This window comes from Zingiber officinale, chromosome 2B (assembly GCF_018446385.1).
Source record: "Zingiber officinale cultivar Zhangliang chromosome 2B, Zo_v1.1, whole genome shotgun sequence".
NCBI classification, from domain to species: Eukaryota; Viridiplantae; Streptophyta; class Magnoliopsida; order Zingiberales; family Zingiberaceae; genus Zingiber; species Zingiber officinale.
In genome coordinates this window covers 10,573,999-10,646,087 of record NC_055989.1, presented here as the reverse complement: position 1 = coordinate 10,646,087, position 72,089 = coordinate 10,573,999, and the positions used below count along the sequence as shown (strand labels likewise).

Genomic DNA, 72,089 nt, shown 5'->3' with positions numbered 1-72,089 from the left:
CCACGGCCTATCTAGCTGCTGACCTTCCTCATCCTCCAAATAATACACTCCCGAGCGGAGCTTCTCGATGATTTTGAAGGGACCTGCCCACGGAGCTTCAAGCTTGCCGACTTCGCCGACCGGCTTGACTTTCTTCCAGACAAGATCGCCAACCTGGAATGACCTGGGAATGACGCGCCGGTTGTAGTTTTGCTTCATCCGTTGACGGTATGCCATCAGCCGAACGGACGCCTTTGCCCTCTCCACATCTACCAAATCCAGCTCCATGTTTCTCCGTTCGGCGTTGTCATCATCGTAGCTCTGGACCCGGGCGGACTCAACGCCGACTTCAACCGGAATGACGGCCTCGCCGCCGTACACCAAATGGAAAGGCGTAACGCACGTTCCTTCCTTTGGAGCCGTTCGGATGGCCCACAAGACGCCCGATACCTCTTCTGGCCAGCTTCCTCGGAGATGGTCGAGCTGAGTGCGTAGAATGCGAAGGATTTCCCGATTGGTCACTTCGGCTTGACCGTTGCTCTGAGGATAAGCCACGGACGTGAAGTGTTGCTCAATCCCATAGCTCTTGCACCAATCTTCTAACATCTTCCCTGTGAACTGCCGCCCGTTGTCGGACACTAGTCGGCGAGGGATGCCGAACCGACAAATGATGTGTTGCCAGATGAATTTTTTAACCATTTGTTCAGTGATCTTTGCTAGCGGTTCGGCCTCCACCCACTTGGAGAAATAGTCTACCGCCACTAGTAAGAATTTCCTCTGCCCGGCCGCCATCGGAAATGGACCGACAATATCCATTCCCCATTGGTCGAACGGGCATGAAACGCCTGACGCCTTCATTTCTTCGGCCGGTCGACGGGAGAAGTTATGATACTTCTGGCATGAAAGGCAGGTAGATACTGTCCGAGCGGCATCTATTTGTAAGGTTGGCCAAAAGTATCCGGCCAAGAGGATCTTCTTGGCCAACGAGCGCCCGCCCGGATGACCACCGCATGATCCTTGATGTACTTCCTGGAGGATGTAAGCTGAGTCCTCCGAGCTTACACATTTCAGCAACGGGCGCGAGAAAGCTGATCTCCGATGAGTGTAAACCGACCGGCTCTTCTTCTGAGGAGCCGGGCTGCATATTCATCGGAGGGTGCGGCGCCCGAACGGAGAAATTCTATAATAGGTGTCCTCCAGTCACTTGGAAACGTGAGGCCTTGCATCCGATCGACTTGCGCCACCAGCAGTACTTTTTCAATTGGTTGCTGAATGGCAACTGGTGTTATTGAACTCGCGAGTTTGGCTAACTCGTCTGCTGCCTAGTTCTCCGTTCGAGGGATCTTCTGTATAAGAACCTCTCGGAAAGTAGCTTTGAGTTTTTTAAAGGCCTCAACGTAGAGTTTAAGCCGAACACTGTTGATTTCAAAGGTGCCAGAAAGTTGTTGAGCGGCCAACTGTGAATCCGAATAGAGAGTCACCCAACCGGCACCCACATGCCGGGCTGCCTGCAATCCGGCTATGAGGGCCTCATACTCTGCTTCGTTGTTGGTAGCTTTGTAATCCAACCGGACGGATAGGTGCATCTTCTCTTCTTGAGGTGAGAGCAGCAATATTCCAATCCCACTTCCGAGCCGAGTGGAGGATCCATCCACATATATTCTCCACATAGCTTCCGGCTCTGGCCTTTGCACTTCGGTCACAAAATCAGCCAAGGATTGGGCTTTGATCGCCGAGCGGGGCTGATATTGGATGTCAAATTCACTTAATTCTGTCATCCACTTGATAAGCCGTCCGGACGCTTCTGGATTCAACAGTACTCTTCCGAGTGGACTGTTCGTCCGGACAATGATGGTGTGAGCCAAGAAATACGGTCGAAGGCGCCGAGAGGCTAGAACCAAAGCAAAGGCCAACTTCTCGAGCCCGGTGTAACGAGATTCAGCATCTTTTAAAATGTGGCTTAGAAAATACACCGGCTGCTCTTCACCGCTTGCCCTCACAAGTGCTGAGCCTACAGCATGCTCAGTTGACGACAAATAAATATAAAGTGACTCACCCCCGATCGGCTTGGCTAGCATTGGCAGAGAATTAAGATATGTCTTCAATTCTCCGAACGCTCGGTCACATTCTTCGTCCCACTGGAACTTAGTAGCCTTGCGCAGGATCTTGAAGAATGGAAGGCTCCGGTCGGCGGTTTTGGAGATGAATCTGGACAAAGCAGTTATCCGACCGGTCAACCTCTGCACTTCTCTTGTATTTCTTGGGGGCGGCATGTCTTGCAGAGCTTTCACCTTGCTGGGATTTGCTTCGATTCCCCGCTCGATCACTATGTACCCCAAGAAACGCCCTCCTTTTGCTCCGAACAGGCACTTCTGGGGATTTAGCTTGACTCCATATTTGCGCAGCGTTCGGAAGGTTTCTTCCATGTCCTTGAAAAGATCGGCCGCTCGGACGGATTTGATAAGAATGTCGTCCACATAGACTTCCAGATTACGCCCAATCTGCTCCTTGAACACTTTGTTCATCAAGCGTTGATAGGTGGCCCCGGCATTCTTCAATCCGAACGGCATCACATTATAGCAATATGTGCCGTCGGCCGTTACGAAGCTTACTTTTTCTTGATCTTCCCGGGCGAGCGGCACTTGATGATATCCTTGATAGGCGTCAAGCATGCAAATTAATTCGCAGCCGGCCGTAGAGTCCACCAGCTGATCTATCCGGGGCAGAGGATAGAAGTCCTTGGGGCATGCTTTGTTTAAGTCCCGAAAGTCGATGCAGACTCTCCACTTGCCGCCCGGCTTGGAGACCAATACTACATTGGCCAGCCAGCTAGGGAACTGCACCTCGCGTATGTGGCCGGCCTCCAGAAGTTTTTCTACTTCCGCCCGGATGATGACATTCTGCTCGGCACTGAAATCCCTTTTTCTCTGCTTCACTGGCCGAGCGTCCGGTCGGACATGCAATTCATGCTGCGCTAGGCTCGACGAAATTTCGGGTAACTCATGTGTCGACCAGACGAAGACATCATGATTTCGTTGGAGGCATTGGATCAGTTCCTCCTTCTGCTCCTCCTCCAGATCAGAGGCGATAAAAGTTGTGGCCTCCGATCGGGTCGGGTGAATTTGTACTTCCTCTTTTTCTTCATAAATTAAAGAGGGCGGCTTTTCAGTGATGACATTTACCTCGATTCGAGGTGCCTTCCGAGCAGAGTTGGATTCGGCTCGGACCATCTCGAGATAGCATCGCCGAGCTGCTAACTGATCTCCCCGTACTTCTCCTACTTTGTCTTCGACGGGGAACTTCATCTTCTGGTGGAAGGTTGAGACGACTGCTCGGAATTCGCCGAGCGCCGGTCGTCCCAAAATGACGTTGTAGGATGAGGTAGAGTCAACCACCACGAAATTTATTGTCCTGGTCCTCCTGAGCGGCTCATCTCCCAGCGAGGTAGCCAGTCGGATCTGTCCGACCGGCTGAACTTCGTTGCCCGTAAACCCGTAGAGCGGGGTCGTCATGGGCTGCAGCTCGGCTCGATCAATTTGCAGCTGATCGAACGCCTTCTTGAATATGATGTTGACCGAGCTCCCTGTGTCAACAAATACGCGGTGAATAGTGTAATTTGCTATTACCGCTTTAATGAGCAGAGCATCGTCGTGGGGCACTTCGACTCCTTCTAAGTCTCCGGGCCCGAAAGTGATTTCCGGTCCACTTGCCCGCTCTTGGCTACAGCCGACTGCATGGATCTGCAGCTGCCGGACGCCCGCCTTTCTGGCTCGATTGGAGTCTCCTCCGGTCGGCCCGCCAGCAATAACGTTGATCTCGCCCCGGGAAGTATTGCTCCTGTTTTCCTCTTCTCGAGTGGACGGTCGGGACCGTTCTCTGGACGCCCGGCGATTCTCCTGTCTCGGAGATCGGTGCCGATCGGGTGTCTGTTGATGTCGCCTCTCGGTGCGGGTCCGGTCAGCTTCATGAGTCCTTTGTCTCCTGTCGATGGGAGGTGACCGTCGTTCGGCATTCCTGGGAACGGGATTGGCCACGAAGGGAAGACTTCGACAATCCTTCGTGTTGTGCGTATCCGTCTGGTGGAAGGAGCAGAACATAGGGGTCCACCTCTTCTTTGGCTTGGGCCGAGCGGCAGCTGGCGTGGGGGGATCGGATTGCTTCGGCTCTCGGTCCTCTAGGTGGCTGCTGAGCGGCGTGCTGTTTCCGCTCGGCATGAATAAGTGCCCGCTCGGTAGGAGTTTCCTTTTTCCGGGCGGCTTGCGCTTCTTCCACGTTTATGTATTCGTTGGCCCGATGTAACATATGATCATAATCTCGGGGCGGCTTTCGGATGAGCGACCGGAAGAAGTCCCCATCCACAAGGCCCTGCGTGAAGGCATTCATCATCGTCTCCGATGTGGCCGTTGGGATATCCATCGCCACTTGGTTGAATCGCTGGATGTAAGCTCGAAGCGATTCTCTCGACTCTTGCTTGATGGCAAATAAGCTGACACTTGTCTTCTGATAACGCCGACTGCTAGCGAAGTGGTGGAGGAAGGCCGTTCGGAAGTCCTTAAAGCTAGCGATGGATCCGTCCGGCAGCCTCCGAAACCACCGTTGAGCCGATCCCGAGAGAGTGGTAAGGAAGACTCGGCACTTTACTCCATCTGTGTACTGATGGAGTGTAGCTGTGTTATCAAACTTACCTAGATGATCATCCGGGTCTGTTGTTCCATTATACTCGCCGATCGTCGGAGGCACGTAGTGTTTGGGCAGAGGGTCTCGTAGAATAGCCTCCGAGAATTGGCGATTGATCCGCTCGGGGGGTTTTCCCCTTTCTGTCATCTCGCCTAGGCATCTCGTCTAAAGAAGATCCCCTATCTCTTCGAGCTGGTACGGCTTCAGGGGTGCGAAACAAGGCTCGATGGAATGCGACGGTGGCTGGAGGTGCTTCCGCTCGGCCACCTGACGCAGATGTTGCTTGTTGCTCAGGCCGCTCGGCTGCTGCTTTCTGTTTTTGCTCCACAAGTTTTGCGACCCTCATCTCGACCAGGGCGTCGAGTTCTTCTGTTGAAAGCGCCACCGTGTGTTGTCGTCCAGCCTCATCCATCGTTCTTGTTCGGATGCAGGTGCGTTCCCACAAACGGCGCCAATTTGATCCTGTCCGAACCAGGACTGGGCACGCGGCGCTCCCTGCTGGATCCTCGAGTGCTCCGGCGAACCTGCAGCAAAAACCGAGCCAGGAGGGGTGTCCCGGCGACGGCCCTCCGACGCTCAAGTCAGGCGAGGAATAACAAAAAGGTGGCCTCAAGATGAAGACTTGCGTACCTCCGGTGAAGAAATGGAGACCTTATATAGACCTTTCGAAGGAGCCTGGGCGCGCCAATCAAAGCAATCACCTGCTTTCGACCATGCCCAGGTAAGGGTCTGTCAGAAGGATCATGTCCAGGTATGGGTCTGTCAGAAAGACGCCCATAAGGCCATACCGCCACTGTATCAACCTCTCCATGATGTGACGGCGAGATCCTCCATCGTACACTCTCGTGTATGGCGTAATCATCAAACATACCCTTGCTGACACCCCATATCCTGAGCCGAACGAATAGGCCGCTCGGCTAACCTTCATACCCTCGCCCTTAGCCTGGCCGAACGGACCACCCACTCGGACCTTCGGTCCCAGCCGGGCAGACGCCCCGATCGGCCATTCGGTTCTCCTGCCTTGGCGTCGGAAACCCCGGTCCATGACTGGGTTATCTTTGGTTCCGCTCGGACCCACTCAGTTGCTCGGCGCGGCCATTAACCGCTTAGTCAGCCCGCCATCTGTCCTCAAGCTGAGACCCTTCAGGAAGTGGATCCCCCATTCTTACCGCCGGATCAGCATATTCTTATCATATCATGAAGCATTGCATGTGAGACACATAGAATTTCATAATTGGGTCTCTAACCCAAATATCATGAAGTGGCCGAAACATGTAGTTGTTGACTAGGTTAACAAGCACCATAAAAGCATATGAACCCTAAATCATTATCATATCATATATCATGAGGAACATCATGAGCATGTTTAACATGGGTTCTAAGTTAAGCCTTTATTCTTGTCATGGCCGAAACCTAGAAAGCATGTTTCTAGGTTACAAGTAGCATGAAAGCATGGGGACCCTAAATAAATATCATAACATATATTATAAGGAACATCTTGAGCATGTTTAATTTGGGTTCCAAGCTTCCTAAGTCTTTAAACATGTCATGGCCGAAATTTATCAAGCATCACATTTGGTTACAATCAACATACAAGCATGTGAACCCTAAACTAATATCATATCATATACCATAAGGAACATCATGAGCATGGTTAGTTTATGTTCTAGGTTTCCTAAGCTTATAAACTTGTCATGGCCAAAACCCTAGTAAGCACAATTCTAGGTTACAAGTAGCATGAAAGCATGTGAACCCTAAACCAATATCATAACATTTATCACAAGGAACATCTTGAGCAAGTTTAGTTTGGGTTCCAAGCTTCCTAAGTCTTTAAACATGTCATGGCCGAAACTTATCAAGCATCACTTTTGGTTACAATCAACATACAAGCATGTGAACCCTAAACTAATATCATATCATATACCATAAGGAACATCATGAGCATGGTTAGTTTAGGTTCTAGGTTTCCTAAGCTTGTAAACTTGTCATGGCCGAAACCCTAGTAAGCACAATTCTAGGTTACAAGTAGCATGAAAGCATGTGAACCCTAAACCAATATCATAACATTTATCACAAGGAACATCTTGAGCAAGTTTAGTTTGGGTTCTAAGCTTCCTAAGTCTTTAAACCTAATGTGGTCGAAACTTGTTAAGTATGCAACTAGGTTTTCAAGTGACATAAAATCATGGGAACCCTAAACCAATTTCATAGCAATTATTACAAGGAACATCATGAGCATAATTAGGTTAGGTTCTAAGTTTCCTAGGCCCTTATACTTATTATGGCCAAGACTTGTAAAGCTTGGAACTAGGTTTCAAGTGTTATAAAAGCATGGGAACCCTAAATCAATTTCATAGCAATTATTACAAGGAATATCATGAGCATAATTAGGTTAGGTTCTAAGTTTCCTAGGCCCTTAAAATTGTTATGGCCGAAACCTCATGAGCATGAAATACAGTTTCAAATCAACATACAAGCATGTGAAATATCATGTTAACTTCATATCTTGTCATAAGGAAAATCATGGCACGCTTGGTTTAGGTTTTAAGTTCTCCTAGGTCCTTGATTTTGTCTTGGCCGAGAGTTTTAAGGAGAGAAATCTTAATTCTAAGCAACATACAAGTATGAAAATACTAAACAAATCTCTTTAAAAAAAGTACATATCATAAAAATCATGGTGAGCATATTTAGGACTTAATTTTTCCTAAGGGTCTTATTCTTGTTGGCCGAATCTACCATGGATCACACCTTAAGTTTTTAGAAATCTATTTTCATAAAGGAAAGCATCTATGAACTACTTGTACCACAGGTGAGGGGATACTTACCTCCTTTCGCTTGTGGTTTTTCTTAAGGAAAAAGGTACCCTAGGTGCAAAGGAAGGAGAGAGCTTCTTCTTCTTGCACCTCCTTTTGTGTATCTTGCTTGGAAGGGGTAGATCTTGAAGGCTTCTTCTTGTAAATTAGTTTTCTTGGAGAGGAAACTTAGCCTAGCTTTTGGAATAAGGAGAGGGAGGGGCTCTTGGTTTCGGTGGAGAATGAAGAGGGAGAAGGAAGGAGGAAGAAGAAGAATTAAATCTCTTGTTTTTCTTCTCCCAATCCTATTTATTCCTTTGTAAATGAAGCATGTCTTCATTCATTCCCTCAACTCCTCTTTTCCCTCATTCCTTTAATCCCACGAAAATAGAGAGAGGGAGGGAAGTAGGCAATTTATCTTTTGCTTGCTTCTTCTCTTAACCATGAGGAAGAGAAGGTAAGCAACTTGATTTTCTCTTGTTCTTTTACTTAACCATCTTCTCTCCTTTAACTACCATTTCCATTCTCTTTTATTCACTTATCATTCATTACTCTAGTGGCTCTATCCACTAATTTAACTTTATTACTTGTGGGAGGTTCAAGGTTCAATCCTTGACCTCACCTCTTCCTATTCTATTTTGGTTTCTATTTTTCCTTTTCTCTTATTCTTTTTATTTTTATGCTCTAAAGAAAATAACACCTGATCCTGTCCAAATCGCTGAATCAACGGACGCTGGACACGTGGCGCTCTCCTGGTTGCTGGCGTAGATTCCCGACCGGCCGTACGGCGCTCCGACGAACCTGCAAAGAAGTCGGGCCGGGAAGGGGTTCCCGACGATGACACTCCGACGCTCAAGTCAGGCAAGTGGATAGCAAAGAAGTGGCTCCGAATATCCCAGAATGCGTACCTCCGGTGAAGGGTGAGGCCCTTTATATAGGGCTGGCAAGGGACTCACGCACACATATCAAGGCGAATACGTGTCCTCAGCCCATACTTCAATATGGGCTTGTCAGAAAAGCTTACCTGACCCCTTACTGCTATAGTCCGAGCACGTCTTTGATGGGACAGCGGACCTCTGTCATAAGATCCTGCGTATGACCTGCTCCTCGAACATACCCACTGTCAGAGGATGTTTACTTGTCCTGTTGTCTCTTCTTACTACGTGCCGAGTGTCCGGCCGGTCGGCCGCCCCCTTGCGTCCGGCCGATCATACGTGCTGGTCCACTTAGGATATTCCCGGTAGTGTGCTCTGTGGAGACTGTTCACATCCTCTGACAACGGGTATGTTCGAGGAGCAGGTCATACGCAGGATCTTATGACAGAGGTCCGCTGTCCCATCAAAGACGTGCTCGGACTGTAGCAGTAAGGGGTCAGGTAAGCTTTTCTGACAAGCCCATATTGAGGTATGGGCTGAGGACACGTATTCGCTTCGATATATGTGCGTGAGTCCCTTGCTAGCCCTATATAAAGGGCCTCACCCTTCACCGAAGGTACGCGTTCTGGGATATTCGGAGCCACTTCTTTGCTGTCCACTTGCCTGACTTGAGCGTCGAAGGATCGTCGCCGGGAACCCCTTCCCGGCCCGACTTCTTTGCAGGTTCGCCGGAGCGTCGTACGGCCGGTCGGGAATCTACGCCAGCAACCAGGAGAGCGCCACGTGCCCAGCGTCCGTTGATTCAGCGATTCGGACAGGATCAACACCCATATACTTATCTTATAATTTCGTGGGTGTTACATACATTCCCTTAGGATTTTCACCACCTACCTTCACTCACTAGGGCCTAGCTTCACTCACCAGGACTTCCACCACCTAAGGTTACCTCCCCCTATGATTTCCACTGCATAGCTTCACTCACTAGGACTTACCCTTGCCTAAGTTAGAACTTTTGCTAGTTATCTAGTCATGACTAGACTTCTCTCTTCCAAACATTAAGTTCTATTTGGATAAACCCTTAGTCAAACTGACCAGACTTAGGTATATTATCAAACATCAAAACCCTGGAAGCTGATTGCACCAACAGTTGAGGCAGCCAAATCTTTAGCGGAAACTCGCCACTGTGACCTAGAGGCTGCTCTTTGTAGGATCGATGCGTGCTAGAGGGGGGGTGAATAACATTCGTGGTTTTTTCACACTTTTCGTAAAAACTATCGGAGAAAAAAGCAATGAAAAAAAGTTGAAGAAGAAAAAGTAATGCTGACACTTTTGATTTTACTTGGTTCGGAGCCTTTGACGACTCCTACTCCAAGGCCCACACTCGTTGAGTGTTTACTTTGGACAATTCACTATCAATTTGGAATATTATAAAACTGAGTACAACAGATTAAAGTAGTACAACTGAAAGTTACACCGACAACAATGGTGTTGAAATTGAGAGCTTCTAGTTGTCAGAGTAGCGTTACGGCTTCATTGGATGGTCTTTAGAGTAGCGCAAAGGAGAAAGATCACGAAGATGAGTTCTATCTCATGCTCTGCTCGTGAAATCCTTTTATGTGCTGTTGAAGACGCCTTCAATCCCATAGAAGGCTCCTTTAGCTCAGATTATTATCCCCGAATCCGCGGAGTCGATAAAGTCTCGCATTTTGTGAACTTTATTCCTTCGAAGGCGCCTTCAAGCTCCTGGAAGGCGCTTTCCATCCCTGATCCAAGGCGCCTTCAGACACCTAGAAGGCGCCTCCAGCTCCCTCCTGTGCAAAACTTTAGCTAAGGCACCTAAGGCAACTCCAACAACCCCAGAGGCACCTCAGACACTGTTCATCCAAGCATTTCCTTATGCATCTCCCTTCTTACAAGATATATTAGTCAAAATACAAAGTATACCCTGCAAGACAAAGTTAGCACAATAAAATATGAATAATAAATTATTCGACAGTCTCCAAACTATCCAGTTTTAACTTTCAGATTTTTCAAAAATCCTAGTTCGAATCGACGCATACTGTTCCCTTAACGGGGAACACACCCTCACTTACTCCTCTCAGGAGAAGTTATCTTTTGCCATCGGTCCTCCAAACTGACTAGACTTTTGCTTAATGTCTGAGACTTTAGGACTTTATGCTGAACACCCGCTCCATGACTCATCTAGACTTTCACCTGATCCGCGACTGTTGGTGCGGTTAGCACTAACGATTTAACCCAGGTTTTGATGAATGACAAATCAGGTTAAGTTAGTCTGTTGTTGTCTGACACTTTGATAAAGTGTGCAGGAGAAGTCCAGACAGGTCGACGGGCCGACCGGATGTCTGGCACGAAGTCCAGCTGGGTAGCTGGCGAGAAGTCCAAGCGGGTCGACGGGCTGACCGGACGCTTGGCGAGAAGTCCAGCTAGGTCGACGGGCTGACCGGATAGCTGGCGAGAAGCCCAGGCGGGTCGACGGGCTGACCGGACGCTTGGCAAGAAGTCCAGACGGGTCGACGGGCTGACCGGACGTCTGGCAGGTAAGTGAGGTAAGTCACTGGAGGGGAGTGACTGCGAGGACGCGTTCCCGGGAAGGGAACATTAGGCGTCGATCCGGCTTAGATCCATTTCGGATATCTAAGTCGAGATCGTGACTAGATTCCGGTCTCGGAAAGACGGAATCTAAGTCATACTTTGCTTATCTATAAAACTGTGCTAACAATCTTTGCTGCAGGGTACATTTGCCTCGGACTAACCTTTTCTTGCAGGAGAAGGACTTTCTGGAGAAGAGGGGTCCGGGCGCCCGGAAGGGATCCGGGCGCCCGGGAGGCAAGTTTTATCCCCAGGACGACGTTGACACTTGGAGCATGCTGGTTGGGAGTGTTACGTCACATTCCAGGCGCCCAGAAGGGATCCAGGCGCCCGGAGCAGCATATAAAAGAAGCCCCAGGCAGGAGCTTCAATATATCTGTGTTCTGAGAACTCTGAGTTCAATCACTCTGCTACTCTGCGCTCCAACGACGTTCACAAAGCTCCGACGACTCACTCCGGTTCTCTTTTTAATTCATTGTTTGTCGGTTAGCTTTGTCTTCTTTCTTTTCATTAGCAATATTTGTACGTAAATTGTAATTATCCGAATTGCTAGTGAATTGCCCAACGAAAGTACTCAAGGAGTACGGGCCTTCGAGTAGGAGTCGTCACAGGCTCCGAACGAAGTAAAAAAACACCTGTGTCTATTTTAGTTTTCCGCTGCGTTTATACTCATCTTTATCGAATCGATATTCACCCCCCCCCTCTATCGAATCCAACGGTCTTACACGCGACCACCAGAATTTTCACCTAGAGTCTCTGACTCTAGGATTTCACTCAAAGTGCTTGACCCGCCAAGACTTCGTTGCCTAATCACAGCTAGGACTTTCCAGAACCTAGGGACATCCCCCTAGAGTTTTCCACCCGCTTAGAATTCACTAGAACTTTTTGCCTAAGAACACTTAGGACTTTTCTTGCAATCTCAATCACACTTGTTAGACAACAAGTAAACTTAACTTTGAACCCTTTGCCATAATCCAAACACAGGTTCGATCGTCTGGTACTTTCTACACCAACATTCTTATCGCGATTGAGGATGTCTATACTGAGGTGTGGAGCCAAGAGGTTTTCTTGAACGTGCTGCAAGCTTTTGTGGAGGAGTTAGAGGCTTAGAATTGTTGGTACAATTTTTCCTAGGTCAAGGTTGACTAAGATATGTAGGGAGAAAGTCCTGGTGAGTGAAGCCAAGTGAAAAGTCCTAGTGAGTGAAGTTAGGCAGAGGGAAATCCTAGTGAGTGAAGTTAGGTGGTGAAAATCTCTGGTGAGTGAAACTAGGCATTTGGAAATCCAAGTGGGTCAAGGTTGACCGAACACTTGATGTTTAGAAGTCTAAGTGGGTCATGAATGATCGGACACTTGGCATGAAACGGTAAGTCCAAGGGGTTAAGGTTGACCGGACACTTGACATAGGGAGAAAAGTCCAAGTGGATCAAGGTTGATTGGGCATTTGGTGTATGATAAGTCCAAGTAGGTCAAGGTTGACCGGACACTTGGCATGAAAATAAAAGTCTAAGTGGGCCAAAGGATTGATAAGACACTTGGTGGAGAAGTCCCAACAGGTCAAGGTTGGCCAGATACTAGGTAATGTGAAGTCCTAACAGGTCACGGTTGACCGAATGTTAGGTAGGGGAACCTTAGACTTTGGTTTAGAAGTCAAGGGTGGTAATCGATTAGGCTAATCGATTACACCATGTTTTAAGCGATTAAGCATTTGGCTTTATCGGAGGCTTTTTTACCAAGGATCTGAAGAAATCTCTATCAATCAGGCCTTAAGAGAAGATACTAACTTGTACTTCTAGGGTAACCGAGGGGGCTCCATGAATACTCGATTAAACTGTTGTAAGTATTCTTTCAAGGGTATTTTAAATTTCTACCTAAGAGTGAACAGATCATGCGGTGTTTTTGTTGGATCGAGACCGCGCTAGAGGGGGGGGGGGTGAATAGCGCTCGCAGCTTTCACTTTTTCGGAATCGTAAAACCGTTCGAGTAAATGCAGCGGAAATAAAAACAATCACACAAAGAGGCAAACTATTTACTTCGTTCGGAGCCTAGATCGACTCCTACTCGAAGGCCCGCGATCCTTGATCGCTTTCGGTGGGCAACAACTATAAGCATGATAATTTGTACAATTATAGGAATTTACAGCTCATAAACTTTATACCGACAACTAAAGATGGAGAAGCGTAGTTTCGGGTCGTTGGTGTCGCGTCGCAGCACTTCTGGGTCGTTAGGTTCGCAGCACGTAGCAAGAGATTATTCGGAGAGAGTTGTTCTGGAAGAGGTGCTCGAACACTGCTTATAAAGGGTGCTGGAGACGCCTCCAAGGCTGTCCGAGGCGCCTCCAAGCCCCGGGTCGCACGCGTCGATCAGCGCTGATCAAGTCGTGCATTATCCCTTTGAAGGCGCCTTCATGCACCTTCAAGACGCCTCCATGCTGCGGTCCAAGGCGCCTTCATTGCCCTTTAAGGCGCCTCCAACTCCAGCGCACAGCCAGCTCACCTTCGCACCCGAGGCGCCTCCAAGCTCCATGGAGGCGCCTCGGACACTGTTCATCCGAGTTCTTCTTTGTGTTTTTGGTACCTGCAAGTATGTTAATCCAAAAATACCTGCACCACAAAGTTAATACAAAATAATAGTATGAATATGAAGTAATGACAGTCTCCGGACTGTCCGAGTCTGACTTCGGGTTTCCGTCCGGAAACCCTAGGTCGACCCGACGCCTACTGTTCCCTCTACGGGGAACACGTCCTCACCTACTCCACTCAGGAGATTTACCTGATGCCAGTCCGGTCCTCCAGATCGACTGGACTTTCCGCCTAGGGTTACCACCCCCTAGGACCTAGGGTTACCACCCCTTAGGACCTAAGGTTGCCGCCCCTTAGGGTTTTCCTCCACCTAGGGTTACCGCCCCCTAGGACCTAAGGTTGCCGCCCCTTAGAGTTTTCCTCCACCTAGGGTTACCGCCCCCTAGGACCTAAGGTTACCCCCCCTTAGGATTTTCCTTCACCTAGGGTTACCACCCCCTAGGACCTAAGGTTACCCCCCCTTTAGGATTTTCCCCTGCCTAACCGCAGTTAGGACTTTCCTGAAACCTTATTTAACCACGTTAGATAACAAGGAATCTTAACTTTGAATCCCTTTGCCATTATCAAAACTGAGGTTCGATCGTCGGATGCTTACTGCACCAACAATCTCCCCCTTTTTGATTATGGCAACCGAAATTCAAAGTTAAGTAAAAATGCAATAAAGATACGCATAAATAAGCACAGGCATAAATAAAGCATAGGCACATTCACAACAAAATTTTAATTTTCTTTGAATTCACAATTTTCGTTTTAATTTTCTTTGAATTTTAATTTATAATTTTCTTTGAATTTCTTCCTACTCTCCCCCTTTGCCATATATCAAAATACCCAAGAGAGTGACGAAAATCTAGGCCTTAGCTTAACTTTCAAAGATAATTTTCAATCTTATCTTGCAAAGAGAATAAAAGAGGGTTAAGCATATTTTTTATAAACACTTAGTTTTTCTTGTAAGACTTTTAGCTAGGTGAAATCATAATTTTGAAAGCAAAATTCTTCCTTTAGTTTGAGAGATACTTTAAGCTTAATTTGAAAACACTTAGCTATGTTTTCAGCTTAAAAATGATTGCGTTGAGAAAATATCTTGCCAAGTAGCTATGTTTAGAAAATAATTTAACTAAGTTTAGTTAGAGAAAACTTAATTAAGTACTTAGCTTTGAAAACATTTAGCTTATAGAGGAGTTTAAAAGTCAGGTCTTAAATAATTTTAATTTTAAAGCTAAGTTAAAAGTCAAAATTTTTAAAGAAAAAATAATTTTAAAACCGACTCAAAATCACTCCCCCTTAATTAATGTCTTAATAAATTTTTGAGTTCAGGAGTTCAAGCATGAGAGGTTAAAAAATTATTTTCCTAATTTTCCATCTCATTCATTCTAGATTAACAAGCCTATTTAGCATATGAGTGAGTGTGAGATGGAGTTTACTTTAATTTACAACCTTGAAAATATCAGTTAGAATCCCAAATAAGGGACCAATATTTTGAATATTTAAAAATTAATTGAGTTTAGAATTTCAAAGAATTTAATAACTTCTGAAAAGAGTTTTGAAATTAATTTTTCAGAGGATATTTCAAATGATTTTAAAAGAATTTTGAAATTAAGTTTTAAAGATTTTGAAATGATTTTGAAAATATTTTTCAAATAATTTTAAAAGAATTTTAAAATTAAGTTTTAAAAGTAATTTTGAAAGATTTTGAAATTAAGTTTTTAAAATAATTTTAAAATTTAAGTTTGAAAAGTTTTTTAAATAATTTTGAAAAGATTTTTAGATATTTTGAAAGTAATTTTTGAAAAGATTTTTAAATAATTTTGAAATGAAATTAAGTTTGAAAAGATTTTTAAATAATTTTGAAAGTAATTTTGAACAGATTTTTAAATGATTTTGAAAAGATTTTTAAATAATTTTGAAATTAAGTTTGAAAAGATTTTTAAATAATTTTGAATTTTGAAAAGATTTTTAAATAATTTTGAATTTTGAAAAAGATTTTTAAATAATTTTGAAATTAAGTTTGAAAAGATTTTTAAATAATTTTGAATTTTGAAAAGATTTTTAAATAATTTTGAAATTAAGTTTGAAAAGATTTTTAAATAATTTTGAAAGTAATTTTGAAAAGATTTTTAAATGATTTTGAAAGTAATTTTTGAAAAGATTTTTAAATAATTTTGAAATTAAGTTTGAAAAGATTTTTAAATAATTTTGAATTTTGAAAAGATTTTTAAATAATTTTGAATTTTGAAAAAGATTTTTAAATAATTTTAAAATTAAGTTTGACTCTTTTATTCTCTTTGAAAGATAAGATTGAAAATTATCTTTGAAAGTTAAGCTAAGGCCTAGATTTTCGTCACTCTCTTGGGTATTTTGATATATGGCAAAGGGGGAGAGTAGGAAGAAATTCAAAGGAAATTATAAATTAAAATTCAAAGAAAATTAAAACGAAAATTTTGAATTCAAAGAAAATTAAAATTTTGTTGTGAATGTGCCTATGCTTTATTTATGCCTGTGCTTATTTATGTGTATCTTTATTGCATTTTTACTTAACTTTGAATTTCGGTTACCATAATCAAAAAGGGGGAGGTTGTTGGTGCAGTAAGCATCCGACGATCGAACCTCAGTTTTGATAATGGCAAAGGCATTCAAAGTTAAGATTCCTTGTTATCTAACGTGGTTAAATAAGGTTTCAGGAAAGTCCTAACTGCGGTTAGGCAGGGGAAAATCCTAAGGGGGGGTAACCTTAGGTCCTAGGGGGCAGTAACCCTAGGTGGAGGAAAACCCTAAGGGGCGGCAACCTTAGATCCTAGGGGGCGGTAACTCTAGGTGGAGGAAAACCCTAAGGGGCGGCAACCTTAGGTCCTAGGGGGCGGTAACCCTAGGTGGAGAAAAACCCTAGGGGGCGGTAACCCTAGGTCCTAGGGGGTGGTAACCCTAGGCGGAAAGTCCAGTCGGTCTGGAGGACCGGACTCACAGTAGACGTCAGGTCGACCTAGGGTTTCCGGACGGAAACCCGAAGTCAGACTCGGACAGTCCGGAGACTGTCATTACTTCATATTCATACTATTATTTTGTATTAACTTTGTGGTGCAGGTATTTTTGGATTAACATACTTGCAGGTACCAAAAACACAAAGAAGAACTCGGATGAACAGTGTCCGAGGCGCCTCCATGGAGCTTGGAGGCGCCTCGAGTGCGAAGGTGAGCTGGCTGTGCGCTGGAGTTGGAGGCGCCTTAAAGGGCAGTGAAGGCGCCTTGGACCGCAGCATGGAGGCGCCTTGAAGGCGCCTTCAAAGGGATAATCCGCGACTTGATCAGCTCTTATCGACGCGTGCGATCCAGGGCTTGGAGGCGCCTCGGACAGCCTTGGAGGCGCCTCCAGCACCCTTTATAAGCAGTGTTCGAGCACCTCTTCCAGAACAACTCTCTCCGAATAATCTCTTGCTACGTGCTGCGAACCTAACGACCCAGAAGTGCTGCGACGCGACACCAACGACCCGGAACTACGCTTCTCCATCTTTAGTTGTCGGTATAAAGTTTATGAGCTGTAAATTCCTATACAAAGCCACGAAAAATGCTTGAATGGTGGTTGCACCAGTTCAAAGCGACCCCACTCTGATACCAATTGTTGGATCGAGACCGCGCTAGAGGGGGGTGAATAGCGCTCGCGGCTTTCACTTTTTCGGAATCGTAAAACCGTTCGAGTAAATGCAGCGGAAATAAAAACAATCACACAAAGAGGCAAACTATTTACTTCGTTCGGAGCCTAGATCGACTCCTACTCGAAGACCCGCGATCCTTGATCGCTTTCGGTGGGCAACAACTATAAGTACGATAATTTGTACAATTATAGGAATTTACAGCTCATAAACTTTATACCGACAACTAAAGATGGAGAAGCGTAGTTCCGGGTCGTTGGTGTCGCGTCGCAGCACTTCTGAGTCGTTAGGTTCGCAGCCCGTAGCAAGAGATTATTCGGAGAGAGTTGTTCTGGAAGAGGTGCTCGAACACTGCTTATAAAGGGTGCTGGAGGCGCCTCCAAGGCTGTCCAAGGCGCCTCCAAGCCCCGGGTCGCACGCGTCGATAAGCGCTGATCAAGTCGCGCATTATCCCTTTGAAGGCGCCTTCATGCGCCTTCAAGGCGCCTCCATGCTGCGGTCCAAGGCGCCTTCACTGCCCTTTAAGGCGCCTCCAACTCCAGCGCATAGCCAGCTCACCTTCGCACCCGAGGCGCCTCCAAGCTCCATGGAGGCGCCTCGGACACTGTTCATCCGAGTTCTTCTTTGTGTTTTTGGTACCTGCAAGTATGTTAATCCAAAAATACCTGCACCATAAAGTTAATACAAAATAATAGTATGAATATGAAGTAATGACAGTCTCCGGACTATCCGAGTCTGACTTCGGGTTTCCGTCCGGAAACCCTAGGTCGACCCGACGCCTACTGTTCCCTCTACGAGGAACGCGTCCTCACCTACTCCACTCAGGAGATTTACCTGATGTCAGTCCGGTCCTCCAGACCGACTGGACTTTCCGCCTAGGGTTACCGCCCCCTAGGGTTTTTCTCACCACGTTAGATAACAAGGAATCTTAACTTTGAATCCCTTTGCCATTATCAAAACTGAGGTTCGATCGTCGGATGTTTACTGCACCAACAGTTTTCTGGTATCTCTGGCTTGTTACAAAGTTTGCATAAATATGACTTTAAATTCTTCAAATGTCCAAATTAAAGAAGGGGGAGTCTACAAAACCACCCCTGGGGTGAACCTGAGAGCGTAGTTAAGAAAACTTGACACTTAACACCATCTGTATATTGGTATAATAAGGAAGCGTTCTCAAACTTATATATGTGATCTTTAAGATCTGTAGTGCTGTTTATTCCTCAATTTGTAATACTCGAAAGTGTTTTGGTAATTCATCTTGAGGGATGTCTTTTGAGAATGGAGGACCTCAGGGAGCTTTTTAGCTACCAAATTTGAGATCAGTTCCCCTCAGAAAGCCTTGATGAGGAGTTTCGCTAGAAGATTCTATAGAGGTTTATCTATTACAAACTTACTTATCAGTAGAGGAGAAGCAGTTCGCAGTGTTCCCATTGGCCAGGACATCTTTTGATGCACTAATGTCACTACAACTAATTAGGGCGGTGGTTCGGTTGAAGGATTACTTGTGGGGAGGTGTGAGGGTTGCCCCTTTAACATCACTTGTACCATCGTGGACACCAACTTGTCAAAATCCTCTGTCGCCATGGATATGACATTAAGTTTTCTAGTATCACCCATCTTTATGCTTCAGTTCAGGTCTTAACTCAGAGTTCCTATAGACGACGCTAATTTAATCATATCCGCGAGCATCGATGGATGAATCACTGGTGAATTAGCTCTGTTTCTAATTTAATTTAATCAGCGATGACATGGTGGAGAGCCTAGACGGAGGCAAACAACGAGAGGAGTGTTAGAATGACAACCAGGGAGTTCTCTGGCAAAGTCACTCCGATGCTCAAATTAGAGATAAAGGAAGATGAATATTAGAGTTTCGATATACGTAGTGATGCGTATGAGTATGCACACTTTGGAGATTGAAAAAGACTATAAAATCTTTTATAGAGAGAAAGTAGACATTTCCCATCACTCCCGATTTTTATTAATTCCTTAAATAATATGAGATTTATTCATACTATTGCATTTTTTCTAAAATAACTGAGATTGACAGATTTTTTTCTTCTGTTCTAATTCTCACGTTGATATTATTTAATTCCTTAAATAGTGTGATATTTATTCATTTTGCTGGTTTTTTTCTAAAATAACTGAGATTGATAGATTTTTTTTTTCCTACTCCGATCTTCATATTAGGATCAGGAGGCCCGAGAAGCTAAGTAACCAAGAGGTCGAAGAGGATATGGAATCAAGAGGTTTGAGTAATCATGGAGTCAGAAGGTTCAAGCAGTTATATAGCCGGAAGATTCGAATAACTATATAGTCGGAAGACTCGAATAAGTATAAAATGAAAGATCCGAGAAGTAGTAGCTATGTAGTCAGGAAATCTGAGTATGCAGAAACTGATGTGGATTCATAATGTCATATGTAAATAACTTTTAGATATATTTTTTTAATTATTAATTATGTATAATAAAATTTTAAACATTTTGATAGGATATTTTACGAACCCATCCGATGTTATCCTAAATTAATACCGCTATGGTTGAGTCCATTGGACGGCAAGTCGTCTAAATAGTCTTTTCGAGTCCGTAGAGCGACGCCGTCACTCAGAAGCTTGCGAAAACTGTCGGCGAGGACTCCACCCGATTGCATTCCGAGCTGGGCTGTCTTCTACGCTTTCCTCGTCTTCTCGCGGTTACGGGCTTCTCGTGCGAAGCAAACCAGCCCTTTTCTTCTTTCTCATCAAAGTAAATAAAACGCAAGCCGCTCCTCTCGGCAACCGGATCGTAACCCTCGCTTGCTCGCCCCCTCCTCCGACTCTGCGGTTGCACCGCCCCACCGTCGCGGCCGGCCAAAATATGTCGCAAGAGGACACCATCCCCCTCCACCACTCCTCCCAGTCCGACATCGACGAGATCGAGAACCTCTTCAATGTTCCCGTCCACGCCGCCACCGTACTCCCCGCCCGTCCCCCCAGCCCCCCTCGCGTCTCCATCCCCGTTTCCCATTCCTCCACCCCCTTGCCGACCTACCAGAAGGTGCCGCCATCCTCCTCCTCACCCCCGGTCGTACCGGCTGTGCCAGCCGCTGCTGCTCCGACAGGAAGATCTAGTATTGGCGTCGCCGCAGATGCCTTCGGCTCGCCTGCCGACACGCTGACGGAGCCCGTTTGGGATACGGTGAAGCGGGATCTAGCGAGGATCGTGAGCAATCTGAAGCTGGTAGTGTTCCCGAATCCGTTTAGAGAGGATCCGGGAAGGGCACTCAGGGATTGGGATCTTTGGGGGCCCTTTTTCTTCATCGTGTTCCTCGGATTAACTCTTTCTTGGTCTGCGTCGGTGAAGAAGGTAAGAGCAGATCTCCAGCTCCAGCTTTGATTTGTTTCAAGTTTAAGATATTGTTCTTACTTTGGATATCATCACGGTATTTCAAATTCATTTATCATTGATTTTCTGTTTGTTCTTGGCAATTTTTTTTTTCCAATCATGTTTTCTAGTTTGAAAAAAAAAAAAAATCAAAATGCGCATATATTTTCTTACCTATCCAAATTCCCCAAACTTGCAAAATTAATTTTCTTTTCTTTCTTAATTTTTTGGAGGCTCTAAATTTGTGCCTAATTCACAATTTACACACCAGTTCATTGTTTGCCTATCCTTTTTATCTATCTAGGAATCTGTCGTGGTGGTGTGATCAGTTCTCTTTCAAACGTCTCTATGCACTTGCAAATTTTCTTGCCTTTGCCACTACTGTCTTAAGCAACTGTTCACCAAGCTCATGTCAATTTGGAGCATTACAGCCTGGTATGATATTGATCACTCATTTCTTCTGTGATCTGAAAAGATTTATGTGTGTAAATGAAATTGGATGCCTACTTCACCGAATCATCTAACTACATATTAATTGAGTCTCTCTTTTTTCCTTAGCAAAGCTATCTTTTATTTTGCTCTACCTTAGTCTTTCAATGCCACTATTTTTTGCTAGATCAGTAGTTGTGAATCAATTTATTTCTCTTTTAGTCCTTGAATATTTACTACCCACTTCTTGAATCTCTATATCTTTCTCTAAGTATTTACCTCCCTCCTTGCTTCACCCAACACCTCAAATATTCACCTCTACCCTTTCTTCATCAAGCAGTTTTGCTTGTAAGTTTTATAGTCAGCTCCTCTACTTATTCAAAGCAAGCTTTACCATCTTTAGAGGCAAATTTTTTGACATTGTGAATATTACCCTGAACATGAGCAAGGTGTTGCTCAAATCTGTGTATTTCTCACCTAGATATCTTCCCATAAAACTTGCGTGCAATGGTATTATCATCTTTCTTGTTAGTTAGATATATTCCATATTTCCATGCAGGATTGTCCCGGGTGGTCTACATCTGATGAAGGGTCTTGTTCCAATGGTAAACTCTAATTAACTAAACAATAAACACTGAACAAATAAGAAGAATCAAAGACTTTTGTGGGATCCTATTGAAAGTAAACATAGTCAAAGCAATAATAAGTTAAAGAAGATTAAAATATTATAATAAGCAATTCAAGGCATGCGAACAAGAATATCTGAAGCAAACTTGCAAGTGAAGAGTCAAGTTGAACAAAAGCTATTATAAGGAGGATTACTAACCTTCATTGGCTATTTCAGCTGTTCTTTTTAAGGAGAGCCACTGTAAATATTAGAGTGATGAAAAAAAAAAAGATGAGAGGATATTGAGAAGAAGACAGATATCTTACCTTGGAGAAGGAGAAAATTTGTCTAGCCTCCAACAACCATTTCAGCAACTATTTTGAAGGGAAACAACTGTAATTATGTTCACAGAACTAAGGTATATTATTGTAGCTTGTCAATAAGTTGGATCGAGACATTTATTCAAAAACATTTGTTAGCCTTGGAAAATGGGAACTAGTTTGGGCTGTGCATGCTAGCATTCTTTTAGTAACATGACATTTATCCATTTGGATGCATAGAAATTTACTGATTCAAGAAGGTTAAGGGTCGCCATCTAACACAACATAACCATTATATACTTCTTGCTAGTTTACTCTAGTTTCATAGAATTTCCCTTAACAAAATTAGTATTGAATCTGAGAGTGTTATTTTCCTACGATTTGTGGATTCAACTAAAATTGTAATTTGTTTTTTCTTTTTCAGTTCGGTAAAACATCTATTAATTTCAAACAAATGTAACAGCCCTAATTAAACTTTTTCTTCTTCTTCTTAGTCTATCCCTTCTAACAATTTCCTCTGGTTTAGCAAATCTTCAATGAAGAGATATGTGTGCGTACATGTATTTGCAATAGTTATGCAGTAATTTTTGGAGGCTTATCATATGCCATAGTTGGATATGCTAAAATATTGTTATGTTTAATCCCTTATGATTTATATGGTTGAAAAGATCCATTATGCCAACAAATTGATTTAAAATAAACAGTCCACTGTTGTTTCAGCAGAAGTCCATTATGATATGGGCTCGAGAGAGACTAGGGTAAAGTTGTACAGAGCTACAGAGATGAATATGTGAGCGAAAGGCTTATTCTATAAATCAGTTTCCTGAACTTGCTGAGAAAATGTCAGGAACAAATTAACTGGGTTGCTCAGATTTTTTTTTTTTTTTTTGTCTTCTTCTGATCCCTATTCGAAGCTGAGTGGTCCATTGCCCAAGTTGACCAGTTGAAATTCCCCAATTTTGTAGATAAATTCACTTTCACTTTCTACAATAATGTCTGAGTTCTGATATATCCTTTAAACACTGGAATGAGATGATACGAGCTTTTCTTTTTCATTTTGCTTCTCTTACTGTCCCTTACATGATCAATTCTTATGGTTCTCAACTATCTTTTTTTCTATTGTTAAACAATTTCTTCTTGGATAAGTCACGTATGTTTTTGTGCTCATATTGACAGTCTGAAGTCTTTGCTGTTGCATTTGCAATCCTTGCTGCTGGTGCCATTATTCTCACAATGAATGTTCTACTTCTGGTGAGCAGCCTGCCATGCTTACAGTACCTGTTTTTATTTATTTATTTTTTAGTTTGTCCTGTAATTTTCGTGTGGTAAATTGAACTGACAATATGTTTTTTGTTTATCAGGGTGGCCATATCATATTTTTTCAAAGCCTCAGTCTTCTTGGCTACTGTCTCTTCCCCCTGGATGTAGGAGCCCTAGTTGGCCTGTTGATTGGCAATGTTATGGTCAAGATAGTGGTCGTCGCCATTACATTCGCATGGAGCTGTTGGGCAGCATATCCTTTCATGAGCGCAGCAGTTAATCCCAGAAGGAAAGCCTTGGCCTTGTATCCTGTTTTCCTAATGTACGTATCTGTTGGCTTTTTTATCATTGCTATAGATTAAGACCTCGAACATCTAAGTGCTTGGTGGTTAGTAGTCAAACTGTCTTTCGTCGAACTACGTAAACATAATTCAGAGAGATTTCCCGGCATTGTTTACTTTTCATACTACAAGACCTTCCGTCCGTGTTGGTTGAGTGGAAAGTTGTGTTTAATCTATGGGATTCGGCGTAATGGCTCCCTGTTGCAGTATTATCATCACAAATTAGTTACGATAGAATATAAAGATATTACTTTTTTCAGTAAACCAAACAATTTATACTGTTAGCAGCTTGTGAGATAGCCTTCTTTCTTATATCTGTTTGCACTGGTTTGCTATTCTCAATTTATTGAATTGCTAGTGAGCCAATTGCTTTTAGTTGCATTGTTTTGACTTGGTTTGTCATTTCTTATTTGCATGACAAGAGATGGCTTGTTCGTGCAGTGGACTTGATCTTATTAAGAAACTCGTGATTCATATACGTTTCGTTCTCGACATGCTTTTTTATCAAATAGATGTCAATTATCTGGTGTCAATCAACTGTCACCTTAGTCTTATTTAGGTTATTTTGATCCAATACTATTGAAAATATTCATATTAATAATTAATTTTATTTTTTTTAATTAAAAAAAAAAGTTGGTGGGCCTACGGTAGAAAGTTGGAACGACTAAAGCAAGATCTCTCTTGGCGATCAGATCCTCTCATAAAAATAAAATAAAATTTAATAGATGGATTATTAATAATTATCATCGGATCGTGATTTGATCGTAATTAATTATGATTTCGTATTGGATTTATCGTCTCTTTAGATTATAGTTTAGGGTCGGATCAGGGCGGGTGGTCGGGATTGTTGGCGATGGACAAGTAATCAAGTTGTCGGGCGTCGAGTTGGGATGACCTAGCCATCCATCCTGATTTAAATTATAATTTAAGGGACGATGAACTTAAAGAGGATCACAACTAATGACAAGATTAGGATTATGATTCAACCATAATTATAAATTATATATGGTCCATCTTCTCATCTATTTTTTTTTATCAAGGATCCGACCTGATCGTCGTCACTCATTTTCCCAGGATAGAATAAATAATTGTAATACAAAATAATTCTATATCCATATTTTTAATATATAATTTAAAAGAAAATTTCTTTAATGCTTTAAAATTTTATATAAATTTTTACTTAAAAAAAAGTAGTCAGATAGCCTTGAATTATATTGAAGATTAAACAAAATCAATTGTATAAATATCTTTGCAGCATTCCATAGCCATCTGTAAAAAAGTAAATCGAATATTTTTACCATATATATATATATATATATATATATATATATATACGCGATGCATTGACATTAACTATGAAATCCTAATATCAATAAAAAAAAAAGAAATAGATTTATCATGTAAACATATACGTTAACAATGTATTTACATTATTTTTGCATCATATAGATGAACTTTGCTACATTATTTATACACTATTTTCTAAATACTTATCATTTTAATTTATTAATTTTTGATACCATTAAAAAAAATTATCCACACAAAAGCCCGAATATATAGATTATATATGATCAGAATGACAATGTGGAGCTTAGAAGCAATACAGCAACACCTGCCCAGATAAACTCGGAAAAAAGAGGGGGAAACGACACTCAAATTAACACAGCAGACGATCGAGCATCTCGCGTAAATGTTTGGAAGCAGACAAACAACATTCGAGTAAAACAAATTTGTACGACGATGACGAATGAATGCATATCAAGCTTCCCTGGCCTGCATCATGATTCATGAATCCACAGGTGCTGGGGCGACGGGAGCTGTCTGTGCAGGGCCATGTTTATTGGCAAGCAGAGGTGTGAGTGCTTTGACCACAATGCTCATGTTGGGCCTGAACTCTGCTTCGTATTGCACACACAGAGCTGCCACAGCAGCGAACTGCAAAGACAGTAGCAATTTCATCAGCATCGCCTCTTAGGACAAGCAAATACATTGAGCAAGAAACATAAAAACAAGTTGAAGGTGATTATTGGTAGCAGACCTTGGCTACTGCTTTTGGTGGATACTCTCCGTTCAGTCTTGGATCCACACATTGTTTGACCTTGTCCTCACTCAATCTAGGAGTGGCCTGCATTAAGTAGAGAAGAAACATGTTACTAGATTGGTTGCTCAAGAAAAAATTTCAAAAGTAAAGCTCAAGATACTAGATTGGCTACTGCTTAAATGGTTTTCTACTGTATAATCTAGCCAATGTAGATCAGCAGTTGGTTATATGATTATTAGTAATGCTCAAGAGCAGGTGAGATATATAAAGATTTACTTTGGTATTGCTTTCTTTTTTTTTCTCTACTATTTGCAGGGATTTTTTTTTTATGTACACCTAGATTTTACTTGTGAAATAAATGCATACCCAGGTGACAAGGCTTTGTTGTCCTCTAGGCATTGTGTGATCAACTGGTTTCCTGCCAGTAAGCAGCTCTAGAAGTACAACACCGTAGCTATATACATCGCTTTTTTGTGTCAATTGGCCTGTCATAGCATACCTGCCCAAGTTTTGGAAGATACAAAATATATACTCGTCAAAATTTTGAAGTACTTTTATTTACACAAGCAGAACAATTTAAGTAGTCAGCAGATGAAGCCAACAAAGATCTAGATGGAACATTCTGCATTGCATCATTCATAGATGGTATTGTGCTAATCGATGAGAGAGTAGATGCATTAAAGTAGAAGCTTGAATCATATGAGATTCAAAATGAAACTTAAAATCCAGAGGGAAAAAGCACTTTCAGAATTAGTTCAGGTACTTCTAGTTTGCTTCACATTCCACAATAACAGAGCTTCAGAACTTAAGAAATTCGGTTTTCTATAAATGATTGCAGAACGTTTACTAACTCGAGGCATATTGTTAAATCTGTGAGCATTTCTCTGGAATCAATTTACAGGTATAAGATCAAACTGAAGTTTCCATTCATAGATCCAGCATGAGCCAAATCCAAAGCCTACAATTCACAAAATGTGTCATCATACTAAAGGCTGGTTGATGCAAACCTATCTACAAGCACAACATATGTTAACCTTGTACTTAAGCAGCTTGCAGCATTTTCTCAACATCATAGATAATAGATACCATGAATGCGAAGGGGGTAGATGAAGAATTCAATAATCTGAGTATGGCATATCTCTCTCTCTCTCCATATCAACATTAATTGCAAGTCCCTAATCCACTTGACTCAATGCAATTTCGAACAGTTAAAATATATTGCTTTGTGATGTTACCGCTTCTGTTCTTCATGTTCATGACCCCAAATCTCTGTATGACCCTAACAAACCTCTGAATCTATATTTGCTAAAGGTATATAATCAAGAGTGGAGGAATTTCTAATACCATATGTAGTGACTGTTGTTAGTAATACCTAATGTATATACAAGAACAAGAACAGTTGTTACCTGTTACAGCAACTACCTGAACAAGAAGAAATTCAAGCAAACCTTATCACTGTGCTTAATGTTAATAGGAAAAAACCCTCAGCAATACTGTGGTTGTTAACATAATTGGTTGCCAATAATAAATGGGTAATGAAAATATGAAAAAAAAAAACACACACACACATTGAAACAATACAGAAGTTTTAAGATCAGAAATTACTCTGGTGCGTGGTAACCAAAAGTTCCAAGGACACGGGTTGAATGAAGACGAGCAGCCATATCTGGTGCCTGATTTAAGAGATTAAAATCTGCTACTTTTGCTTTGAAGTCCTCAAACAAAAAAACGTTGCTTGATCTGATGTCACGGTGCAGTATTGAAGGCTGAACTTTGTCATGAAGATACTCCAGGCCCTTTGCAGCATCAACAGCAATCCTCACTCGCTGCAGCCAATCAAGTGGGCGGCCTGGTTGTGCACCTTGAACTCCTTTTTTACCTATACTTCCAAGAAGAAAAAATATATGTTTATAAAAACATATATGCTATAAATAGGCACCAAAACTTATAGCATACATACCATGAAGAATGTCATGTAAAGAGCCCATTGTAGCAAACTCATAGGCCAACAGTCTAATATTTCCTTCAACACAATATCCTAACATCTGCAGAACATTTTCATGCTTCAACCTTGATACTGTGGACACCTGATGTTTATACAAGGTGCAGTTAGTTCTTCAAGGTTCATGTACTAGGATGACAATAAAATGATGAATTTTATTCTTTTTCCTGCAAATTCGAACACAAAAAAGAAGGAAATGAACTATTAAGAATAATACTGTATGAGAGGAAAACCTGAGTCAAAAATTCAGTATTTGCTTCAGGCTCTGATGTAGAATCAAATTTTTTCAAGGCCACTTGCTTTCCATCATCCAAAACTGCAAGGTAGACTCTTCCATATGATCCCTCACCTACCAAAGCTTTTGGTCCAAAATTATCAGTTTTCTCTTTTAGTTCGTCTAATAGTAATGCAGTCACTTCAATAGGAAGAGGTGATTTTGGGGGTTCATTTTTTGTAACAGCAGAGTACCTAGAACCCCTTGGCATTCCTGAGACATGGTAAGAAATATCATCTAATGCAAGAACAAGAGCAAAACACATAGACCAAGAACCACAGAGTTTAACAAAATCAGAGATCACACACCAATGAAGTGATTGCATCAAAATAATATTTTCATCAATTTTTAAGAAACTAAACTAAATCCAACGAACATGGAAACATAATAGACCAAAATTATATGTTTTGTTGATGGTTTGAACCAAATTTGCATTCAAATGTTCTGATATTTAAATTTGTTAATAAAATATAATATTTTATGAATTAATTTTTCCTTAATAATATAATTTGTTAAACTAAATAATCATATTGTAAAGTTTTATTTTATTATCGCAAATAGAGAGATTTAATAACTAATTGGTCCGAAAACCAAGCCAAACATAATTATTTTTTGAATGCAGTTCAGTTCAGGTTTTCGATTGAAATCACACTTGCGGGAGCCATAGGCAACCTGTATTAAAATATATTAAAAAAATTACATTGAACAATCACAGAATTATTAAGAAAAAGATATAAGTCAATCATACATTGTAAAACACATAAAATATATAAAAAAAAAAAGGCAGCCTAGTGCATGAAGCTCCCGCCATGCGGGGTCATGAGGAATGATTCATTGTACGCAGCCTTACCTTGCTTTTTGCAAAAGGCTATTTTTAGGATTCGAATTCATGACCTTTAGGTCACAAAGCAACAACTTTACTGTTGCACCAAGGCTCCCCTTCTAAAACACATAAAATATATCATTTAATATTAGTCAACAATACACACTTAGATGATCTATAAGTAATATACATTTATGATATTTAAGCATTTATCACTTGCAAAACGAGTGTTTAGGTCAACCTACAAGTTACAAGCTACCAGAAAGGGCGGGCAAGTAAAGTTTTTAGATTAATTTGTTCAGTCTAAACTAGTTCAAATGAACTAACTAGAACCTTTTCAATTGCATATTTTGTCGTGTATTATGCCATATGTAATCATATTGTCCTTGATATGATTCCTCCTAACTCTAACGACCGCCTTTTAAAACCATGCTTAGTCAATCTCATTTTTGAATATTTCTATATAAAATATTGTACATGAAATACAAAATTTTAACATTTTTGTTTGTTTTATACAATTTATCTATTTATTTTAAAATTATTTTGGACAATTATAGCTCCTCATGAAGATAGAATTGAGTCACACTTGCGGCGAGGCCACCTCGACATTGGCAAGTCGTAACGAAGCCGCTACGTCCTCAACGGTCTCGTTGTGACCTCAGCGGCCTCGTCGCAACCTCAACAGGTTGCATGCGGGGTGCAGGTAGAAACATAAAAAAAATTAATTCTAGATAATCTAAATAGGCTTAATCAAACCTTAATAAAATTATCCCATTAATTTAACACACACACACACATATATATATATATAATTTATTTTCAAAAATATATAATAATGCCACAATCTCATATATTTTTTAAATATTTAAATTAAATTTTTTATTTTTAATTAATATATTTTATATTTAAAAAACACCGAAACCATATTGACACAACACGATGAGCTACCGAAACCGTATCGTTTTGATCCAGGACCAAAATTTAAATATGGATTGAGATTTTAAACCATGGTGTTAGGGTTTCAGTCCCTTGTTAAAACAAGATATGCTAGTGATACAGACAACCTATAGAGTTTGTGTTCGTTGATGTCAATCAACAAGAGGGGGAAATTAGAGCTTGCAAGCCAAAGGAGTTGGAGACTGTGGACACAAGCCAACAAATTTGCTTGACATAACCCTAACCCATTGGGGGAACTCGTAACAAGCAAGCTCCATCATCGTAGAAGTTGTCCAAACGAAGCTAGCCATAAAACCCTTGAAGAAGCAATTATCCACGAGGAAAGACTATCACCTATCAGATGTCTCGATCTATTTTGCATTCTGACCGACATGGGAAAAACTTTAAACAGTGAATTAACCTAGTATTACTTTTTATTTATTTCTATATGATTTTAAATGATGTCATTAAATCTATATTTATCCATCCAATAAACTAAATCCAACCATGAACAAACTTGAGACTTAGATAAAGATCTAATTCAATAATGATATCTCTAGTTGCAAGAAAATGATTTTCTAGAGTGTCATATTCTTAACCTTAAATTTGAATTTTCGGCTTCACTAAAAAAAGAATCCAGTCATGAACATTTTTTGTCTTTTGAGACGCTAAGACATAACAAATTCCAAGATATTTTTAAGTGAATCATATCAAGTCTGCATGTATTCTAGTAAAGTCTTGCAGAAGCAAAAAAAAAAGTGAGGAACATAAAGTAAAATTATTTGAGATGTTGCTTTAGGAAATATTTCCAATATGGATATGCATTTTCATTGCATTGGAAATGCCATGATTCATTGTGATGCTATCAGAATATAGGTGTATATTTGTCTACATATCCTACTAAAAACTATCTTTGATATTCCTAAATACCTAGGTGTCTCACTATTAATATAGTCTTACTTTGGAAATTATGAAAGGTGTGCATCGCTAACTTTGCAACTGTGCAATTAAGAGTATTTTCATGCGATCACATATGGATAATCATTTCCATTGCATCAGAAATTTCATGTTTTATATCAATGCAATCAAGGTGTATATTTTGTGTATACATCCTACTAAAACTTATCATTGATCTTCCGAAGTGCCTAAGGCTCTTACTCCTAACATAGACATTAAATTAGAAATTCCAAGGGATCCCTATTAATTTCATAAAAAGTATAATTAAGTTGCTGATAGTACAGACATGGAATCAGCAGACAAGGACTCTAAAAACCACTTGCAGGACCAATCATTGACTACCACCCAAATTAGTTGTTTTAGACCACAATATTGAGAATGACATCATTGCAGAGCCTTCATATAGGCCTGGTATTATACTTGAGGGTTGAAAACCAAAAATTAACTAAACAAGAAAGTAGAAAATAAGATAAACCAAAAATTTTAAACATAAGAATGCATAAATTGAACTTGAAGCCAAATCTAATTAATTATATATTCAGATAATGACATTTGAATTAAAACCTTAAGCCTTAAAACCTACATGAAGTCTTGTAAGGGACACCTAAACATACATGTATCTGAATATGAATCCTAATGAAGCAGGTACCTACAAATTCCTCTTGCAGGAAAAAAAAACTCAAAAATAGGTTCACAAAGCTTAAATTTGAAATGTTCAATGAGACTACAAGAATGCAAATGATATATCCTACCAAGTTAATTATTGCACAAAAACCGAGCGCTTATATAAAGTACTGGATTGGAGGGAATTGTAAACCAAAGAAACACTAACGACAAAGAATGCCCTTCATTTTGTTGGGTACCAATTCAGACGGAATAGAAAATTTTCTCTTCTATTACTACAACAATTTAGTCTATATTTTGGGAAAGTTTTGCATTATTTCATTTCATCACATTCAATCCCCCTCATTCAATCACCACGACACATCACCAATTCCATTCTTTTATTTTTGTTACTTATCAACTATAATCCCTGGAATACTAGAATTCTGAAATTGTCTAGTAAACTTATTCTAAATAAGCAAACTATTCCTAAGGCACATGGAAGTGAATTAAAAGCTATTCAACAAGTTATTTGAAAATAACAAATATAGGACAAAAGCAATAATTGATTCTTGATAAAGGATCAAAATATAAATAAATACAATATGATTGATTGATATAAGCTAGCAAGTTAAAGCTCATTAGTTCAGTGATCCATTACATGATACACGAAATCAAAATGTGTGATAAGAGTAAAATTGATTTCATAGAGAAGAGGATTCTTAATGTGCTTAGTCTAAACATAACCACTGTAATTATTGAAATCAACATGGAATATGAAATTCATAGAAACTGATCTTATATCGGAATTGAATGAGTCAAACAACGTACCAAATTTGTCATTTGATGGGCTTGTGAGGCATTCATTTTCATGGGCATGGTAAGATCGATCGAAATTACTAGCACAGCAAAACCAGCGCCTCATCTTACCTTCTTCTTTATCTTTTTTTTCACCTTGTACTTATAAGCTGAGTAGCATAACAAGCTGTTAGAATTTGATAGCTCCAGTTTCTCATTTTGTAGGCATTTTACATATTTAAATGTGAGAATGCCATAGTGAAACATGCTTTGTGCTATCTAGAAAAAATGGATCCTAGGACACATCTGCATATGATTAGTATATCCGATATGGATTGGCTTCAAAGATTGAAGCAGAGCATTACTCATTCGAAGAAAACAAGAACAAACTCCAATGGCTAATGATTTCCAGAAATCATTTAACCGACAGAATATAAAATATTATACAAGAGAAGGATCCGATTGCGAGGGCGAGAAAAGCGACCATGTTTAGCGACAAGCTTATAAAATGATCGGAGGAAACAAATCTGATTCTCGATGAACGAAAGCTGTATTTTCACAGAAAATGTTGTAATCGGGAATGGAAGATAATGCGATCACCTGGTCGATGGAGAAGCAAAGGGACCTTTCTTCTCTCCGGCCACCGACCCCGCGAGGGTTGGCGTTGGAGTTCGGGGTCAGAGGAGGGAACGAAGGCGAAGAAAAGAGACGGCAAAGGAAGAGGAAGAGGAAGAGATAGGGAAGCACGACAATGTCGCCGCTCGCGACGCCAGCGGAGCTCAACCTCGGTGCGACCCTCCCTCCCTTCCTCTCTCTCTCCTATGCGGCCCCCCGCCTTGGCCCTTCGCGATGAATTTGCGGGCTCCTTTTACAGTTTCACGCTTATTCGGTGGACCCGTCACATTCTTATTCAAGAATTTCATGGGACCCGCAAGTTTATGGCCAATCACAAAGGCTGGTAGCTGGTGATTCACGTCCGTTCTGCTTCTGATGGTGACCCGCTCCGGTCAAAGAGCTCTTTATTTGGGAGGAAAAGAGTACGCATAGAAAAAAAAGGAAGCCAAAATAAATTGAGAATTAATAATTTCTTAGAGCTTAATTATTGTCAAAATTAAGAGAAATTTTATATAATTAATTTAATAAAAATAAATATAATAATTAGGTAATTAAGTTCAATTTAAAAATTTTAAATTAATTCAGAAAAAAATAATTAATTAAATCAAGTAATATCCAATCTGGAACAACTAACTCAAAAAAATTTCATCAATAACCATGATTAAATTAATTAAGAAGGAGCTTAGAGGAGGAATAATTTTGTAATTTATTTTACAAGACTTATAAAACTTCTACATCATTGTCAATTTAATCAATGTTTAAATTAAAAATTTGTTAAAATGAAATAAGAGTTTCGCTCTTGATAAAATAAACAGGACAATCAATAGTAGGATATAAAAGATTATAAAACACTTTAAAATTTGAGAAACAAAAATTGCTAAAACTAATATAAAGAAAAAACTAAGGTATTTTTGAATTATTGAGAGGAGATGATATAATAGGAGATAGAGCTCAATGGCGTAAAAGGATTCATACAGCCGATCTCACCTAGTGGGAAAATACTTGGTTGTTGTTGTTGTTGAGAGGAAAATGAAATGGTTAGAGTATGAATATTAGTGCTCTATTACTCTAATTAGAAAAAAAAATGATTAATCAGGCTGGATAACGTCGAGCCTAGGATGACCGGTCCAGCTCCACGAAAATTTCCCATCGACCGCCAGGGTAAATCGAGAAGCGCTCGCAGTAGGCAGTGCAGGAGCCCAGCATCCTTTAGTTGCATGCTCCATTTGGAGAAATTTTTTCGCAAATTCGCCATAGCTGAGGCTCGAACCGCGGGTGCTTGGGTGACAACCTGGATGCCCTGTCGCTGCACCCCAGCTATGGTGCAGCGGTAGGACATCCAGATTGTCACCTAGATATCCTGCGATTGAGCCCCAGCTATGACGAATTTGTGAAAAAAATTTCTCCAAATGGGGCACACAACTAAAGGATGCTAGGCTCCTATGCTGTCTGCTGTGAGCACTTCCCGATTTACCCTTTGCGGTCGGTGGGAAATTTTCGTGGAGTCGGACTGATCATCCAGACTCGACGTTATCCGACCTGATTAATATTTTTTTTTCTAATTAAGAGGTGGAGAAATGAAAGAATTTATTGCGGAAAAAAAATCCTTTCACACAAAGGAAGAGAAAAACGAAGAGAATTCTCATAGAAAAGGAAGAGAAAAAAGAAGTAAACAAAAATATAGAGAAACTCATGAAAGGAAAAAAGGAAAAACAATAGTGCCCGAGCAAGGTAGAGGTGGAGGCAAGTGAGCATGATATCGCCTCCATAATGAAGAGCCTTGCCCTCCCCTCTCCGCCACCCACTCATGCACTTGTGGACCTCCTCGATCTGGAGTTAGAGAGCGGATGTCCATTGACGGCACAGAGGCATTCCATCTCGTTCATTATTCCACAAAGTGAGCTTTTGGAGCATGAGATCGATGTTTTAGGTCTCTAGATCTCTCTCTCAGGTTCACAATGAACGACAAGCCGATGTTGTGGTTGCCTCCCTATGGCTGATGGCCACCGACAGGCAAGACAACAACGCCTACAACAAAGTGGTGTTAAGTGGCATCTCTCCGCATTCCATCCTTGGTTTTGCTAGATTCCCTTCTCCTTCTCCTTCGTTTCCCTTAATGTTCTCACGTTGCTTGGGTATTTGGTTTCCATGAACGCCATTAGCTTCATCTACGCAGCCACCTTTATTCTCAAGGCTTGCCTTGGACACTTCGATGCTCACTGGCTCTTCTTTGTGCTAGACGTCTTTGGAGGAGATGGTCGTAGGGGAGGTCGACGACATCGAATAATTAGAGGAACTTGACCTAGGACTTGGGAGGTTTGGGGGTTCAACGAAGATGACATTCTACATGTTGTAAAAGTTAGCAACTAGCTTTTGCACATTGTAGAAGCTAAATACTAGCTTCTATACGGTCAATCGTGATCAAATAATATTTATTCGAAATATAATAAGTGCCCAATCATTTATTTTGTTTATTGAAATATTATTTTAGTCAACTTATCACTCAAATAAAATTAAAATGATATAAAATCACTATTGTAGAAGCTAGCATCTAGCTTCTACAATTGTAAAAGCTAGTTGTTAGCTTTTACATGATCGAATAATTAGATAATGTATTGTAAAAGCTAGATGTTAGGTTATATATGTTGTAGAAGCTAGATGTTAGCTTCTACAATTATAGAAACTAGTTGCTAGCTTCTACATAGCCGAATTATTATTTTACTGTAAGAGTATTTTGAGTAGATCACTTTAAAAGGAGGCGTAGAGAGGTGCTCATTTGACTTTAATAAGAAATTAGGGTGTTCATCTAACGAAAACGTAAATGATGGGCACCCATTTGATTTTTGCCCAACTATCTTTCTTCCTCCATTTTAATTAGTTTGTTTTCTCTCCATTACATCAAAAGTCATCACCTTAACATACCCACACACTTTGGAAGGGGGTAAATCACGAGGCATTGTTACTCCCACGAGCTGCCGTAGTTAATACTTGCATGGATGTTTAATGTAATAAGTCTTAGAGTCAATTCTTAACGGATATAAAAATACATTGTTAGGTACCTGAATATATACTGAAAGGATAGGCATTTCAGAATATTAAAGATGAATGTAATAACTTAATCCTATACTAAAGATTAATTAATTCAAAATATATACATAAAAATATATATATCTTACTATTTTATTAAAAATCTCCCCTCTTTACTAACTAACTTTAGTGAAGCCTAAAATGCATTTACGTTAATGTTCTTTTTTCTATTCACACTAAAAATAATTTCAAAGTTTATTAGTAATTTTACAAGCGGAACAATAAGTGATCTAGAGTTCAAGACAGTTACAGCGTATTATTATGAATTTTTCTCATCATTAATTTTCTGTGGTTGTTTTATATAAAAAAATATAGTTCTCTTTAGTCTCATATCTTAGAATTGACAACACTATAATAAAAAAAACTTCTATAAATATTTTAGGCCGACGATGTTAAAAAATATACTTTTATCAGTTTTTTTTACTAAGACAAGTATAATATTAAATTAAAATAATTTTTTTCATAAGGAAGCCCGTGTTGCTGGGATTCTCTAGCGTCACTATTGCATGGGTCTACGAATCTTACCGAAATAATTAATTCTTGGTTCATAAGGGAAGACCCAAATAATTTATATATTATTATATTACACACGCAACGCGTGTGCACAATCACACTAGTATATAAAATACTCCTTTATCTATGTTATTAAAAGGGCTCCTCAGGATTAAGGTGCAATAGTTAGGTCTTTCAAGCGATTAACTAGAAGTTTGAATCTCAATTGCGCCTACGGTGTTGGAGACATTGACTTCTCCAACGGCGGGTTCTAGTGCCAACTGCGCAAGATCTACATAATGGAGCTTCTCGACGCGAAGCGAGTCCGGTCCTTCATGTCCTCGAGAAAATAGGATGTGGCTTGCTTCATAAGCAACGTTAATAGCGCCGCCGCCATCAGTAAGCCAGTGACCCTCGGGGAGAGGTTGAATGAGCTGACCAACTCCATCGTCATCCAAGCGGCATTCGGTTGACGATGCTTGCAGCAGAAGTAGTTCATGGAGATGATCAAAGAGGTCATCAAAATGGCCAGCAGATTCAACATTGGCGAGCTTTTTCCATCTCTCAAAATTACCAATGTTCTCATTAGATTCAGTTAGAAATAATTCTTTATTTCTTATTAATTCTCATATGTATGATTTATTTCTCTATTCAATTGCTCATATACCTTGAATTTATTATGATTAAATAACTTAATTAAATAGTCACAAGTGTTCAATGAAGAGAAAATTCTCTTCTTCATAGTCTTGCAAATTAATTTAAATAAAGATGAAAAGATCATTCTCATATTCATGAAATATGAGAATGAACATATTGCATTAAAAGATAATTGAATGTAGGAATTAAAGAGGCTAAACAAGAAGAGGTGTCAAGAGAGAGAAACACAATTGTTTAAGGGATTCTAGTTTCTTCATAATTGAAGGTCATCATGAGCCAAGGTATGTATACTTTTAAGAATCATATTGTAAAAATCATTTAGTTTAAAACCTTGGGCATTAAAGAACATGCATAATGAGAAACTTAATTTGCATATTCATGTTGATCAAGATATATGTTATTCTAACATATGATATCAGAGCTCTTGTTAATAACTTATGATTTTTCATTAAAAAATAATTTTCTCTCTTGATCAATTATGTGTTAAATTTTTTTTATGTTTTCTTCCACTATGATTTATATGTACAAATGTGAACATGTAACTATGTTCTTAACATGCATGTTAACTTAATTGAAAAAGTGTATCTGATTGCATATTTCGAGTAATTATGTAAAAAAAAAAAAAATTGAGACTAATGTTTTTATCGACATGTCAACTTTCTCATGGACATAATGTATTAAGTATGTTACACTTATTTGAGTTTAATTAAATCTTTGTTATCTTATTATTATTATTTTATTAAAAATCTCTCCTCTTTACTAACTAATTTTGGTGAAGCCTAAAATAAATTTACGTTAATATCCTTTTTTCTATTCACACTAAAAATAATTCTAAGGTTTATTAGTAATTCCACAAGAGAAACAATCAGTAATCTAGAGTTCGAGATTCGGCTGCGACATATTATTATAAATTTTTCTCATCATTAATTTTCTTTGGTTTTTTTATATAAAAAAAATATAGTTCTCTTTAGTCCCACATCTTAGAATTGACAACACTATGATCAAAGAAGCTTCTATAAATATTTTAGGCTAACAATGTTAAAAAATATACTTTTCTTAGTTTTTTTTACTAAGATAAGTATAATATTAAATTAAATTAATTTTTTTCATAGGGAAGCCGTAAGGGTGACACTCAAAAATCCAAACAATTCGGATTTTCAAAGACCCAAATAATTCAGATTTTCAAAAGTCAGGTACTTTACCCTAATGACTCTACTTTAGTATTTTAATGCTAAAATGTTTTAATTAATATAATTCCATTATAAAGGGTCAATGTGATTTCAATATATTATATTACACACACGACACGTGTGCACGATCACTAGTATTTATAATATATCCATTCATTAGAAATTTTTTAAAAAAATTATTATTATAGTCACATATTTTCTTAGTATATGAATTATGAATGTTTTCTTACTTTGAGTATGATGTTTATATCACTATGAACATGATTATTATGTTTATATGTTTATTTGTGTTTTATGCTTGATAGATCATAAAGTTAAAATTAAACACATATGAACCATTAAATGATTATTGCCATTATTATTTAATTTAATGTATATATTATGCATAATTTGTTAGTGTGGTCAAATTGAAAAGTTTAGACATTAATTCAATAATATTAAATTATTTATGAGTATGTAATGCAATGATATGATGAAAACACTTGACTTTTATCATGAATAATTTAAAGTTCATTGATTACAAAATAATTATGAATTATCCAAATGCTGATTACTTTATTTTATGATTATGAATATAATTATGGTTAATTTATATGATTATTAGATATGTTTAATATATCCAAAAATAACAAACATGTTTAATTAGAGCATATATATATATAATTACCTATTATATGAAATTTTATTTGAGTATTAATTATTATGCATTTAAAGTTCATATGAATATTATTTGAATTTTATATTATGATTTATAAATCAAAGCATTGACATATAAACATTCTATATATTTTGTAGCATCAAGAACTATTGCTCTTCATTCACAAGCTTCGTTTATTATAAAGTTCAATAGACTTAATTTTTATAAATGGAGTGAACAAATCTAGTTCCATTTAGGTATTTTGTGTTGGTCCCTTGCGACCGACAAGAGGAAGGTAAATTATCTGCAAAATAAAAATAATCTCTTTCTCAATCTTTTAACTTAGTTAAATAACACAATTAAAATAAAGTAGAAATAAACTAAACAACTAAAGAAAGTAAGACAGTTGTTTGATTGATTACAACTTAGGTGACTGTTAATCCAAGTCGTTGAAGAATGCTCCATTAGAAGTTACTCTTTTGCTGAAGGTGGAGAAACCTCTTACACACTTTCTAAGCTTAAAAACCATTAGGAAATTGAATACAATTATTTTAGTGTTGAAGGGGTTTTTTTAAAGCTCTTGAAAAATATTATCCGTATCTTGAAGGCACCATCAAGGTGGTCCATGACGCCTTCAACGAGATAAGTTTTATCACCGAAGATAAAACTTTATCTTCGGCTAATGGTCATTTGAAGGCGCCTTCAACATGGTTGAAGGTGCCATCCATGAGGGCTCGAAGGCGCCTTCCAAGCCATTGAAGGCGCCTTCCTCCAATAGCTATTGGCACACTCAAGCAGCTTCTTGTGGGTAATTTTAGCCATTCAGAATTGGGTTCACCCGAACCCATCTTCTGGTCTTCTCCTCGACCCAGACTTCCATTCTGACTTCTTGTCCCTCAGAAGCGTCGTGAGCGTCATTCTCATCCGCCGATATACTCTTCCGGAGCTTCTCGTCCCTCGGATGCACCAAGCTCGTTGGCTCCTTTCTCGTGACATCCTTCTTGTCTGCTGTGTCTTCCACTTGACTTCTTGTGCTCCTAAGTTCCTGCACACTTAGACACAAGGAATTAAAAACAAACATGACCTAACTTAACTCGGTTTACTATATCAAAACTGCCTCAGGGTACTTACAATCTCTCCCTTTTTGATGCGCATCAACCCGAGTTAAAGTTAGGGATAAAACAAAATGCAATAACATAATTAAGTAAAGTATATTGCAATTATAATAAAAAAATTACAATACAACGAATTAACTGAGTTAAGAATTTTATAAAATAAGTACAAGGATAAAAATTCTAAAAATATCCTATCTCCTCCCTTGATTACATCAAAAAATTTAAGAAGAATAAAATAAATAGTTAGAAAATTTTGAAATACTTTTCTAGGGGTACATAACGAGAATTACTAGTAGGCTAATATGTTTTAGAAATAATTTTTAAAGATATTCTATTTTAAAAAAAATAAATTAAAAATTACTTTTTGATTTCAAAAAATCTTAAATTTTTTTATCAAACTTAAACAGAATAATTTATAATAGTATAAAAATTTTCATAGTAAAACATTATTTAATCGAATAGAATTGATTTATTTAAGTAGAGCAATCTAATTTTAAAAATAAATCTTGAAAAATATATTTTTAACTCTAAAAATTATGTTAATTTTCATGAATATGTAAAACAGAGAGTTTAATGCTAGTAAAATAAAATTTTTCAAATTTCTATTTTCCTAAATTTTTAATTTAAAAAATTATATTTTTGAAAAATAATTCATAATAATTTAGATAATATTCAAAAAATGTTGAAAATTTTTATTTTGATATAGAACAAAAAAGTTTTATCATATAAAAATTAAAGTTTTCAAAATTAAATCTGAAAAAAATTTTGGTTTTCAAAATATGATTTTTGTTAAGAAAATTCTTAGAAAATAACTTAACGGTCAAAGTCGACAAGGAAATTGTCGGGGCATCCCTAACAGCCAAATTCCATCCCGAGGACACAGAAAACTTATCCCAGATAAACATCGATGAAGGGGGAAAGTCTTCGTAAGAAAGCAGCTCAACAGAGGGAGCATCAAAAGTCGACAAGGTAAGTCAGGTACAGTCTCCACCTCCTGACCAATTGCTTAATTCAGTTAAAATATCGTTGAAAGATTGTTTCGAGTTAAAAATTATATTATCGAAACATTTTTGCGAATTAGAAATTAAAAATAAAACAAAGAATAGTGAGTTTAAAAAAACCCTAGCAACAGATTGTTGATTAAAGAATCTCGACAAACTAACAAGAGAAAATGACATGTTAAAAGAACAAATACAATTTTTTACATGTTCAAAATTCCCTGCTTTAAATTTGAGAAATTATGACAAACTAAAATGAAAATTTAAACATCACTAACCTAAACAGTGAATTAGACTTAGTGCGTTCAGCAAGAAAATTAAACAGCTAATTTCCTTATGAGACTTTGTCTAAGAAAGTGGTTGTTGCTCCAATAACCAAGAAGGTCTAGTGTCTCGCCACTGCCTGAAAGTCAAAATATTGAAATAAAATGTTTAATTAACTTACTGATAAAGTATTGAAAGTAAATAATACTTTAAAATGTTTTTTAAACATTTTTTGGAAAAATTTCTCAAAATTACCTAAGTTAGAATTTTCTTTTACATAGAAAATTTTCTTGCTTAAATATTTTTTCTCTCAAAATTATTACCCTTAGATTTTATTTTAACTTAAAAATTCTCTTTGAGATTTTCTTTCACTTAGAAATATTTTCTAAAAATCATTGAAATAATTTTCAAACCCTTAGATTTTTCTTGGAACCCCATTTTTTATGTGATCAAAGGGAGAGAAGGAAAAGTATAAGTCTAGGGGAGGTAGACCAATTTTTTCTATAATTTTTCTATCTTTTTGCACTTTACTGCAATATTAGTTATTTCATTTCTATGTCTATTTATCCTATCTTAACTTGGGTTGCTCACATCAAAAAGGGGGAGATTGTTGGAACCCCAAGCTTATTTTGGTGTGATCAACAAGTTAAGTTAGGTCCTGTGGTGTTTTAAACCTTGTGTCAAGTGTGCAGGAGTACAGGGAGTCTAGCAGAAGACGCAGCTAGCGAGAAGGATGACACGAGAGAGTGCGTCTGAGGGATGAGATGTTGCAGAAGAGTACACCGGCTGACGAGAAGGAAGTGTGCGGTGTTTCCGAGGGACGAGAAGCCGGTGCGGAAGATTGCTCGGGGAGCAAGAGATGCAGCTAGCGAGAAAGTCAGCACGGGGTGCGACCGAGGGACGAAGAGCTGCGGATGAGTACGCTGGTGGACGAGAAGGAAGCACGCGACGATTCCGAGGGACAAGAAGCCAGAGCGGAAGCCTGCTTGAGAAGGCCAAAATTGGGTTCGGGTGAGCCTTATTTCGGTTGGCTGAAATCACCCAAGCGAGCCGGAGCGGAAGATCTGGACTGAGGTGAACAGAATCGGAGCAGAGGGTCCAGACCAAAAAAAGTCAACTCTGTTGACTTTCTTGGTCCGGGAGCCCGAAACCATTCCGGGTGCCCGGACCTAGAGTTTATCAAGATCGCGGTCAAACATGATCTATGCGAGAAGGGTTAAAGTTTTATCCCCTCCCAAGCGCCTGTGACCCTTCCAGGCGCCCCAACTAAGGCTATAAATATAGCCTTGGTCCAAGAAGCTCAACAAGACAAGCAATTTTGATCACAACACTTGTGCGCTTCCTTGTTAGTTTATCTTTTGTTTTTTGCGCTTTAACTGCTGTAAGAGGCTTCTCCGCCTGAAGGAGATACTAGTGCGACATTTTCCTTGGATTAACAACCTCCTCGGTTGTAACCAAGTAAAAACCCTTTGCCTCTTATTTTACTTTCTGTTTAGTTAATTTATTTACGTAAGTGTTCTGTTGAAAGTACGAAAAGGGTTTTTTTTTTAATTTTCGCAGGGCTATTCAACCCCCTTTTAGCCGGCCGCCGCGATCCAACACCTAATGTTGATAAACCACAAGTAGTAGCATTAAGAAGGTCTAAAGGGAAAGAAAATTAGCTATTTTGAATGATTACATGGTTTATCTACAAGAGTTAGAATTCAACGTAAGTATTGATGAAGATCTAATTTCATTTTCACAAGCCATAGAAAGTGTTCATCCTTCCAAGTGGTGTGACGCTATGATTGAAGAGTTCAAATCATAGTTAACGATAGTTTGGTACCTTGTCGAATTTCCTGAAGGGTCAACGATAGTTGGATGTAAATGAGTATTTAAGACCAAACATAACTCTAATAGCAATATTGAACGATACAAGGCTAGATTTGTTGCCAAAGATTTTACTTAAAAAGATGGTGTTGACTACAAAGAGACCTTTTCTCTCAGGGGCGGATGTACCGGGGGGGGGCGGCGTCGGCGATCGCCCCCCTTGCCGGCAGACCAAAAAAAAAAATCGGAGTGCTTCACAGTGGCGTAGAAAAAATTACAATCGAAGCAGCCAGTAGGAGACGGAGAAAACGAAGAGACGAAGAAGAACAATTCATTTGATTAATTGTGGACCACGTGTCCAGTTTGACACAATCACGTATTCACGTGTCCACTTTGTCATATTTCCATTCCATATATAATTTATATAAAGGTTTATTTTTATATTTATTTAATTGTTTTTATCTCTCCTCCTCTGTTTGTTTTGTTTCCGCCGCCGCTCACCCTTTATCTCTTCATATTTTTATTTTCCATTCCACTTTAACCTTGTGATCTTGGTCTTGCCCTTTGTTTCTTCTCGCTACCGAGCACCGACCAAAACGGCAAAGCCGGAAAGTCCTACGCCAAAGGTTTTTTTTCCTCTCTTCCGAGTTCCGATCAAAGCGGCAAAGCGTCAAAGCTCAAAGGTGAAGCCTTCAGCCTTCAGGTAAGTGGATTTTATTTTATTTTATACCTTAATTTTATTTTATTTTTTTAATAATTATTTCATTATTTCTTGATTACCATGTATGATACAATTAATAATTTAAAATTTTAATTGTTTAAATATTTAGTTGCTTTTTATCACCTCTCTTGTTAAATGGTTCACATTACTTTATGTTGATAATTTTTTCCCATACATTATTATTTGTAGAAAATGTTGAAATATTTGCAAAGAGACCTAGGAGTTCAATTGAATCGTCTAGTGTTCCGGATGAAGAGTCTACTCCTGTACCACAACCACCACCACCTCCTCCACAAATTTTATTTGAAAATATTGAAAATCTGAGTAGTGAAGTAGAAATTGTTGCTGATCCTGGTTTACGAAAATTGATTGAAGAGTATGATGTTGGTGCTAGAGATCGTATTCAAAAAGAATATGTTGCTATAGGCCCTTGTCAACCTCGAGGCCATAATTTTCCAAGAAAAAAAATGGGTAAAGACAATAGATGTTTCAGAGAGGTTTGGTTTAAAGACCGTGATTGGTTGGAGTATAGTGTTTCAAAGGATGCAGCCTTTTGTTTCTGGTGTTATCTTTTTAGACCTAGTAATATAGGGTTTGGAGGAGATGATGTGTTTACGAGATCTGGTTTCATAAATTGGAAAAAAACAATTGAAAAATTCAATGAGCATGTAGGTGGAGTTGGTAGTGCGCACAATGAGGCAAGGATACAGTTTGAGGGTTTCAAGAATCAAAGACAAAGTGTGGAGTATTCATTTTCATCGGGGAAACATGAGCTTGAAGTTGCTTATCGCAAATGCTTGACTTCCATTTTAAAAGTAATTCGATTTTTGTTATTACAAGGATTACCTTTTCGGGGACATGATGAGTCTTCGACATCATCCAATAGAGGAAATTTTTTAGAATTGCTCAAATGGTATAGTTCAGAGTGTCCAGAAGTTGCGGTAGTTGTTGGAATGAATGCACCTGGAAATAATCAAATGATTGCCCCAAAAATTCAAAAGCAATTGGTGAATGCTTGTGCAGTTGAGACCACAAATGCTATTCTAGCTGATCTTGGAGATAGATGGTTCACTTTACTACTTGATGAGGCTCATGACTGTTCAGTGAAAGAGCAAATGACAGTTGTTATTAGATATGTGAACAAGCATGGAGAGGTGATTGAACGATTTATGGCTGTAGTTCATGTTGCAACAACTACAGCTGCTTGTTTGAAGGAGGCAATCGACTCTTTATTTGCTAAGTATGGTTTATCAGTGGCGAGATTGAGGAGTCAAGGATATGATGGTGCTTCAAATATGTCTGGAGAATTTAATGGCTTAAAGTCACTGATAATGAAAGAAAATCCGTATGCATTATATGTTCATTGTTTTGCTCATCAACTCCAGCTAGTGGTTGTAGTCGTTGCTCAGGCAAATCAATATGTTTGTGATTTCATGTGGATTGTTGGTTCGATTGTGAACACATCTGCATCATCTTGCAAAAGGGCCGACAAACTTCGACAACTTGAACATGATAGAAAAGTTAAACTTCTTGAAAGAGGAGAGATTAGTTCTGGTAGAGGACTAAACCAAGAAACTAGTCTAGCTAGACCTGGAGATACACGATGGGGGTCTCATCATTCAACTTTATGTCGTATTGAACAAATGTGGCCATCTGTTATAGAGGTTCTTCAAAATTTGATTGATGATGGTGATCGTTCTTCTAAGGGTTTAAGTAGAACTTTGGTTGAAAGAATGGAGAGGTATGAATTTGTGTTTATTCTACTATTGATGAAACGTATATTGGCAATCACAAATCATTTGTCAACCGTTTTACAAGAGAAAGATCAAAATATTGTGAATGCGATGCGTTTGATCAATAATGTGAAATGCAAATTGCAAAAGTTGAGAGATTCTGGATGGGATATTTTACTTAAGGATGTGAAGAAGTTTTGTAACACTCATTCCATTGAAATAATTAATATGACAGATAACATCAACAGCCGTAGTCGTTTGAAGAGAGATGGAAAAAATGTTAATTTTTATCACTACTACCATGTTGAAATCTTTTGTGAGGTAACTTCATAATTCTTTTTTTGTTTACCGTCAATTAAATTCTTTTAAACATTAACATATTTATTAATTTTTACTTTTGTTGTTTGATTTTTAAATTGTAGGTTATCGATATTATTCTACAGGAGATGGATAGTCGTTTCTCTGAAACAACTACAGATTTGTTGATTTATATGTCATGTCTTGATCCTAGAAACTCGTTCTCTAGATTTGATCTACAGAAGTTAGTGCGCCTGGCTCATTTTTATGAGGATGATTTTTCTTGGAATGAGCGTATGTTGGTTGAACAAGAGCTTGAAACATATATTGATGACGTCAGATCAGATGAACGGTTTGAAGGAATTTCAGATTTGGGAGCTCTTGCAAAGAAAATGATTGAAACAATGAAGAACCGTGTGTTTCCTTTGGTTTATCGGATGATTGAGCTAGCCTTACTTCTTCCAGTTGCTACTGCAACTGTTGAAAGAGTGTTTTCGACAATGAATATTGTCAAAATAGATTTGCGAAACAGGATTGGAGATGAATGGATGAATGATAGTTTAATAGTATATATCGAGAATGATGTTTTTAATACTGTCGACAATGAGCCAATTTTACAGCGTTTTCAGAACATGGAGTCTCGAAGAATGCAATTGTCACGTATTCGTTAGTAGGATGCTTTAATATTTTAATATTATTGTACTAGTTTCTTTTCATAATATTGTACATTTTTCTCCTGTATGCAAGTTATTTAATTTTTTTTAATTACATAGAAGTTATTAACTGTTCAAAAAAAATTCATCGCGCTTAGATCACGATCGCCCCTCCATGATTGAATTCCTGGATCCGCCACTGTTTTCTCTTGTCTCAAAAAAGGACTTACTAAGAATTATTATGACAATGGCAGCTCAATATGATTTAGAGTTGCATCAAATGGATGTAAAAATTACCTTTTGAATGGAGATTTAGATGAAGTGGTTTATATGGACCAACCTAAGGGGTTTTCAATTAAAGGAAAGGGGCACATGGTGTTTAAGCTTCAGAACTCAATATACAGACTTAAACAAGCTTTCTGACAATAGTATTTTATGTTCAATGATACTATAGTTTCCTTTGGATTTAAGGAAAACGTTATAGGTATATATATATATATATATCTAATACCAGAGATTTATGGGTATTAGTTGAATTTAAGCTACACTGAATTAAATTCAACTTACAGTCGAAATGACCTGAGCGGATAATCTCAGGCTGCCAGCAGGGAAGGAGTTCTTTGTCCTTCCACCCACAACATCATAATAAATTTCATTTATTTGCTGGGTGGATAGATCCTGTGACTCCCCTCCCTCTACCGATGGCTGAGATGCCTGAGCAACCCTACTTGTCATTTCCTCCAGTGTAGAAAAAATATACAATTTATATCTTATACACAATTATTAAAGCTAATTAATCATTATTAAAGATTAAATATAAATTACAAGTTAATAATTCAAACCCCAATGCTCTTGGATCGAAGATCAACATATGTGCCATCCTTTCTCTGGTGAGTCTTGAGAAAGATCTCCAGGCAAGTGGGTTGTCTTTCTAAAGAACGCTCCTGCATGTACAAATAAGTTTGGCTAAAATTATACAAGTTTATTAATAAATAAAAATTTAATTTATATAACTTTAAATTAAAATCACCAGATCCATAGCGTGCTCAACAATGGATTGAGATCCTAATGTATAACAAGCATATCCGGTACTCGGGTCTTCTGGCTCTGTATTCCTATTCGCTCGAGCTTTTAGAGCCTTTGTCTGCCATCTTTCTACAGACCAAGTGGTTGTCCATGGCTCCATGCACCCCAGATCTCGTCGAATACATAAGCTGGCAGTGTGCCATTCTTTCTCACATAGTATAATAGGTCTTTGTACAACTTAGCACAATAAATATTCCAAGTTGCTGCAAATTCTACCTCGTGCCCATCCTCCCATGTATATTTTTTCTGCAATTAAAAATTAAAATTTTAGTATATTAAAGGATAAATATATTGTACATATTTAATTTACTTACCACAAATTCTTGATAATAAAAATCCTTAGTTTCGGCATCTACATGTCTCCATGTAGTACCAGATATACAGACTTTTTCCTTAAATTTTCGTGTAATATATGTCGATACTCGATGGCCGTCAGGAGTAAACCTACATATAAATTTAATAAAGAACTACATATATTAGGGTCGAACTTAATTTAATAAAGAATTGTGGAAATTTCTATAACATACATATATTTAAAACCATAATGCAAATTCGGTCTCTAACTTTTTAGCAACCTCACTTGCATTCATTGATGGATTTTGTAGATATAATTGTTGTTCATACAAGCCTTTAACATTTCATATAGTTGCTGATATTCAGGGGTTGATATTTCATCTATATTCGAATAATCAACTGCATTCATCGCATCTTGAACCATTGATTGCATTGAACTATCAATATTATTTGATGCTTTAGGAGCGATAACAGTAGTCCTAGAAGATGAACCACCAGAAGGCCCAATTGGTTCATATAAATAAGGCTCTCTGTGACAGTACCAATTGTAGTAATTTGGCACAAAACTATTTCTACATATGTGCATTTTTACAATATCCTCATCACGAAAAGCTCTATTTTGACATTTTTTATGATTGCACGGACACCGTAACTCAGCACCATTCATACATTCTGGATGACTTTTAGCAAAGTTCACAAACTGTTCAACTTCAACAATAAAATCATCTCTGAAAAAATCATTCACTACAACAAAAACCCTCATAGACATTGGTTTTCCACCGGTGTCTATTACATTTTCGACCGATGTCTATGAAGCCGATGTAAAAGGTCTGCCATTTTAGACATCGGGTTAAAACTGGTGTAGTATCAGTTAACGACACTGGTGTTCGAATCGGTTATTAACCGGTGTAGTATCACTTAACGACACCATTTCATCAACGGTGTAAAACCATGTAATATTATATGTTAATAACACCAGTTTTGACAGCTATATATAACCGATGTAATATTAGTTAATAACATCAGTTTTGCAACAGTGGAAAACCGATGTAATATCGGTATTTTTCACAAATTTGATTTCCGAAACAATGAAAAACCGACAGTAACAAAAAAAAATACACAAATATTCACAAATTACACAAATATTCTTCATTCAACAGTATCCATAAAATACACAAATATTCACAAATTACATAAATAATCTTCTTACAACAGTATCCATAAAATACACAAACATTCTTTTTACATCAAAAGCTAATAGATATCAGAATCATTAAGGTAGAACATTCTTTTAACAACACATCAAGGTAGAACCGCACTTCAAATGTAATCTAGCATGCATTCAGCCCACTCGAACCGCACTTCATCAATTTCAACTCTAGAGTACTTGAGATTTGTAAACTATAAAAACACATAAATAATATATTAGTAAACCAAGACCAAAAATCATAGTTGAAAAAGTAGTAAGAGCACCAGGTAACAAGATGACTAATTTGAATGCTTAAAAAGAGACACATTCATCATTTATCTCAACCACATCATATAGTGATAGATTTATCATTCCTGGGAACTTAATATATTCCAAACCAGAAATTATTGCAACAAAGTTTTCTCATAGTTGTAATTTAATTAATCAGTACTTGATGGAGGTTCAATCTTTTCATATTCAGAATATCATTCAAACATCCTGGTGTAGCAACACTGATATCAGCTCCACGATCCAACTCTCTTAACTGGGGTCCTTTTTAATTAATCAGTACTTGAGAAGTGCCAATGAACGTATTCTTGGTACTTCTTTTTGAAAATGGAAAAAAGAGATTTCCAACCTCTCATCAGAAAGTCCTGCCAACTATAATGATATAACTAAAGATTTTATGTTTTTGTGAAACATGAGTAAAAGAGGGTGGAATTGGAATAACACTTGTTTAATTATGCACAAACAACTAAGAATTTTGAATTTAAGTAATAGCAATAAAGTTAAACTAGATAACTTGGACAACGTATGATTTGAACACATCAGAAACAATTCAAAGAAATGCCAATCAATAAAAAAAAATTAAACCAGTAAAAATCTAACAAATATGTGCATAATTTTGAAACATAGATAATGAAAGACATTATAACTAGGGAGTCAAAGCTTACCAAAAATTACCATCATTCTTGTTGAGAATTAATGACAGACAACTCTTCTTCGTACTCCATTGCGTGTAATGAGCATTCCCTTTCAATTAATAAAAATTCCTGAAAAATATATGCCCAGTTAATTTCTTTTGTCGCATGTTTTGTTGGGGAGCTGACAGTGATACTCAAGAACAGTTCAAATCAATTTTCACGGTGTAGAACTCAAACTATGATGATTTGTTCATTCACGTAGAATGCGGAGGGTAATACCTGTAATGATGACTAAACAAATGAAGGATTCCATATTCCGAAGAAGCAACTAATTCTACAAGTGCATCACGATGATCTTTTAAATTGCCCATTTTAGCAAGAGAAACCGACACCTATTGGTGAACAAAAAAGGACCAATAAAGATTTGTAACACCATGGTGTATGTCAAGGAACACAGATAGCATAGAAATAAAAAGCATCGAGGTTGAGATTCTAATTAACCTGCATACAACGAAGAATAATTTTCTTGTTAACCTGCATAGCACAAGCTTTCACAGCCGGCAACACACACCATGCTCTCTGGACAACGCAGTAGTATCATTCTGTATCACTGTAATGAGTATGAATTCAGAGTTCATCCATCCTTTTTCACCTTGAAAACAGAAAAGAACTATGCACATCATTATTTTTGGGAGTAATACATTTTTGCTTCTCACTCTACAAAAAGTATTCCTGCACTCCTGCAAATGCAAAACAATCAGGGTGAAAAAAAGACATCCACTCTGCATCTTGTCAATGGAGCCAGAAGCCCCCCTCTCTTTGCAGTGTTGGTACTGCTATCTTTTATTTTAGGAACCCATTTGTTGAAGTGAGAACTATAAACCGATTAGCAGCTCGTGAGAATGCATGGTATTTTGAGTAACATAAAAAAACTGGTTAATAGATGTTAGTGAGTCGTTTGGGATCAAAACTCTGAAACTTCTTGGACAAAAATCTGATCAACATCAAAGATACAATGTTGTCTCCTGATGAACAAATGTAAGGAATTAATCATACACTAATAAGTTAGTGTGAGCATGATTTAATAGTTCAATTAAAATAAAATCAGTACCTATTTGCTTGATCAGAAGAACTGCTTGCTGCCTCACAAGGCGGGATATTAGATCATTTATCAAATGTTACTGCACATCTACAATACCATGAAAAAGATAACAGAGCGTGACTCAGCATCCAAAAAACTTGTCAGGTTTTAATGATCTAGTATGAAAATAAAAATATGCATTCCTTTAGGCAGACATGAAAGTGTACCTCAATTATTGAATGGGATCTTACACCTGCATTAGTACTAGCATAGCCCGCCATAACCCTGTGAATATGCTAAGAGTTCTTCCACCTCTACACGAGAACTACAATAACCCACGTTCTTGCATTGACTATAATTCGCCATTTCAACCTCTGCAGTGAAAGTGCTGAAAACAGGTCTGTGGTCAGAAAACTTGGACTCTCCTTGGACATAAGACAACTGACTGAGACCTCTTCCAAACCATAGTATGCGATCACACCTTCCTAAAACATTTAAATGGGCTCAGAAGTAAGAGTTCGGAAGCTGAAATTATTGACCTTCTCACAATAAAATAACAATAGTGCATATTTAGTGGATTATGATACCAATACCTTTGAAACCAACAGCTATGATAGTGGCAAGAAGTCCACCATCATTAGCTTCATGAAGTTACCAAAATAAAGTAAATAGTCATATATATAAATCATAAATAAAGTTACCAAACTAAAAATTCTCATTGTCAACCCAAATCTCATCACAATCTCCACGAATACAGGGTGGTTCATTGTCATCAGTTTCGTCAATATCCATTAATGACATCCATTTTGTGAAGCATTGGTAGTGAATTGAAGGATCTCCCAACTTATCATCAGTGATGTATTCAAAATACTCTCTATTTGTCCTCGACCGCAATGACAATTCTAAGAAATGCAATGTTGAATATCAATTACATGAACAATTACCTATTGGTTAAGACAAGGCACTTTGAGAGATTGCTTCGGAATTGAGTGGCAACAAGGGACACAGCCTAAAAAAAAATTCCGACTAAGTATAAAGTTATAATCACATCTTGTGGAGTTTGAAAGTATAAAGATAAATTTAACATGGACCTGATGCATCGCAACATAAGCAAAACATTTTTGTAGGAAAACCCTGCGGCCAACAAATAATTCTGGCACTTCTTCAAAGGGTGCCTGCATGTAGACACAGGTCAGTAGAAACTAAGGAAACATTGTTGTAGTAAAAAAAAGAGTTTAGACTAAAAACAAGTAGATAAATGGTACTTTAAAAAAGAGTGTATCAGCTGCAAAAAATAATAAAAATTTGTCAAATTACTAGACATAACAGTAAAAGCTATAAATGATTGAGCAACTGGTATCTGTGTTACTTTCAAACAGAACAAAACAATTTATAATCAGTTCCCTGAAATTTGATAAGAAGATAAATTGACAAATATATATTGCATCACAAGAGTTTTAAGATGACTTATTGAAGTTCAATCTTGCCCATTACTAGTTACTAGTAGCATCACAAATGTAAATCTGGTAGGTAATGACATACCATTCAACGGTTGACCAATAGAATGCGTAACTTGGTTCAATTTTTCCTTTACAGTCTGCAATGCAATAAAAAATATTTTCCTATAAGTACTAAAAGACATCCTAGATAATACCATGGCCAAAGAACATGAGAAAAATGCATCTCGATAGAAAGAGATGTCTACAAATTTGTAGTATTGTAATATGACCATAAATATGGTGCATAAATTTGCAGTCATACCTCGAATTCTGCATGACTAATAACCTTATAGGGTAGCTGAAATTCAGACATGAGTGGCCTCTACGAGCAATAGAACATAATTTTGGTAAATGAAATTAGATAAGAGCTCCAAACCTCATACAAGGTATCCAGAATATACCTATGACTCGGGGCTTTCTAGTCGGAATCGATAGCGGAAAAGAGAAGTCTCCATGGAAAGAAACCATTTCCTTAATTCATCCCTAGGAGGTGAAGGAGATAACACTCAGGAAAGATAGTGTGATATCAAAATAAAACATGACCATAAAAATCAAAACCTACATTCTACAATATGCAAGACGGAGAACGAAGTGTGAAATGATATCTTTGTTCATGACCTCTGATGGATCTTGATGCCTCATATGTGCCCTCCATAGTTCAGTTACCTAATTTTCCCAAAATAAAACATATATTTAAAAGTAAAATGAGCGATCCAAACAAAATCACACGCAATACCAATTTCTCCATCTCTTCGGGCCTTTTTCCTCGGGGCAAACCATCTGAAATACCCTGCAGGACTTCATGAAAACAATCGAATATAAGTTACCAACAAAGCCAAACAGACACAGGATAGGGAAGTTGATCAAGGAAGGGGAGGTATACAACGAACCACAAACCCTAGAAATGGGAAAATATGAGGTTTTGCAAGGTACCTCGGAGGTGATCTATGGCGTAGAGTTCAAAATCTTCCATCCGGACCTCGAGGGAGTATACAACGAACTACAAACCCTAGAAATGGGAAAAGATGAGGTTTTGCAAGGTACCTCGGAGGCGATCTATGGCGTAGAGTTCAAAATCTTCCAGCCGGACCTCGAGGGAGTATACAACGAACCACAAACCCTAGAAATGGGAAAAGATGAGATTTTGCAAGGTACCTCGGAGGCGATCTATGCCGTAGAGTTCAAAATCTTCCAGCCGGACCTCGAGGGAGTATACAACGAACCACAAACCCTAGAAATGGGAAAAGATGAGATTTTGCAAGGTACCTCGGAGGCGATCTATGCCGTAGAGTTCAAAATCTTCCAGCCGGACCTTGAGCGCAGGTGCGGAGCGGTAGAAAGAGAGTTTAGCCGACATCGTCGAGGTGGCAGCATGAGACGATTCCCTCTGTGATCGAACAATCTCCATTCCCTACGTCTCTGAATGCTCCGGCAGCTGAGGACTCGGGGGTTATTCGTGTGAGGGTTTGGCCGGATTTGTGGGAAAACTAGAAAAGACAGAAAGCCGTGTGTTGATCTTGATCGGAGAGGAAGGGGCCTCGATCTAGGAAGGGGAAGAGGGAGATGAGGTTGAGAGAGATGGCTGGACGCCCAGCGGCGAGGAGGAAAGTGGTGGTGGAGTCGTGACGGTATACGGTGCGTGATATAGGTTTAGGTTTGGAGGGAAGAATGAAATGTTGTAAATTTTGGCTAAGATTGGTGGAAAAATTAAAATATTTTATTTTGGTTCATTAACACCGGGTTTTAAAACCCGTTGTTAAAATCGGTGTCTATTAATGAAAAAAAGGCGCTCATAGACATCGCCTAAAAAACTGATGTCTATGAGCTAAAATCTGCGCTCATAGACACCGGTTTTTAGAAAAACCAGTGTAAAATACTCAAAGACATCGGTTTTTACTTAAAACCGTTATTGTTCCACTGATGTCTATGAGGGCTTTTGTTGTAGTGATTGTCTAATCGATTGTACATCCAAGCTTTGTTCATATACATTGTTACCTAATGATATTATAATTTGAAACATTATTAAACTTGTATCACTTGAAATAAGCTTAAATAAAGCATTATGTGCACAATTTCATCTCACGATCTTCGTATCATATTACCGAAAATCTCCTCTACACTAAAGTAAATAAATAAAACTAATATACACATGTTGTTGCTTAGAGCATCATTAAATAAAATAACCATACATATATGAAAGTAAAACAAATCTAATATATATAATAATGAACATGCAACAAACAATGGCCACGATATGCAGCCCCTGCGGCTAGCCGAGAGCAGGCCGTGCGCAACCCCCTATGGCCAGCTGCGACCAGGCGCTTAAAGCGGGCAGCCGCGAACAGGACTCTGGAGGGGCCGCGAGCAGGCCCCCGCGGCTAGCCGCGAGCAGACCCCATGGCTAGCCGCGATTAGGCAGTGAGCAGGCACCGCAGGCGCCTGCAGCAGCCGGCCTCCAGCAGTCGGCCTGCGATGGCCGACCTCCAGCAGCCGGCCTGTGCCAGCCGACATGCCGTAGACAAGCGCCTGCGGCGGCTGGGCTATCGCAACTGGCTGCTGCGGCTAGCCTGCCGCGAGCAGACGCCTGCGGCGGCTGGCCTGCCGCGAGAAGCCGCCAGCGGCGGCTCGACGGTCACCGTGGGTGTGAAAAGGAAGAGACGAGAGAGGAGAGGAGCATACCTGAGTCGCTTGCAGATCATGGTGAGAGGGAGAGGGCACGAGGGGCTGCTAGACGCGGAGAGGAGATCGCCGAAGCCGCCGGAAAATGGCCGAGAGAGGAAAAGCACGGGGTCGTACGGAGAGGAAAGGGAGCTCCCGTGTCTTAATTTTAATCTACGTTACCGACGGAATCAATCTTCCATCGGTATTTTCTGACGGAACCTTAATTCCGTTGGTAACTGACGACGGAAATTTAATTCCGTCGGTAACTTTACCACTCGCACCCGTTAAATTAAAACCCGTTAACTTAAAACCCATTAACTTGACGCATTTACTAATGGAATTAATATTTCCATCGGTAATATCAGAAACCTGCTAACCCATATTTACACAGAACTTGTAAATCCGTTGACCCTATGGCGATTTTTCGATTGAATTTAATTCAGTCGGAAATTACCGACCGATTTAAAAAATCAGTCAATATTTACCTACGAAATTGGTTATTCCGTCGGTAATCTCCGACTGAATTAAATTCAGTCGGCAATCTCATTGTTATTTGTAGGAATTTTTGTAGTGAACCTGAATCTGAAGATAAATCAGATTCTGAAGACGAAGATAAGATCACCGCGAACTAGTCAACCTAGTTCAGAAAATGCTTAAGAAGAAAAGATGATCCAATCCAAGAGCAAGCAATCGGGTCTGAATCAAACCACCAAGTCCAAATCAGAAGTAACCAGCTACTGGTGTAATAAGAAAGGACACTACAAGTCAGAGTGTCCAACATGAAGCAAGAAAGAAGGGTTTAAGGCAATGTGGTCCGAGTCATCGGAAGAGTCAGACGAAGAAGAACAAACTCAACTAAGCTTATTGGCACTCCCGTACAAGTTCATGTTGCCGAGACTGAATCTGAGTCCAAGACAAAATCGGAAGCTGAGTCTAAACGAAGCCATGGATCCATATCCAGTTTCGAAGGTTCCCAATCCACTGTAAGTATTTCTTTAATTAGATCATATAATTTAATTTCCTACTTGTCTAAAAAGTTGGCTAAATCTAACTTCTGTTGGTGCGGGAAGCATCCGACGATCGAACCTGAGTTTTGATAATGGCAAAGGATTCAAAGTTAAGATGTTTGTGATCTAACGTGCTTGACTAAGTGTTTCAGGAAAGTCCTAACTGCGGTTAGGCAGGTGAAAACCCTAGGGGGTGGTAACCCTAGGTCCTAGGGGGTGGTAACCCTAGGTGGAGAAAAGTCCTAGCTGCGGTTAGGCAAAGGGAAAACCCTAGGGGGCGGTAACCCTAGGTCATAGGGGGTGGTAACCCTATGCGGAAAGTCTTGGCAGGTCGATGGCTTCAGGCAAAAGTCCTAGGGGGTGGTAACCCTAGGTGAAAAGTCCTGGTGTCGCGAACCAGGTGAAAGACTGGACTGGCCGGGAAGCGGATGTCCAGCAGAAAGTCCGGAAGCGTCGAGTGCTGAGCAAAAGTCCAGTCGATCTGGAGGATCGACTGGCAACAGGTAAATCTCCTGAGTGGAGTAGGTGAGGACGCGTTCCCCGCAGAGGGAACAGTAGGCGTCGGGTCGACCTAGGGTTTCCGGCTGGAAATCCAAAGTCAGACTCGGACAGTCCGAAGACTGTCGTTTATTCCTTACTATGTTTTATCATATTCTAACACTGTCTTGCAGGGTATTTTGCTCGGACTAACCTTTGTTTGCAGGTGAGGAACCTGCTGGAAAAAGAGTGTCCGGGCGCCCGGAATGGATCCGGGCGCCCGGAGGTCCGGGCGCCCGGGACCAGAGTTTATCCCCTGCGCGACTTCGCCACGTGGAGCATCCTGGTTGGTTGGCCACGTCACACTCCAGGCGCCCGGAAGGGATCCAGGCGCCCGGAACCGCATATAAAAGGAGGGTTGAGGTGCAGCTTCAAAAGAACAATCTTCTAAGCAATCTCCTTGCGACAAGCTGCTAACGACTCGATCCAGAAAGTGCTGTAAACGACATCCCGACAACCCGGAGCTTCAGATTTAGTTTTCTGTTGTCGGTATAATCTTTTACTGCTTTGAATTGTAATTAATCTGTAACTTTCACGAATTATAGTTGTTGCCCACCGGAAGCGATCAAGGATCGCGGGCCTTCGAGTAGGAGTCGCCTTAGGCTCCGAACGAAGTAAATCCCTCTGTGTCTTTGTCTTTATTTTATTCCGCTGCATCTTAATAACTCCGATAGTTTTCCGATAATCGAACAAAATAGCCACGAGCGCTATTCACCCCCCCCCCCCTCTAGCGCTTCTCGATCCAACAACTTCTAGGTCAAGTCACTCCAAGAGAAGGTCAAAGCCCTAAAAAAAAAGACTAACCTAAGTTTATTAACTGAGAAGACACAAATTAGAACTCCAACTCAAGTACAACTTAAAGAAGAAAATTTCAATTTGAAAACTGAAGTTAAAGAACTTAGGGAAACGTTGGAACAATTCACTTTGGGTTCTAAGAACCTTAACCTAATTCTTGGGAAACAAAGGGTCGTATACAACTGATCCAGACTCAGAATAAGGCCAAAAGTTTATTCAAATCATACTTATCCTTAGTGAATCGATCAAATAAAAAACTAGTTCAAGCATGGGTCCCTAAGTCTAACTTGATTAATCAAGTTAGACTTAATCAACATTGGATCCCTAAGGATCAAATTCATTATCTTGATAGACCTTATCAAGGCTATGAATCAGGGGAAGCAAATAAAAAGACTATTTTTGTTATTAAATAAATTTTTTTGATGCTTGATTTACCGCTTTCCTTATATATGCATAGATTAGGGTAGATAAGGACTTAGGCTTAATCAACACTTGACTAGTTATACCTAGGATTTTCAGAAAGAAAAATTAAATATTCAATTTCTTTAAAAGACTTTGTCTAGAAGTGGTTGTTTCTTCAATATTCAAGAAGACCTAGTACCTCGCCACAATCTGGAAGTCAATTATTGAAATGGATGTTTAATTGACTAACTATTAAATCGTAGTCCAATTCAAATGTAAATCAATCATTAGATTTAAATCTAAATTGAAGATAAATTAACCATCTCTCAAAACTTATAAAGTTCTCTGATTGATAATTTAGAAAAAGGTGAGATGCATTTAAGTTTAAAGCAAAAATTAGTTAATCAAACTTAACCAAACTTAAATCGAATTAAATTAAACTTAATTTAATCTTCAGAAATCAACTTTCAAATCATAATTAATTTTTAAATTTAATTAATTTTAAAATCTTACTTATTTTCAAATGATTAATTAACATTTAAATCATAATTAATTTTAAAATCTTACTTATTTTCAATTAATTAATTAATTTATAAATCATAATTTTAAAATTTGAATTAATTTCAAAATCTTACTTATTTTTAAATGTAAATTAATTTTTAAATTATAATTAATTTTAAATTTTAATTAATTTCAAAATCTTACTTAATTAAATATTAATTAATTTTTAAATTTTAATTAATTTAAAAATATTACTTAATTTTAAATATTAATTAATTTTCAAATTGTAATTAATTTCAAAATATAATTCAAGCTTAAATATTTTTTAAAATTCAAACTTAAATATTTTTTAAAATTCAAATTACTCTAAAATTCAAACTTAATTTTTTTAAAAAAATTCAAACTTAAATTTTAAAAATTCAATATTTTGAAATTCAATCTTAAATATTTTTCAAATTCAAAACCTAAATCTGTTCCAAAATTCAAAGATAATTAAAATTAATTCCATCTCACACAAACTCATAAACTTAACATGTTGGATAACTTAGAAAGGGTGAGATGGAAAATTAAAAAATAAATTATTATTTTAAATATGTTTTTTTTTTCTATTTTTTTAATGCTTAGACTTTAGGATCATAGTCATTAATCAAGGTATTAATTAAGAAATTAATTAAATTATTTAAGTTCACTGTCTCCTTACAACCTAAACAAAGTACTTAAAATTTTTTTAAGGGGGGAGAGAAATATGGGGTAAAACTTAAATATTTTTAAAAATTAAGTGTTTTCAAAGTATTTTTAAAAGTTAAGTATTTTTTTTTTTAAAAAAAAAGAGTTATATTTCAAAAGAATATTTATAAGTTAAGTTCTTTCAAAATCAATTACTTCTTCAAAAGTTTAAAGAAATTCTTTTCAAAACTAAATATTTAACTAAGTATTTTTATAAGAAGATTCTTTTTAAAGCTAAGTAAGAATTTTTTTTCAAAACTAAGTATTTTTACAAGGAAATTCTTTTTAAAGCTAAATAAGAAATTCCTTTTAAAGCTAAGTATTCAACTAAAATATTTTTTTAATAAAATTCTTTTTAAATAATTAACGAAATAGTTAGCAACGAAACTTTTTTTAAAAGTCAAGCTTTTTAAAAGAAAGTTAAAGTGATGATTTAAGGGGAGCTTAAAGTTAAATTTTTGGGAAAAGATTTAAAAGTTAGTTTTAAAAAAAAAAACTACTATCTTTACAAGTTAAATAATTTTCTCCCTACTTAGTATTCTTTTTTATTTATGTCAAAGGAAGAGAGAAAGGTTAAAAAGTTAAGTTACAAGTTAAGTCACAAATAACTTAATAAGTTTTCTCTCAAAAGATTGAGGAGGAGCATAAGAGGGAGAGTTTTTTACTTTGTTAAAATTGTCAAATCGCTTTACTTATGCTCAAACTCCTTATGTTGCACTATTTTTTTTATACTTTACTTAACTTTGAATTATGTTGCCATAATTAAAAAGGGAGAATTTTTTATACAGGAAGCACCACATGATCAAACCTAAGTTTTGATTATGGTAAAGTGTTCAAAGTTAATATTTTTTGTTGTCTAACAAGTTAAACTAAGTGTGCATAAAAGTCCTAAATGATCTTAGGCAAAGAAAAGTCATAGTTGACGCTAGGTAGGTGGAAAGTCTTAGTTGCAGTTAGGAAACGAAGTCTTAGTTCGGAGGACTAGGAAAAGTCTTGGCAGGTCGAGGACGTTGGGTGTAATCCTAGAGTCGAGGACGCTAGATGAAAATCATAGGGGTCACGGACACCAGGTGGAAGACTGTACGAGTCAGGAATCAGACGTCTAGTATGAAGTCCTGATGTCTCGGACGCTGAGCAAAAGTCCAGATGGTCTGGAGTATCGATTTGGCAAAAGGTAATCTCTCCTGAGAGGAGTAGGTGAGGACGCATTCCCCGAAAAGAGAATAGTAGGCATCGGTCCTACCTAGAGTTTCAGCGAAATTCAAAGTCATGACCAGACAATCAAAAGGTTATCAAAACTTATTATGTTTTATATATTATTGCTTGGACTAACTTTATTTTGCAGGAAGGCAATGATTAGATATATTATTTTTGGATTGATATGTGGTATTCTCTAGACATTTGCATGTTTTAATTTACAATTTTTATCATGTTTACAAAGCAAGGTCCGTTATGAACTTGATGATGATTTTTCTCTTAATTCGTGATTTATTCCTCATAATTTGAATTCAGTCTTGTAGGATGTTGAAATTGATACATGATTTGATTGAAATCAAGCCAATTCAAGAGGAACTAACCCAATCCAAAAGAAGTCTTTGTCTTCATCCAACCAAGTCAAGGAGCGAACCTATTGAGCTCAACCCAAGTTCAATCCTCCCGCCAAAACGCTAATTCTCCATTGGACCACACCCAAGTCAGACCCCAAAAACCTGAACCAAACCCAATATAAAACTCAAAACTTGGCGGGATGAACAATGGCTTGCACTATTGTTCATCGTGTCGATTCTTTGACGCATGATCGCAACACCTCATTCTTCTTACTAGATATGCATCTCGTTCATCTTCATTAGGGTTGAAGTCCTCAACAATTGGCGATCGACTTTCGATCATCTGGAAACACCAGCAAGTGTTCTGTTTGGCAAAATTCTGTTTCTGTGATTTCTGCTTCTGCCATTGATCGAAGGCATTCTTCCGAGCTAGTGGATCCTCTACACACTAGTAAACATCAGTGGCGTTCCTAAGATGTTGTTGTGCCATTCCCAACGATATCCACCATCCATAATCCCCACTAGAGTTGTAACGACCTGGCCCTTTGGCCTCTTGGGCGGCCCTTGCGGCGGCCCACTGGCGGCCCCTTATGTCGTCAGCCCATTTGGTGACCTCTAATGTCATCGACAAACGACCCTTGGCTATGTCGTTACTCACTAGAACTTTCCACCCCTGGCCAGTGGATTTTTGTCTCTCCCAGGATTCGAACTCTAGACCTCCAGGCTTAAGTACTAGAGTTTATGAATCCTGGTAGCCAAGTGAGTGTCTCACTTGGCTACCAGGATTCATAAACTCTAGTACTTAAGCCTGGAGGTCTAGAGTTCGAATCTTGGGAGAGGCAAAAATCCACTGGCCAGGGGTGGAAAGTCCTAGTGAGGTCGCCAAATGGGCCGACGACATATGGGCCGCCAGTTGGGCCACTACAAGGGTCGCCCAAGAGGCCAAAGGTTCGGGTCGTTACAATAAAAGGCGCCTTTTTATTTTAACGACCCGACCCTTTGGCCTCTTAGGCGGTCCTTGTGGCGGCCCACTAGCGGCCCCTTATGTCGTCGGCCCATTTGGCGACCTCTCATGTCGTCTACCGACGACCCTTTGGCTGTGTCGTTACTCACTAAGACTTTCCACCCCTGACCAGTGGATTTTTGCCTCCCCCAGGATTCGAACTCTAGACCTCCAGGCTTAAGTACTAGAGTTTATGAATCCTGGTAGCCAAATGAGTGGCGCTCACTTGGCTACCAGGATTCATAAACTCTAGTACTTAAGCCTGGAGGTCTAGAGTTTGAATCCTGGGGGAGGCAAAAATCCACTGGCCAGGAGTGGAAAGTCCTAGTGAGTAACGGCACGACCAAAGGGTCGTTGGTCGACGACATGAGAGGTCGTCAAATGGGCCGACGACATAAGGGGCTGCTAGTGGGCCGCCACAAGGGCCGCCCAAGAGGCCAAAGGGTCGGGTCATCACAAGAGTAGCGATTCCAGTTTCATAAATTCTTATGTCGATAGTTGCCAGCTTCAAATTGCGCGAGCTTACTGGAGGGTTTCTTTGGTATGCTAAGCAATTCTGGATCTGAGCTGGGAGCTGAAGATTTCTTCTCTAACACCAGTTGGAGTGTTCTCTACAGTTCCTTGTGTAACGGCAAGGGGAAGAGGAATTGAACTGTGATTTAGGTGTAGGGATGTTTAGATTTCATGTTGTGCTTGTTCTTTAGTTTATAGAATTTCATTTATACAATTTATAGTTTCGTAGCTTCCATTCTGAAATTCAATTTCTCACAAATTCTATTTTGCATAGCAACATTCACTTTCTGCAATTGTTTCTTTTCTTAGTTTAGAATTCAGTTACATTTGATTAGTTAAATTCAAGCTTAGATTAGCTCCATGTAGTTTAGGTTTTGCTTCTTAAGTTGCAAATAGTTTAATTCCATGAATGATTAGTTAAGCTAGTTGACAACGATCAGGTTGCTAGGTTACTTTCTAGTTTAGGTTTAATTCTGCAGTAGAACAAATTTTATTTCATTACAATAGATTTTGTTAGTTTGCCATTCAATTTCCAACCTAGGATTTAATCTCAAAGCCCAACCCCCAATTTTACAAGAAATTTTAAATCTAAAACCAACATTCTACTATTAGTTTTCCTCGTGAGATTCGACTTGGGCCCTATGCTATTGTAATGACCCGGCCCTTTGGCCTCTTGGGCTGCCCTTGTGGCGGCCCAACTGCCGACCCTTATGTCGTCGGCCCATTTGGCGACCTCTCATGTCGTCGACCGACGACCCTTTGGCCATGCCCCCTGGCAGTGGATTTTTGCCTCCCCAGGATTCGAACTCTAAACCTCCAGGCTTAAGTATTAGAGTTTATGAATCCTGGTAGCCAAGTGAGCGCGTTACAATAAAAAGGCACCTTTTTATTGTAACGACCCGACCCTTTAGCCTCTTGGGCGGCCCTTGTGGCGTCCCAACTGCCGACCCTTATGTCGTCGGCCCATTTGGCGACCTCTCATGTCGTCGACCGACGACCCTTTGGCCGTGCCGTTACTCACTAGGACTTTCCATCCCTAGCAGTGGATTTTTCCCTCCCCCAGGATTCGAACTCTAAACCTCTAGGCTTAAGTATTAGAGTTTATGAATCCTGGTAGCCACCACCAAAGTCCAAAATAAAGTTCTAATGTCTCTGACATTGAGTAAAAGTCTAGACGGTCTGGAGTATTGGTCTGGTAATCTTTCCTGAGAGGAGTAGGTGAAGACGGTTCTCCAAAGAGAGAATAGTAGGCGTCAGTTCGACTTAGAGTTTCAGCGAAACTCAAAAGCAGAACCAGACAGTCTGAAGGCTATCAAAACTTATTATGCTTCATATATTATTGCTTGAACTAACTTTATTTTATAGGAAGCAGAGCTTGCAAAAAGTTGGTTCGGGCACCTAGACAAGTTTTTACAAGGGAGGTGCTAGCCAGGCATCCTGGCGGTCCGAGCGCCCAAAGTTACTCTAGGCGCCCGGACGGTCAAAATTTGATTGACACGCTAAGCTGGAGCACGATGACTGGCCGACCCATGTCAGCGGTCCAGGAGCCCGGAGGTGGTCCAGGAGCCCAGATGTGGATAAACTTTAGGGATGAAGTTTCAATGACAGATCGCCACGTCAGCACAGTTCAAACACCCGGAAGGGGATCCAGGTGCTCGGACGAGGCTATAAAAGGAGGCTTCGACTAATAGGTTTAGGACATCATTCCAAGCATCTTCTACTTCTACGCGTTGCTCCAATAAAGTCTCTACAATGCCCGGAAGCTGCTCGGACGACCACTACAATAAAAATCTAACTCTCCAAGATCGGTGTTGGTGCGGGAAGTACCAAACGATCAAACCTAAGTTTTGAATATGTTAAAGGGTCCAAAGTTAAGTTGTCTTGTGATCTAACAAGGTTGATTGAGCTTACAGGAAAGTCCTAAGCTGTCTTAGGAAAAAGTCCTACTGGATTCTAGGCAGGTAGAAAACCCTAGGGGGTGGTAACCCTAGGTCATAGGGGGCGGTAACCCTAGGTGATGGTGTTAGAGTGTATACTAAAAGCCTAGCTTTTGGTATAAACATTAATCTAGAAATAAGAATCGCATTGGTCAAATGTCTACATTTATGATAAATGTAGTTGCTCAATTAATTTATATTGTAGATAACATGGTGTGTGGTGTCACATACAGAAGATCATGTTATCGGTTCCTTATAAATTATAAACAGTAGCTCACGACCAAGATGGAAAGGAACAAACCATTGGAAGGTCGTAGTGTAATTAGGTATTAGTTTATCTTAACTATATGATTACACTAGTACACTTAGAGTGTATTGAGTAGGACCATTTGAGGTCGTTCCTTTTATACTGACTTTATAAAAGAATAAAGACCTCAGTTATTATGGAAGTGTGTGCTCTTAATCCTAATATAATAACAAGCACATATATTTGATATTTATTTCTTTAATTTATCAATGGGTGAGATTTAGTTTGATAAATCAATAAACCCGATAAGTTGGGAAATGGTATCACTTATAGTGTGTGTTGTTGATTATAGAAGGAAACTGTGTCCTAGAGATACTAGGTTGATAATGTCCTCAAGAGGAGCTCATAAGGATTGTCATGTTAAACCCTGCAGGTGGACTTAGTCCGACATGATAATAAGGTTGAGTGGTACTACTCTTGGACTTAGATATTAATTAAATGAGTTGTCAGTAACTCACTTAATTAGTGGACATTTGATATCTTAAACACAGGGAGACTAACACGCTCATAATAAGAAGGAGCCCAAAATGTAATTTGGGATTGGTGCGGTAGTTCAATAATAGTTCTTTAGTGGAATGAATTATTATTGATGAAATTAAGTTGTGTGTTCGAAGCGAACATGTAATTTCATCGGGAGAAAAAAACAAATTCCTCCTCTCGGTCCCTATCGTAGCCTCTAGTATATAGAGATTTATACCCACCGCATACCCACCTTCTTACCCATCCAATGGGGCCGACCAAGCTAGCTTGGAACCCAAGCTAGGGCCGGCCAAGATCAAGTGGATGAGTCATGTAGGTGGCCGGCCAAAGCTTGGGTCCCAAGCTTAGGTGGCCGGCCACTAGAATATTAAAAAGGATTTTATTAAAATTATTTCTTATGTGGATATCATGATTTTAAAGAGAGTTTAAAAATTAAAATTTCCTTTTATAGTTTTCTCCCAAAGATTAAGAGAAGAGATTAATCTCTTTCCTTATTTGTAGTTTAAAAGGATGGTTTTAATTTTTGGTAAAAACTTTCCTTATTTGTAAATCATCTACATGTTTAAAAGAGAGTTTAAAATTTGAAATCTTTCCTTATTTGTTGATTAAAGGAGGATTTTAAATTTTAAGAAAACTTTCCTTTTTAACCATGTTCATGATTTAAAAGAAAGTTTAAAAATTAATAATTCTCTTTTATTAGTTTCTACAAAAGATTTAGAAAAGATTTGATATCTTTCCTTATTTGTAGATTAAAAGAGATTTTAATTTTTAGAGATAACTTTCTTTTTATCCACATGTTTAAAAGAAAGATTTTAATTTATTAAATTTCCTTTTTATAAACCAATCATGAAGGGATTAAATTATTGGAGAAATTTTATAAATTTCTGGAGACAAATTAGGAAGTTTTAATTAATTAAAACTCTCCTTGTTTGTAGTTTTGGTGTGGCCGGCCATGTAAATTGAGAAAAGGAAAATTGTTTTAATTAAATAAATTTTTCCTTTTCATGGCAAAAGAATTAAGGAAGTTTTTAATTAAATTTCCTTATTTGCCAAGACCAAGGATTATAAAAGAGGGGGTAGAGAAGGCTTCATGGTGAACAACCTCTATTATTTCTCTCCCTCTTTTCCTTGGTGTTGTCGGCCAACCTCTCCTTTTCTTCCTCTTGGTGGTGGCCGAACCTTCTCTATTGGCTTGGAGCTCTTGTGGTGGCCGGATACTACTTGGAGAAGAAGAAGAAGAAGGAGAGAAAGCTTGTATCCCTTGGAGCTTGGTTGGTGTTTTGTTCTTCGTCCTTGGTGAAGCTTCTTTGTGTTGGCCGAACCTAGCTAGGAGGAGAAGAAGGTGCTTGGTGGTTTCTCATCTCGGAAGATCGTTGCCCACACAACGTCCGAGGTTAGAAGAGGAATACGGTAGAAGATCAAGAGGTCTTTCTAAAAGGTATAACTAGTAATTTTTCTTTCCGCATCATGCTAGTTATTTATGGAAATAATACCAAATACAAGAGGCTTACGATTCTAGTATTTGGAATATGTTTTTCGAAGTTGTGTTCTTTTGTTTTATTTTTCCTTGTGATTTGATTGTTCTTTTCGGTTAACCTAAAGTTATTTTAGGAAATTAAATATTAGATTTCTATAAAAGGTTTTGTCTAATCGGTGGTGGTTGCTCCCATATCCAAGAAGGCCATGTGCCTCGCCACATCAGTACTGGGAACCAATTATGGAAATTAATATTTAATGGAATTAATAACTTAAGGTGATTTGGGTCGAACGTGTTAAGTTCCGCAGGAGATCCAAGTCAAAACCTAAAAGAACAAATAGATTAAATTTTGGATCAAACGTGTTAAGTTCCGCAGGCGATCCAAAATTTAATTTAAAAGAACACATGGTAGCTAGGAAAAGGTTCAGACCTTTGTACAAAATTTTGTACAGTGGAACCTCTAGGCTTTCCGAGTAGCAACCAACAATTGGTATCGAGCTCTCTGTGTATTTGGTATTAGTTTAATTATGCACATGTCATACATAATTTAGGCAAGTTAATAGTAGGATGTGCTAACTTTGTGGATAAAGGATCCAACTATTATGGCTTATAGTTATTATGTGTGATTGGACCCTTGGACATGTCAAGGGCATTTATCTGTGTGTGCATGATTATATTATAAAATACAGCAGGAGCTGTATTTAGTTTTATTAGGATTTTATTTTTGATCTAGATACATGTACATTCCTTTTATGGAATATAGGATCAAAATGTAAAATTCTATTTATGTCGCGGATCTAATCTTGCAAAGCGTGGAACCTTCTGAGGACCAGAGGCGCAGCGGAACTAGGAGCAAGATGGATGCGACAGCTAGACCCGGTAGCGGTGGCCAAATATGGCAGCAGCTTGGGATGACAACACACGGAGGACAACTAGAGATAAAAGCCATAATAGTTGAAAATTAGATTTTCTATTTATTGCTTTTATATTGTGCTGTGTGTGCATGTTGGTTTACATATGTAACACCCCAAATTTCATGATTTAGAGTTCTAAAAGTCCATAAAAATATTTGGAAATACTTTTAAAATATTCTAGAGATTTTTAGAAATTTTTAGAGTATTTTTATGAAATTTTTGGAGTTCGTTTGGTATTTTTACCAAGAGGAAGAAGTTTAAAAAAAATAATAAGAAAAATATATATGTTAAAGCCGGGTTTTGAACGCAAGACCTCGGACCCGAACCAGGTTCTAATCGGATGCAGCCAACCAGCTGAGCTACACGATTTTTGTTAACCTTATATGGAGCGAAATATATATAAGCAGTATTTAGGAATGTTTAAATAAATTGAAAATAAAAGTGCGCGGATGAGGAATCGAAGCTGCGACCTGGGATTTGGTTAAAACTGGGTTAACCAAGTGTGCTAGCAATCATTTGTAATTATAGAAGGAGAAAAATTCTATTTAAGCAGTAGTTAGGAAACAGAGAATAATAGGAAATAAAATGGTTGCAGCTGGGATTCGAACCCGCGAGTCGCGCCCGAAGCAGAATGCAGCCAACCAACTGGGCCAGCGGGCTTTATTAATAAGAAGGGAAGCGAAAAATATATAAGCAATAGTAGTTAATAGAAATATTGGAGTTATAAAGTGAGAACTTAGGTTTTTCCCCGTGACAAAATCTTCTCCTCTCCTCCTCTCGCGACGGCGCTTCTCCTCTCGGGCGAAAACAGAGACGAAGCTAGGGCTTCGTCTCCGGCGGCCGGCGAGCACCCTTCTCCGTGAGTTCTTCATACCTTTGTGATCCTCTCGTCGAGGAGAGCAAGAAGATACCAAGAGATCGTCGAGGAAGCATATATCCGAAACCCTAGCACCTCTCTTTCTCGGTTGTAAGTCCAAGAATACGAAGGTGAGTTGCTTCTCACCTGCAGTAGGAGTAGTTCCGCGAGCTTTGATTTTTGATTTTCTCCTTGTTTCCTAAGCTTTGCATGAATTTACTTGTGTTTTCAGTTTTCGGATTTATTTTGTGCCTGTTGCCGTGTGCTTCAAAGAAAGGGAATAGGGTTTGTTGTTTGTTTAGCATAAGATAGGCAGCAATGGTTTTCTTTTCTTTGTGTGCTTACTGTCGTGGATTTCAAAAGAGAACATGGGAATTTGAAGTGCTACCGTGAGTTTCAAGGGGACAGAGAATGGAAGATTTACAAGCCTTGATCCAAGATGTTTTTTTGTTGGCTTTAACATTTAAAAGTGTAGAACAGATTAGGATGTAGAAACAATCCATTATGATGCTTAGAGGTTTTAATTTGTCCCTTGATGATACCTGGATGTTCCCATTAATTGCTTATGATATATTGATAGTAAGTACATTGGTTGAAGTTTAGTGTTGGGTCCTCTATGAGATCATTGCTGTTAACAGTGTTAATCTATATGCATGAAACACCTTAGTATTTGTCTTTCTTCTTGATGGACCAAGTAGAGAGGAGCAGGATCATTTTAGTGGATCTGAACTTATGATGCTTGAGTAAATGTTCTTCCAATATGCACTTAAGTTATTTGGATTGAATATTCATAGTTTACAATTCCAATTAGATCACTTCTTCATATTGGTTTGAAGTAGGAACGAACTTAAAAAGTAAGGGAAATTGGAGTAGATATCATTCTAATCATAAATAGATCATGTTGATGATGAAACAGAAAGTTTAGAAAGCAGTGGTTGATATTAGATGAGTGGGGAAATTGAGATAATTGAAATCAATTTGGAAGTTTTAATGTAGTTTAGATCTCCTCATAGTGCAGTTTTAAAAGATTATAGTGAAGTTTGATTAAGTCTTTAGAGTGCAGATTTTTATAAGTAAAGTATGCAGATTTTGATAGGCTTAATATGCAGATTTGTGTTAAGCTTTGCATGCAGATTTATGTTAAGCTTTGTATACAGATTTTCAGTACGTAGGGTGCGTTCTAGTGCACACCAAGTGCTTGATAAAATGCTTAGCTCAATATAATGCTACAGTAGGCATTTTAATAGCTCAGTTAATGCAGTAGAAGCATTTAAAATAACCTATTTAGTCTTGCTTCAGCTTATATGGGACTACGGTCCAATGGGTGGGCTCCCACAGTCGCCTCTAGGTTTAGATAACCTAGTTCTAGGTTCAGATAACCTAGTTAAAGCAAGGTAAGAAAATTAGCTATGAAATCAGTATTTTATTTTCAGCAGTGGATCCATTGGGTTGGACTCCCACAGTCGTCCCTAGGTTTAGATAACCTAGTAAACCCTACTAGACTCGGAACTTGCAATCCCGGGTTTAGTTAGGGATGCGCGCACAGTAAGTACAGTTGCCGGGCCCATCAGCAGTATGATTATTATTTTAATCTATTATGTAAATAGTTTTCAAAACTTCACAAATTAGTTATGTGAATACAAGTTAGACTTAGTTTAGCATTAATTAGTTTAGCTTAGGTATCAATTCAGTTTCATTCTGATTAGCTTTACATGTTTAGCCTTTCGGTATGTTTCTTGAGCATGGTTAGCTATACATGTTTAGTTTTCATTAGTATGATTCCTTTATTGATTTATGAGCATGATTAGTCGACATGTTTAGTATCTCGCTTAGATGATTCCTTTCTATTTATGAGCGTAGGTAGCTATACGTATTAGTTTTCAGTTAGTTGATTTCTTCTATTTATGAGCATGAGTAGCTTGCATGTTAGTATTCGCTTTAGCATGTTTTTATTTATATACACGCATATCGAGTTTTGTGGTAGATACATACTAAGCTTTTAGCTTATAGATACTATTTTCCTCCTACCGCAGATAAAGGAAAAGGAAAAGTATAAGAAGGAAGGCGACAAGGAGATGCTTTGACAGTGTGTGATGCGTGGACTATGGAGAGATCCAGGGTTCGCTAGCGAATTTTCAGGACCTACCTGTTTAGAGATTTAGTTTATGTTATTATGAAGTTGAGATTGTAATTGAGTTATTCCGCACTTGTAGCTTGTATGTCATATCGTTGGAGTTCTATCTGTTTATTATTGCTAGAGTAGTTTCATTCTTCTTATTGAGTTATTATACTGCGTGGTTGAGTGATTATATGTTCCAGCCGCCTGTGGCTGAGTATATATTATTTGTATTGTTGATTTGGTCACCGGTACAGGGGAGATTCTGTCGGAATTTTTCGGTAGGGTTTCCATGTGATTTTCTAATCATACCGGTTAAGTAGAGTTAGTAGTCAAGTAACGGTCATCCTTAGAGTGTAGTAGTAGTAAGAAGGGTGGTCGTTACAACATATTTAGTAGGCTAGTATAGTTAAAATTCCTCATTTATAAATAACTAAGTGGGAGAGGGATTCCCATGGTCTCCATTACTGGTTTGTAAGTGATGCAAACAAGCTTGCGCGTTGGCTCTGAGTGCCTTCCTTCATAACGGATGAGCTTGTTTGTGGATCACTAGAACAGACTTCCATTTTTGGATGACTATAGGAAGTTAATTAAGAGCGTGTGATCTTCCCCAACGGAAGGGGCATAATCTTATTAATGGACTTAGTGTCAAGTAATGGTATACACTTAGACACATCTAATAGTATCCTCCCCATCAGAGTCACTGCTATTATTTGTGTGACCAAATGAAATCAACTATTAATTTGTCATAAAACTAGGTTGACAAGATAATAAAATTAAAGGGTTAAAACCCCTCTTACAAATGATTGATTTTGTATACGTCCACACTAACGTGGCATACAAAATTAACGGTGTTTGAGATAATTTTATTTGTCATAAAGATACGTTGACAAGATAGTTAATGGGTAAAACCCTCCTTTTACAAATGTTGAATTTGTATACGTCCACACTAACGTGGCATGCCAAATTCACGGTGTTTGAGGTGTTGGTAAATTTAAATAATATTGTTTGAGGAATCAATGTTATTTTAAATTCAAAGAGTTTTGACCAAATATTTGATCAAAGACAGATCAACTATTAATTTTATTAAATAAAGTAAAGTTGACGAGATAATAAAATTAATGAATAAAATCTCCTCTTCGATTTTGGATACACAAAATTCATGGAGATTTTAAGGAGTTGATCTTGACCAAATGTTTTGTGATTCTTAGGATGTTTGTCAATCCCTAGTAGTCATACTATGAAAAAGACTTAGTAGTCCCAATTGTAATGATTGGAAATAGGACTTGGACATTAGAGTGCCTTCTTAGAACTAAGAACAATTTAGGTGTATTTAATTCATTAGTTGAAACATGTCTAGTGGTGTTATCTACCGGAACCTGGAGTGTAGATACAAGATGCCATTAATCATGTCTGCAATTCATTGCAGGGTTCCAGGAAACCCGACAACTAAATGAAAGGTAAATCACCGTCCACATGGGCACTACTGTAAAAGTGGTAGCTGTTGCAGTGGGAGATGTTTATCTTTTGATAAGAATAAAATATGGATTTTAAGTAATTGTCTTTACGTACCAAGTTTAGAAAGAACCTGATTTCAGTTTCTAAACTATTATAGATATTGTGTCTATTTTGATAACAAAGTTGTTATCAAGAAAAATAGGGAAGTTATCTATTCTGGTATGATGGTTGACAATTTATAATCCAATAACTTCCACGATGCAACAAATAGAAATTAGTAACACATCTTCTAATTTTAAGAGAAAGCAACCTTTAGAAATGAACCAATTATATCTTTGGCATCTAAAGCTAGGTTATACTTGAGTAGGATTCATTGGTAGCTGATGAACTTTTGGGTTCACTAGTAGTGGAAATCTTTCCAACCTGCGAGTCTTACTTGGAAGGAAAATAACCAAGAAGCTTTTAAGTCCGAGGGGTATGGAGTCAAAGATATGTTGAAAACGGTTCATTCTGATTTGTGTGATCCTATGACTATCCAGACAAGAGGTAGTATTGAATATTTTGTCTATTTTATAGACAACTATTCAAGATACAAATAAATTTA

At 38.5% G+C, this 72,089-nt stretch overlaps 3 protein-coding genes and 1 long non-coding RNA gene across 4 annotated transcripts; 2 read left to right on the top strand and 2 right to left on the bottom strand.

Moving 5' to 3' along the window:
* The first annotated feature begins 19,705 nt into the window (after positions 1 to 19,705).
* Positions 19,706 to 23,665, top strand: LOC122045270 (protein YIP4a-like). Its single transcript, XM_042605412.1, has 3 exons — positions 19,706 to 20,499; positions 23,050 to 23,124; positions 23,235 to 23,665. The coding sequence occupies exons 1-3, from the start codon at positions 20,011 to 20,013 to the stop codon at positions 23,493 to 23,495; spliced, it is 825 nt and encodes a 274-aa protein (XP_042461346.1). The 5' UTR covers positions 19,706 to 20,010; the 3' UTR covers positions 23,496 to 23,665.
* A 1,341-nt stretch (positions 23,666 to 25,006) lies between these two features.
* LOC122045269 (PTI1-like tyrosine-protein kinase 3) lies at positions 25,007 to 32,772 on the bottom strand. Its single transcript, XM_042605411.1, has 8 exons — positions 32,509 to 32,772; positions 31,942 to 32,078; positions 27,751 to 28,004; positions 27,476 to 27,602; positions 27,121 to 27,394; positions 25,882 to 26,014; positions 25,513 to 25,599; positions 25,007 to 25,409 (listed from the first exon to the last, which is right to left on the bottom strand). The coding sequence occupies exons 2-8, from the start codon at positions 32,033 to 32,035 to the stop codon at positions 25,260 to 25,262; spliced, it is 1,119 nt and encodes a 372-aa protein (XP_042461345.1). The 5' UTR covers positions 32,036 to 32,078; positions 32,509 to 32,772; the 3' UTR covers positions 25,007 to 25,259.
* Positions 32,773 to 40,608: 7,836 nt separating this feature from the next.
* On the top strand, positions 40,609 to 46,194 carry LOC122048144 (zinc finger MYM-type protein 1-like). The gene is made up of 3 exons (XM_042609744.1): positions 40,609 to 40,670; positions 43,822 to 45,505; positions 45,649 to 46,194. Exons 1-3 carry the CDS (start codon positions 40,609 to 40,611, stop codon positions 46,192 to 46,194), a joined length of 2,292 nt encoding a protein of 763 aa, XP_042465678.1.
* Positions 46,195 to 50,263: 4,069 nt separating this feature from the next.
* Positions 50,264 to 50,913, bottom strand: LOC122048985. The gene is made up of 2 exons (XR_006130763.1): positions 50,780 to 50,913; positions 50,264 to 50,408 (listed from the first exon to the last, which is right to left on the bottom strand). It is a non-coding gene; the product is annotated as an uncharacterized LOC122048985 (long non-coding RNA).
* Positions 50,914 to 72,089: the final 21,176 nt, after the last annotated feature.

Bases quoted from the DNA above. Each gene is read 5' to 3' on its own strand.
- LOC122045270 (XM_042605412.1), top strand. From the start codon at position 20,011: ATGTCGCAAGAGGACACCATCCCCCTCCACCACTCCTCCCAGTCCGAC. The intron at 20,500-23,049 runs GTAAGAGCAGAT...TCATATTGACAG, and splicing joins GGTCTGCGTCGGTGAAGAAG to TCTGAAGTCTTTGCTGTTGC. The intron at 23,125-23,234 runs GTGAGCAGCCTG...TTTGTTTATCAG, and splicing joins CAATGAATGTTCTACTTCTG to GGTGGCCATATCATATTTTT.
- LOC122045269 (XM_042605411.1), bottom strand. From the start codon at position 32,035: ATGAGGCGCTGGTTTTGCTGTGCTAGTAATTTCGATCGATCTTACCAT. The intron at 28,005-31,941 runs GTACGTTGTTTG...ACCATGTCTCAG, and splicing joins CCCATCAAATGACAAATTTG to GAATGCCAAGGGGTTCTAGG. The intron at 26,015-27,120 runs GTAATTTCTGAT...AAACTTGGGCAG, and splicing joins TTTGGTTACCACGCACCAGA to GTATGCTATGACAGGCCAAT.
- LOC122048144 (XM_042609744.1), top strand. From the start codon at position 40,609: ATGAAGGGGGAAAGTCTTCGTAAGAAAGCAGCTCAACAGAGGGAGCAT. The intron at 40,671-43,821 runs GTAAGTCAGGTA...AAATCTGAGTAG, and splicing joins GAGCATCAAAAGTCGACAAG to TGAAGTAGAAATTGTTGCTG. The intron at 45,506-45,648 runs GTTAATTTTTAT...TTTAAATTGTAG, and splicing joins TGAAGAGAGATGGAAAAAAT to GTTATCGATATTATTCTACA.